This window comes from Lycium barbarum, chromosome 4 (assembly GCF_019175385.1).
Source record: "Lycium barbarum isolate Lr01 chromosome 4, ASM1917538v2, whole genome shotgun sequence".
NCBI lineage: Eukaryota > Viridiplantae > Streptophyta > Magnoliopsida > Solanales > Solanaceae > Lycium > Lycium barbarum.
In genome coordinates this window covers 80421204-80493292 of record NC_083340.1, presented here as the reverse complement: position 1 = coordinate 80493292, position 72089 = coordinate 80421204, and the positions used below count along the sequence as shown (strand labels likewise).

The window sequence follows — 72089 nt, the reverse complement described above, 5'->3', positions numbered from 1 at the left end:
AGTGCTACTCCCTCGCATGCCACTCTCACTCCTATCCCTCCAGCAGCAGAGGAGCATGAGAGGGCCCCAGCTCCTCCCCCTATTGCTCCAAATCAGGACTTACGAGATGCCGTTTAGTTGCTAACTCAGTTAGTTGCCGCGCAGGCTCAGCGGCAGGGTGCAGGTCCAAGTGATAGGGCGACTAGTGCCCGAGCCCGTGATTTCATGAGCTTAAATCCTCCAGAATTTTTCGGATCGAAACCGGATGAAGACCTACAGGGCTTTATTGATGAGGTATTGAGGACGTTGAGAATTATTGATGCTTCTGATACCGAGTCCGTGGAGTTGGCTTCGTATAGACTCCGGGACGTAGCTGTTTTATGGTATAACAATTGGATTTATTCAAGAGGGGAAAATGCACCTCCCCCAAAATGGCAAGAGTTTGTGGATGCTTTTATTCGGCATTATTTGCCACCCGAGGTTCGTCGGGCTCGCGCCGATAAATTCCTGAATCTTAAGCAAGGGAATATGAGTTCCCGGGAATATAGTCTCTGATTTAATTCATTGGCTAGGTATGCTCCGACCATGGTAGCAGACATGGGAGACCGGGTACATCGATTTGTGAGGGGCTTAGGGCCACACTTATTTAAAGACTGTTTAACAGCTTCGCTACTGGAAGGGATGGACATCTTGCGTATTCAAGTGCATGCCCAGAACCTAGAGGAGCAACAACAACTGCATAGAGGAGAGCGAGATATGGATAGGGGACACGGTAAAAGGACTAGGTCAGCGGGTACTAGCAGTGAGTACAGAGGAGGCCAGGGGAAGCAATATTCCAGATATTCAGGTCAGTCTGCATCCAGTGCACCTCCTCGGTTTGCGGGCCGAAAGTTTGACCGACCTATTTATTGTGAGCCGAGTCAGGGTTCGGGAGCTTCAGGTTCCCAGTATCGTGGTGATTCTAACCAGAGGAGACCACCGGTACCCCGGTGCAGTCAATGCGGTAAGTTACATTCGGGTCAGTGCTACCGAGGCTCAGATGCTTGTTATGCTTGTGGTCGAGTTGGCCACATGATGCGTGATTGTCCATTGAGGAGCGGCCGAGATGAGGCCCAGCCTACAGGTTCAGTAGCAGGTTCTTCATCATCCGTGCACCCCGTAGGGCAGGCTTTCCAGGTTTCAGCGGGCCGTGGCAGAGGCAGTGGGGGAGCCTCTAGTTCGACCGGTCCCCAGAACCGTATCTATGCATTGACCGGACGACAGGAACTGGAGACCTCTCCCGACGTTGTAACAGGTATATTGACAGTATCTTCTTATGATGTTTATGTATTGATTGATCCGGGCTCTACCTTGTCATATATTACTCCTTACATCCCTGGTCGTATCGGGATAAAACCCGAGCCAATCAAACCTTTTGAAGTGTCCACTCCAGTTGGTGATCCAGTATTAGCCAGACAAGTGTATAGAGACTACGCAATTGTAGTGTGTGGCCGGCACACTGTGGCTGATTTAATTGAATTGGAAATGCTAGATTTCGATGTCATTATGGGCATGGACTGGTTAGCTTCCTGTTATGCAAATGTAGATTGCAGGGATATGGTGGTTCGGTTCCAATTCCCGGGAGAACCAGTTTTAGAGTGGAAGGGTAGCACTGCATCTCCAAGAGGCAGGTTTATTTCCTACCTCACGGTAAGGAAGATGATTGCCAAGGGCTATATTTATCATTTAGTTCGAGTTCATGACACGAAAGCAAAACCGTCGACTCTTCAATCTGTTCCGGTAGTAAACGAGTTTCCAGATGTATTTCCGGACGAGCTTCCAGGTCTTCCACCAGAACGGGAGATTGAATTCACTATCGATGTACTGCCAGATACTGAGCCAATATCTATCCCTCCCTACAGAATGGCTCTTGCGGAATTAAAAGAATTAAAAGCACAGTTGAAAGATTTACTCGAGAGGGGATTTATTAGGCCCAGTTCATCTCCATGGGTAGCACCTGTCTTATTCGTATGGAAGAAAGATGGATCTCTACGAATGTGTATCGATTATAGGCAGCTGAACAGGGTGACAATAAAGAATAAATATCCACTTCCGAGGATCGACGATTTATTCGATCAATTACAAGGAGCTAAGTGGTTTTCCAAGATAAACCTGAGGTTAGGATACCATCAAGTGAGAGTCAAAGAAGAAGATATTCCGAAGATGGCTTTTAGAACCAGATATGGCCATTATGAATTTCGGGTGATGTCGTTTGGCTTGACCAACGCTCCAGCAGTGTTCATGAACCTGATGAATGATGTGTTCAGGCCATTCTTGGACTTATTTATAATTGTATTCATTGATGATATCCTGGTATACTCTAAATCAGAGGGAGAGCATGCGGAACATTTGCGTACTGTCCTTGGAATTCTTCGAGCTCGCAAATTATATGCTAAATTTTCAAAATGTGAATTCTGGCTGAACTCTGTAACTTTTGTAGGCCACATCATCTCAGCCGACAGTATTCGGGTTGATACCCAAAAGATCGAGGCTGTGAAAACTTGGCCAAGGCCTACAACGCCTACAGAAGTCCGTAGCTTTCTGGGATTGGCAGGGTATTACAGGAGATTCGTGGAAGGTTTTTCCTCTATTTCAGCACCGTTGACGAAGCTAACACAGAAATCTGCTAAATTTCAGTGGACAGATGCTTGTGAGCGGAGCTTTCAGGAACTGAAAGACAGGTTGACTTCAACCCCAGTTCTGACACTTCCAGAAGGGTCAGAAGGTTATGTGGTGGATTGTGATGCCTCTGGTGTTGGGTTAGGCTGTGTATTGATGCAGCACGTATGCTTCTAGGAAGCTGCGAAAACATGAGAAGAATTATCCGACTCACGACCTTGAATTAGCTGCGGTCATTCACGCTCTAAAGATATGGAGGCACTATTTTTACGGTGTCCATGTGGACATCTACACGGATCACAAAAGTCTTCAATATATTTTCAAGCAAAAGGAATTGAACCTGTGTCAGAGGCGATGGTTAGAGTTATTGAAGGACTATGACGTAAGTATTCTATACTACCCTGGTAAAGCAAATGTAGTGGCTGATGCTCTCAACCGTAAGTCCATGGGTAGTCGAGGTGATGTTCCATCAAAAAGGAAGGAATTAGCTCGTGAGCTCCACCAACTAGCTAGCCTAGGAGTTTGCTTAATGGATTCGGGCAACACAGGAGTTAAGGTGCTTAACCCAGCTACTTCGTCCCTAGACACAGAAGTGAAAAGGCGTCAATACGAGGATCCCAAATTGAGGTATTGTAGAGATGCACGTTCCCAAAAAGAGAAGTCACCATTTGAGATCTCTGCAGATGGGATTCTCAGGTACCGAAACAGGTTATGTGTTCCGGATGTTGCGAGACTGCGTCGTCAGATTCTGGAAGAAGCTCATTGCTCCCGTTATTCCGTTCATCCGGGAGCGACAAAGATGTACCATGATATCAAACTAACGTATTGGTGGGAAGGAATGAAGAGAGATATAGCTGAGTTTGTGACTCAATGTCCGAACTGTCAACAGGTAAAAATTGAGCACCAGAAACCAGCAGGGCTCTTGCAAGAAATGGAAATTCCAACCTGGAAATGGGAGGCGATCAATATGGATTTTGTTGTTGTATTACCTCGTTCTCGGCATAAATGCGACTCCATTTGGGTGATTGTTGACAGGCTCATGAAATCAGCACATTTTCTGCCGGTCAGATCTACATATTCAGCAGAGGACTATGCTAGATTGTATCTCAAAGAGATAGTGCGTATTCATGGCATTCCTATATCTATTATTACTGATAGAGGAGCACAATTCACAGCTAAATTCTGGAAATCCTTTCAAGAAGGATTGGGCACTCAAGTGAAGTTTAGCATTACATTTCACCCACAGACTGATGGACAAGCTAAGCGCACTATTCAAACCTTAGGAGACATGTTGCGGGCTTGTGCATTGGACTTTGGTGGTAATTGGGAGGATCATCTGCCACTTATTGAATTTACATATAACAATAGTTATCATGCCAGTATTCAGATGGCCCCTTATGAAGCCTTATATGGGAGGAAGTGTAGGTCGCCTATCGGATGGTTTGAAGTGGGAGAAACACAATTAATAGGCCCAGAATTGATCCAACAAGCGGTCAAGAAGATTAAGCTTATCCGAGATCGGTTGTGTTACACCTTGGAAATTTCCCCGCGAACGTACAGTGGGTAGGCTAACAAAGGGGCATAGCGTATACGATGTTTTAATAAGAAGGGAACGACATTTGATGACCCTAAGTAAGGTTCCAAAGGCAATTGCAATAAGAGATAGGTTATGCTCCATAATGACTAATTATAGGTTCTGAAAATGTGGAAAGTTGCAGATTTGCATTTTGGCCTATTGAACGTAAAATGGAATACGAACCGTAAAGTGGTATACGGCCCGTAAACTGCCATGTCGTATTTCAACTTCCAAAACTTCAACTTTCTGTCAAATGTTCAAATGGTTAAATACGACTTGGAATACAGACCGTAAATTGAAATACAGCCCGTAAACTGCGATCGTAAATCACCATGATCCCCAGCATACTTTCTGGTTCTGTTATGCTTAAATACGCCCACAGAATACGGACCGTAAACTAGAATACGGCCCGTAAACTGGGTTTACGACCACTGAGCACTTTCGACGACTGTTCATTCCAGATCAGATTTTGGGTTATTAAAAAGGGGACCAAGTCTATTATTTCATTTCCACACTTCACCCCTTCTCTCTAAAATATCTCTCTACATTTATTCCACAAGAATTCAAGGATTATTAGTGATCAACAACACAAACCACGTGAATCAAGTGTAAGGAAACCCATTAAAGATCATTCAAGTCAAGAAATCTCATTGGAGATAAACTAGGGTTTTTGCTCAAGTGGAGTATTATCAACCAAGGCTTGTTCCTACGACATCTAAGGTAAGATTTATGGTATTTCTATGTTGTTTAAGGTATTTGAGAGTTGAAGTAATTGGATTGTAAAGGGGTATAGAATAATGGGTCATGAATGTGGAATAGTGCCATTTTGAGAAATAGTTTGAATTGAGTTATGGTTCTTGATGTGTTGTGATGTAAATATGCTATGAATGATGTTGAGAACGTGAGGTGAACAATGTATGTAAATGGACGTAGTCATGTGTTATAGCCATGGATAAGAGTAATTGAAAGCAAAATTGGATAATGTGGATGAATAACGACCATCGTTATAGTATCGTGAATGTATTATTGACGTTTGAGAGTTGATATACGCTATAGAGGAATGTCGTATAAATAGAGGAGATATTGTCCGATTTTCTCTAGCTTTAGTCATATATGCTAGCTATCGTTTCTAATGATAGTATGACTTTAATGAAGGTAGAAACGCTAGCATTGGAGGAGAACACGCAAGTGTAGAATAGTTCAACGGAAAGGTATGTAAGGCTAACCCTTCTTTCATAAGGCATGATTCTTTGGCCAAATATCTAAATCTTCTATGAGACTATGATATCCTTCAAATGATTTGATCTTCCGAGCTAGTAAGCTCACGATTCTTGATACGCCACGATTGCACTAAATCCATGTATGACGAGTAAGCCTATAAAGATAAATGTGATGAATGACGATAATAGTAACAATGATGTTGATGACTATTGTGATAATGATGTAAATAGTAAAGATGCTTATGAGCTATTATGTCTATGTGCCTATGTATGACTATTATGGAACCCCGAGCTTATGAGGTCGGGTAAGATATGTAAATAAGTATGTATATGATTATGTAACGCGCGCACACCTCTGCAGATGGTACGGATAACCCTGACGCCTTGGTAGGGCCAGGTAGATGTAACCCTGAAGCCTTGGTAGGGCCAGGTATGAGTAACCTTAAGCCTTGGTTGGCCAAGTATGTATGAAACACCGATCCGGCATGGTCGGGTATGCTATGTAAATGCTATGTATATGATACGACATGAATGTGAATAAGGGTATGTATACGAATACGAGTACAAATTTGGAACAGATACGATTTGGATATAAGTACACAAATACGCATTTGAAATGGACAACCCTATGAAAGGCAAGTAAGTGCCTATGACGATGATATCACCATCTCCCACCTTGTGCTATTTCTTATGTTGCTTATTATGCTTCTATATTGATATTGATCATGCTTTACATACTCAGTACATTCTTCGTATTGACGTCCTTTTGTTTGTGGACGTTGCGTCATGCCCACAGGTGCACAGGGAGACAGGCTCGATCCATAGCTATACTCTCAGAGACTACATAGCAGAGCTCCATTCCATTCAGAGCCATAGCTTTTGGGTACTTATTATTTTTTGTACATAATTACGGGTATAGCGGGGTCCTGTCCCGCTTATTTGATATGTTATACTCTCCTCAGAGGCTCGTAGACATGTGTATATGGTTAGATATGCCTGGACTTGCCGGCCTATATTTTGTATATCCTTTTGGTAGCCTTGTTAGCTCATGTACATTGGTGTGGCATAGATGCCAATGATAATGTAAAGGCATTGTTGTCCAATGGGACTAGTATAATGAATAGAATTATGTGTTTAATTATGTGGCTCGCCTAGATGTAAGCATAAGAGTAAGCCAAGGGGGTGCTCGGGTGGGCTAGCACCGAGTGCTCGTCGCGGCCCCCTACACAGGTCGTGACAGGTTGGTGATAGCTCAAAGCCGCCAAAAGTCTTATGCGGACAATCGCCGTAGGAATTTGGAATTTCAGGTCAATGACTGGGTATTTTTGAAAGTATCGCCAATGAAGGGGATAATGAGATTTGGTAAGAAAGGTAAGCTCAGTCCTCGATACATTAGGCCCTACAAGATCGTACGCAGAGTGGGCCAAGTAGCGTATGAGTTGGATTTACCCCAGAGCTGAACTCAGTCCATCCAGTCTTCCATGTATCGATGCTTCGTAAATGTGTTGGAGATCCGACCAAAATAGTACCCGCAAGCGACATTCAAGTCATTGAAAAATTGGCTTATGAAGAAGTGCCTGTTGCCATACTAGATAGACAAGTGCGGAAGCTTAGAAACAAAGAGGAAGCCTCAATTAGAGTTTTATGGAGGAATGATAACAGAGAGGAGATGACTTGGGAAGCAGAAGAAGCTATGAAGTTTAAATATCCGCATCTATTTTCACCCCCAGAGGAGACTCAAGATGAAACATTAGTGCCCCCAGGTATGAAATGTTTTACTTTATTACTTGTGGGTCGTGTGTGGCCATATTTATTATTGTTAATATTATAGCCCTGTATGGCGATATTATTTTGGGTTGCTGTGACAAGATGGTAGTGTCAAATTACAGGGGAAACTTTGGCAAATTTCGGTAGAATTCCCAAGAATTTAACATTCGAGGACGAATGTTCTTAAGGGGGGAGGATGTTACACCTCGAAAACTTCCTGTCGTTGCGTCGCGAATAGACTAAAGTAAGTTAAGTCGGATACGAGACCTTCACGACTACCAGAGGGTTATTGGCAGCCTTAATGTATATACGATAAGATTTTTTTTAGTCATAGGACTTGGTGAAACTAGGTTCGTCAAAGGAAGTGGAGTGTAAGTTATGTTTGGGGCGAATTTCATGGGTGTCGAACTAACTAATATTTATTAAGGTCTTTAGGACAAGTTATAATTTCCGTTATATCGTTAAGGATGCGTTGTACAAGTACCAAGAAGGTTCCACAAGGATTCGAGGTCAAACGAAGCGATAAGAGCGAATTCGGAAAAGTATGGATTATACGGCCATACATACGAACCGTATGATTTGTGCGGCCGTATTTCTGCCCGTAGAACCCCTCCAGAAAGGGGTAAGTCTCTGGAAGAACATACGGACCGTATAAATTATACGGTCCGTATAGTGGACCGTATATTTCGGGTCGGGTCCAAATTTTATTTTTATACATGTATGATTCCTTTTTGTTTTCTCATTTCTCATCTCACCAACACCCCTTAAACCTCTAGAACTTTCTCCATATCACACTAAGACATAGTCAAGAGAGAAATCAAGGATCAAACATCAAAAGTTGGTAGAATCAAGGGTGTGAATGCTTCCTAAGTGTTACACCTCAGAAATTTCCCCGTGAACGTACCACGAATAGACTAACGGAGAGTACGGGTATATGATGTTTTAAGGAGGAGGGAACGACGTTTGACGACCTTAAGTAAGATTTCAAAGGCAATGGGAACAAGAGATAGGTTATTCTCCACAATGACTAAATTATAGGTTTTGAAGACTTGAAAGTCGCAGATTTGCACTTTGGCCCAGTCGACCGTAAAGTGAAATAAGGACCGTAAAGTTGTATACGCCGTAAACCACCATGTCGTATTTCAACTCACAAAACTTCAACTTTCTGTCAAATGTTTAAATGGTTAAATACGACTTGGCATACGGATCGTAAATTGAAATACGGCCCCGTAAACTACGATTGTAAATCACCATAATCCCCAGCATACTTTTCTGGTTTTGATATGCTTAAATACGACCATGATATACGGCCCGTAAACTGGAATATGGACCGTAAACTGGGTTTACGACCACTGTGCACTTCAGTCATTGTTCATTTCGGATTAGATTTTAAGTCATTAAAAGGAGACCTAAGCTTATTCCATTCATTTCATCTCCACGATATTTCTTTCTAGAAACCTCTAGAATGCTCTCTACTCTTCATCACAAGAAAACCAAAGGAAATCCATGATCAATAACACCAAATCCATGAAATAAAGTGTATGAAACCTAACTAAAGTTCATCTCTCTCAAGAAAACCCAAAGGAAGTGAAGTAGGGTTTTGGTGCTAGAGGAGAAATTCCACTAAAGACTTGTTCAACCATCATATAAGGTAAGTTTCATGACTAAACCATGTTGTGTAAGGTATTGGAAGGTTAAGATACTTGAATTGTAAAAAGACATAGGAAAATGGGTCATTAATGAGTGAATAGTGTCATGTTTGGATGGTAGTTGAATTGAATCATAAATGTTGGGGTGTTGTGATTGTGAATACGTTATAAATGATATTTAGGCCATGGAATAAGTGTGATACATGAGAAAACGCGATAGTAAGCTATAACCATAAATTTGGAGAAATTGAAGAGAAATGGTGGATTGTGGTCAATGTATATGAATGATGATTGTTGATTGCAACATTGTGAATGTTGTTGTGAGAGTTTGGGAGTTGATATAGAACATGGGAAAATTAGTGTAAACAAAGGAGGTGCTGCCTAATTTTCCCTAGCTTTAGAAAGCCTGTTCTTATAATTTCTTAGCTAATGACGATATAAACTCTCTTGAAGGTAGAATGTGTGCATTAAAGAAGAACACGCAAGCGATAGCTTTGTTAAACTTCAAAGGTATGTAAGGCTTACCCCTTCCTTCAAAGGCATGAATCTTTCAAACATTCCATGATCCTCCTATGTGATGGAACTTATGAGTCATTAAATATACTAAATTACATACAAGCAGGATAATGATGATAATGAGTTAAAGTATAGAGATTTGATAGTTCATGATATGACGATTCCATAACGCTGATGATGTCATTATTGTTAACACTCACCTTATGCACTATTCCCTTCAAGGTGAGGCAAAGTACTCATAAAGTTTCATAATATAATCGGGGGTTCACGACCTTACGTCACCCCGACATAGCCATGGTTGTCTTCAAAGTGTAATGTAGGCTCCTAGCACTAAATGTGAAATGATGCTAAGTCATGATATGTTTATAAGATGATCAATAATGCTAACCTATAATACGCCTATGTTATGTATGAATATGCCAAGCTATGATAAGATTGTGATACGTTCATGAGATGTGTAATAGTGATGGGTAATGATTGTTTTTGTGATGATGAGATTCCACCGTGCCTAGATGGCCGGGCATGTCACCGCTAAGGCGGGCTGCGATGTTACACCGAGCCTAGAGGGTCGGGCATGATCACCACTAGTGGGCAGCATATGATGGTTACCCGGACACGGGATAACGATGAGATATGTGATGTGACGAGATATGTGATGTGACGAGATATGTGATGTGATGACATATGTACCATGATTATGTAAAATATGATATATGTACAAAATGTATTTGCTTATGAAACTCTTGCAGGTTATATCTTTCTCTCATGGCTCACGATCCTCCTATTATATTTATTTCATTCTTGTCTTACATACTCAGTACAATATTCGTACTGACGTCCGTTTTCTTTGGACGATGTGTTCATGCCCACAGGTAGACAGGGAGGAGAGCTCAACCCAGAGTCGTAGTAGCTGTCGGCCGATTGAAAGCACTCCTTTGTTCCGGAGGTGCTTGATTTTTCTTTTGTGTATATTTGTATATGTTGGGCTCGACGGGGTCCTGTCCCGTCTATGCCTTTTGTACTCCAGTAGAGGCTCGTAGATACACAGTGTGGGTTATGTGGTCTGATAAGGTCACTATGGTATAATTGTATATATTATTTTGTTAGCCTAAAGGGCTTATGTATATGAAACTATTTATGTTCACAAATGAAAGATGACTTTCTTATGATTTGAGTATAAAATTGGTAAAAGAGTAGCTAATGAGCATGATGAATAGTAGAATGAGCGGTGCTCGGTGGTTAGCCCCGGGTACCCGTCGCGGCCCCTAGCTGGGTCGTGACACTAAGGGTTGATAGAAGTTGAGAATCTCTTTGGTATTGAAGTGGAGTTCTTCTCAAGTGGAGTATTCTCATCCAAAGATCATCTCTACATAACCAAAGGTGAGTTTTACGATTATTTCATGTTAATGATGTTGAGGAAGTAATATGTGAATGATGAGCACGATGTTGTATTATAGTTGTGGTTATGGAGGATCTTGGGGGTGAATTTCGAAATTGAATAACATCTAGTCAAGGGAATTTATGTGTTATGATATTATGGGCGTTGCTATGATGTTTGGGAGCTGTTTTATTATTTGAGGGAAAGTTATTAAAACAAACGAAATGCTGCCCAATTTTCGTTAGCCTTATTCGCTTTAGTTCAGGCTTAAGTATACCTTCAACAATCTAACCTTTGTACGAACCCCTTTGTATGTAGAATTGTAAGCCGGAAGGAGAGCTCTTAGTCGACATCGTTAAGAAGATACAAAGGTATGTAAGGCTATCCCCTTTTCTTCAAAGGCATGACTCTTGTTCCATAATTTCTTCCCTATACTTCCATGACTTTCTTACATCCCTAAAGATGAAGTTTGAAGAACGTTGAGAACTTCTTACGAGATACGTTCCATAACGTTAAAGATGACTTCATGATGCAGATATTTCTATGCTTATGGTTTCATTGATACTATTTTTCCTTGTTGCCTCACCTAAAAATACTAGTTCCTTCAAGGTGAGACGTAACGGTGAGGATGACGCCATAAGGTAATCGGAGGTTCATGACCTTACGTCACTCCGACAAAGTGCACTTTGTTTGGGCTCTCATGCATACTATGTATATTATATGTGTATATGATATGTATATGTATATGTATATAGGGGACATGGGGAAAAGGTGAGGCGCTATAGACGCATAGCCACCTGATCAGCTGGTACCTTATGATATCATCCTGGACGCGGGATATATATGTAATGGATCGGGTCGTTCGTTCCACGGCAATATATTAATACATGATGATATATGGATCGGGCTGCACGTTCCGCAGCAATATATGATATGGTGATATTTTTACGAGCATGCATGCATGACTCCGCCTTAAGAAGCAAGCAGTCACTGGTTATTTTCTTATCTTTATTTTATCTTCATGTTCCTTTGTTATTTTATGATGCATGCCTTACATACTCAGTACATTGGTCGTACTGACGTCCCTTTCCTTCTTGGACGCTGTATTCATACCCACAGGTAAACAGGGGGATGACCCAGCTTCCTAGGAGCCAGACCAGCTTGCACAGGAGCACTTCCATACTCCGGAGGTGCAGTTTTTGATATATCCTTTTGTGTTCATACTTGGATATGGTGGAGTCCTGTCCCGTCTTCATGACTTCAGAGTTTCAGTTAGAGGCTCGCAGATACTCATGTGTGGGTAGTGGATGTTATGTGACACTCATTGTATATTCTGTATATTATTCTTCTGCCGCCGCGTGGGCTTATATATACGTATATATGTGTACATGTTTTATGGAGTCTATATGTGTACAAGTTAAGACGATAGTAGTATGATGCGTGGTGCTCGGTAGTCAGCTCCGGGTGACCGTCATAGCCCACTAGTCGGGTCGTGACATCAATTTTGCAAATTTTAAATTCCTAATGGCTTTAATTGAAATGTCCAAATCATGGGCAAATTAATTAAGGTCATTAATGCAAATCAGTATTAATTGGTTAAATTAATACCAAAATGAGGTTACATTTGCAACGATTAATTGCAAGAGTGCCTCTGTAATTAATTATAATGACAGGCTAAAATTGCAACCCTTATTTGATTGAAGGTCAATTGAAGGCCATATTTGCAAAACAAGCTTTAAAGTCTTTTTTTACGCCTTTGTTTGACCACGTTTTAATCTAATTTTGTTATAATTTGTTATTTTAAATACTAACCTATTTTACTAAAATGCCCGTTTTTCCCCTACGTGTAGGTATGCATTTGATATACACTTATATGTGTATACAATATACAAGGGGCCTTTTTTTTCTTCATTTAACCAAATGGCCGAGCCCAGTCCAAGGGACTGACCCAACTCAATGCCCAACAGTGTTATAATACTCCCTCAGTTAAACGAAAGAATTGATGAGGGGTCTCATTTGCAAAATTAACAAGGGGCTAGGGTTCACCTCTTCAATCACCCCTCTCTCCTTTGTCTCTATTGTCCCAACGCTGGTTTTTAAGGTCACGTAGGCGTGTGAGACACGGTAATGGCAGGGAAGAGAACAAAGCATTTATTTCTTCGTCCTTTTTTCACATTTTCTTCGATTAAATACTTCCAAACAATCCCATAAGGTACAATCTCTCTGTTTTCTAATTTATTTCGACCTTTTACAGTTGTAAAGAACAATTTTTAGCTGTTGATGGTTGTTTTCCTTTGATCTGAACCCTCCACTGTTGAATCTGGGCTTTAAACTTGTTGTAAAACTTGTTGTCCCACATCGGTGGTTGTAGGTTGAGTGTAAATTTTTGGGGTTCTACCATACTTGAGAAGAAAGAAGATGGAGGAAGAGGAGAAGAAAAAGAAAGGAATTTTTGGCATTAGAAGCTTAATAAAAAATTGAGCTTTGCAAAGGGTTAAAAATTCTGATTTTGTGTTTCTTTAAGTGAGAATCTCCAATTTTAAAAGTTTTATTATTTTTTTGTTTATTGTGGCTGAGTTTGGAGGAGGAAGGAAAGCTTTCTAGTCCATTCTTGATCTTCGGCTGCACTTAAAAAGGGTATTTCCTTATCATTTTATTGTTTTCATTAGTTTTCTTGTTTGATTTATGGATTAGTCCGATTTGTTAGTTTTCTTGTTTACTTGATGGATTATTGTTTTTATTAGTTTTTTCTTATTTTATTGATGGATTAGTCTGTTTGTTAGTTTTCTTGTTTAATTTATGGATTAGTTTGTTTCATTTGGTGCTAAGAGTAATTAGTAGCCTTTATTATGTTATGGTGTGGGTTTGAGTTGGATAGGTTAACCTGTATGAGCTATTGTAGTGCTTTGTCTTGTTTGTTTTGATCAGTATGTCTTAAGTCTAAGGGTTAATATATTGATGTTGTCGGGCTGTTAATGTTGTTTTGATCTGAGTTCTGAACAACATAGTCTTGTGTTAGTCCATCATTGTGCTTCTCTGCCTATGTAGTTTAGAGTATTGCATTCATCGTGATGGTAAAGGTTCCTGTTGACTCAAACAGCTTTAAAATGCATAAGTGATGGTCCGGTCCTGTTAAATTTGACTCATGCAGGTCATTCTAGTGCTTTCTCTTTTTTGTGTTTTGGTCCTTATGTGTTAATAAGTATATGGCCTATTTAGATTAGCTGATTTGAGCACACGACCCCACAATAGTTTTGTTTTAGCATCTTGTGTTAGGAGGACCATTTGTCTATACTTATGAATGTGGTCAGGCGGTTTTTGGTGTTCCAGTGAGCTTACAATCTTGTATCACCTACTGTTAATCTAGTTTTAAAGTCTTCTGCCTATACTACATGTTAAAATAAATTATCCGCCCCTATGGTTTGGTAAATACTTGGGGTTGACTTTGCAATTTGGATCATGCCTTGTAGTTCCTCTTGTCTGAACTGCCTGGGATCACTTATCTATGTGTCCATGTTCTAAAAATCTTCTTAACCTCTGTTTTGTTGTCACACTTAGATTATTCTTAAAACCCTGCATTATAGCAGTTTTTGAATCCATGAAGTCCCTAATTTACTTGTCTAATCTCAGAGCCTGTTAGCTTGATCTAGCAGCCTGCACATGTTTGAAACAAGTTTGATACCTTGGCTTTTCCTAGTCTAAACTAGAATGATTCTTATGCTAGTGTGTAAATATGACAGTATGTGTCATCTTGACTATCCATCTACCATCATTCATGTATATACTCAATAAGTGCAATTGTGTTTAAGTAAGTTAGTACTCCCTTGATACTGTTTCTGCTTGCTGAAAGGGATACCAGACATCTCCATTCCATGTTTGTCACTGCCTTATGCTTGATTTTGCATTCCTGTGTCTAAATGTCACCTTAGCCTAAACTGTGCTCAGGAATGATGCCCATTTATGCCTTCTTTATAGTTGTGAATGAAATGTTTATCATGAACCAAAATGTTGATCTTGTACTGCTTGCATTACACTGTCCTCAGACCTGAAACTTGATTTCCTTGGATCATATCTTATCTCTTCTTGCTTCATATTGTCTGAGCCATTACCTGCTCATTCTAATCTTGTTAGTCTGGGCTTTGTTTCCTTGGATGCTATGTTTGTCACACCTTCATGACATATGTGATCTGTCAAGAAAAATTGTGCATCATACTATATATGACACTGCCTTTTTTTTTTTTTGTGTGTCAAAATCCTGTAGGCCTTTCTTTCTTCTCCCTTGGCATCATTCTCTGTCTCCTAGGTGTCACTACAAGAGAACATGCAATTAGCTAGAGAGCAAATCTCTAGCTAACTCATAATAATCCCTATCTAACACTGTTTTAGCTAGGAAACTGACCCTAGCTAACTTCCGTGGCTAATAGGCTCATAGCTAAATATTTGCTAGGGATATTGGGTCAGCCGTAGCTAATTTAGCAAGGATGTTTTGCTAGGCAATATTCCGATGCAAAGTTAGCTAGGCTTAATTCCTCGCTAAAGTCATAGCTAAATTTATATAGGATGTTGATTTCTCTTTACAGTTAGCTAGGAATATCCCTAGCCAAAATATGTTTAGCTAGGGTCATTCCCTATTCATTCTCAACTGATATTTAGTGGGCACACGGAACGCAATTGCATTCTCGTATACAAATTGAAATATGACAAACAATAATAGAAGTCGTACAACATCCAACAAATCATTAATAATTGTTATATATGTTAAAAGGATGAAGTACATGTTTACAAATGAGATAAAATATAATTACAAATGAGATAAAATATACTTTCAACCAAAAACACAATAAGATTAAACACCATTATCTCAAGGTTGGTCCAAAGGAAAGCTACAACCATTGTCTCCATTTATTGTCACTTGCATTCCGCATCTACCTCCTCGACTTCAACACCAACTTCATTCTTTGGCGTACAAATCGCATTCACCTCATTTTTTTTTTGTAAATGTACCCTTCAGACTAGATTAAGGTAATTAGTTATTATATCAAAACAAAATCTACCAAATCTCAAAAATAAAGTTCTACAGAGGTCAAATATCTTTATGCTTACTAGTTTCTAAGGAATCTATATACATGAACTATCACTTGTTCCTACTGATTATCCAAAAAGATATATCAAACCCCATTAAAGTGGAAAAAAGAAAAGGAAAAGAGAGCAACTAAATAAATAAGGAAGAAATATAAGTCATTCCACAAGACATAACAGACCAGAAAGTAATAGTAATATAAACTCATGAGTCTTTAAGTTCAAGGGGGTAGTTTGACCTTTAAATACCTGTCATAGAAACACATATACACAAATTTAAATTTGACGATGATTTATATTTCCAACACTTCTTTGTGTTATTTATTACTATTCAAATAAATGACGGATACTAAATTGATAAAAGGGAAACAAAACAATTACCTCTAGGGGAACTTGCTATGAAGTTAGTGTCTGACTCATCGGCAGCATTTGAATTTGCATTATGACTGCCAATAATGTAAACTAGTACTAATAACCAACAAAGAAAAGAAATTTAACACTGCTAACGTAATGATGAATGAGGAGTAAAAAGGATTGAATACCTATTAGATCTAAATTAGATGATCTTCAAGTTAATTTTAGCTTTTATGCTGCACTGATTTGAACTTTCTTTCTTAACTAATCAAATCCATTATAGATGAAGGAAGAAAATTAAAAAATGAGAAAAAGAAATGATGAAAGCATAAAAAAATTACTAAGAAAATTGGAAACATAGAGGGAGAACATAATATAACAAGAATGCATTTAAAGGGACGGAAACAACTCTCTTAAGCGCTAAACTAGTTTTGCACTATTTTCTGACTTCATATGAGTCTATTAGTGTTAACAAACACGGATTGGACATGGGATAATATACTAATGATCTTGATCTTGATCTTACTTCGTAGAAATGAAGGAGCCCATACATCTCCATGTTTAACACCAACATAAATCATCTGCTATAATCTCATTTATTTCTTTCAGACAGTCTTAAATTTAAATCTAAATGGGCACACATTGATTCTCAAGTTCTTCAGTTGGATGGAGGGTATATTACCTATTTAAGCTGGTACGAATGCCCTAATGTAAACAAGGTTCTGGTTTAGTTTGAGTTATACCTTTTGAAGTCCTAATAAACATGTTGTACATACAAGACAAGGTTTTTTTTTTTTTTAAACAAAACTAATTTGACATTTTGATGATTTACGCCGTGTGGTAGATGAAAAAGAGATGAAAATCTGAAAGTCCATTTCTTAAAACACGAGGCTTTGAATATCTGGAACATATAAGACAAGATTACATCAAGGCGAATAAACATGTAGCATGAACATTACCTTCGTAAAGAACAAGGTCTCCACGGAATGCTTGTAACAAGATTGGCCTGCATTAGGAAGACTTTGCAACACTAGCCGCCAGAAATGAACTACAATAATTTAGACGTTTTAGAAAAAGTGCATGCTAGGAAGAGAACGCAAAAACTAAAAGACAAAAACAGCAGCTGCAATTGCCATAAAGTAAAATTGTCACATCAAATGAAAAATAATTACACCGTTAGCAGTTGCAACTGCTATTTTTAATTACCACTCTGTAATTAATTATCCAAGTTAAAATTTCCAATTACAAAACTGGTAAAATTAATAAGGAACTATGGGAGTTCCTTTGGGGATAATTAATATTGCCAATCACACTCTGTGGTCAAATTGTCATACTCAAAGTAGCAGTTGCAATTGCCATATTGGAAAATTGTCACATCTAATATGTCCTAAAACTTCATAGAGTGTGGATTTCAAATGAAAAAATAAATGTAACATATTGCATTGATAATCAAATACCTTCTCAAAACATTGTCTGCTAGGAAGAGAACGCAAAAACTATATTGAGTCCCATGTATATAGTGTGGACATCTTTGAGCTTCCAAGTTTATGTCATCAAAACAAATGAAACATAAACTCAAAGTTAGTGGCTCCCATACTGTAAAATTACAATTTACAATTGAAACTACTCCTCTGTTTATAATAAAGTTAGCATCTCAATTATTATCTTACATTTTTTTTATATAAATAACATTTTATTATTACAAAGTAATCATTACCGCTCAAGAAAATAAAACTGGAACCAATCCTAGTTACAGAGAACTTAGTTCCACCTAGCACCCAATACTCGGCCATCACCTGATCCAACTATGCCCCTGCTACATTCATAAGGATAAAAGTTAATCTCTTCTAGCCTAGTAGTTAGCCTAATCTCTTCTAGCCTAGTAGTTAGCCTAGCCTTCATAGATCCTCTATTGAAGATGTCTTGAACAATTAATCTTGTGATCTGTTCCACCTGTCTTTGCTTGTTCTGAAAAATTCTCATGTTCCTATCTTGCCACAAGTAATACAAACTATCAGCTATAGATATTCTAAATACTTCAACACCTACACTTCTTCCCTTATCATAAGATACTGCCAATGCCAGCTCATTGTGCCAGTTCATAGCCCTCCTAATTCCTTGCCAGTCCAGAATCTCATTCCAGACTCCACTAGAATAGTTGCAGCTGAAAAACACATGATCTGATGTATATTATCTATTTTAAGCTAACCAACACTCTAGATATGGTATCTTGCATTTTATGTGTGCTTAATGTGACGGCTTCCAAACATACCCCTACAAGTTCCTATTTAACAAATTGAATTTTCCTATTTACCTGGAAAAAAAACAGCTAGCACGGACAAGAACTTCAATCACTTCTTTAGATAAAAGAGCTTAAATCTCAAAATAAGAACTCCATTCACTTTCATCTCCCAAAATAGAAGCTTGACAAGTTTAATAGACATTGCCTACATCCCGAGAATTAGGCAAGAAAAATAGACCTCCATACCAGATGAATACATCATCAAATGACATAAACAAGCAACTAGAGTAGCACCAAAAGTTCTTTTAATTACAATAAACAACAGGGCTAGGCCACTACATCACATCTTAGAACTATATTTTATGGAGGCAATATATATTTTTGCATGAATTCAATCACCTTGTTGCCAGCTGCACAATATCGATAGTTTGCTTCCCTGTTTACTTTTTAGTTCATGTAACTGTCTAGAACAAAACACTATGTTCTCTTTTGGTTTAATTTTAAGAAAAAATAGCAACCACTAAACATTTTCAAGATAGAAATTGCAATAAGGAAATATTAGAGTAGTAAAAATATAATGTTAGTTTAATGGAGATTGGTGTTTTACCTGATGGGTTACATATTTCATGAGTTGAAATTAACTCAACTTGATTCTTATTCACTCACCATTTCATGGAAAATGCTTCAAATACTTATTTCTCCATAACATTTGCAATGACGTATGCTATATTGGTAAGTATCCTATCTGGAAACACAAAATTCCAAATGAAACCAAAACATGGTTTTCTATTTACAAGAAATGCACACACTTTGCTTTTATACATTATCATAGATGTTGCAGTGTATGTTGGACTTATATAATGCCTATAAAACAAAACAAGGACTATTTCCTAATAGCTCACCATCTATGTGTAATTGTAACGAATTCATTTCATAATAAAACCAGCAGACAACAGAAATGAGTGACAGTGGGAAAATAATGAAGCCAATGAAACGTTCAAATACAAACCTTAAAGGTACTTTACTCCAAGTATACTATAAAACGAATGACAAACTCGACACTAATAACTTAATGTGAGAAATAACTATTACAATAAATGTGCCTTAGTACCCAAACTAGTTAGGTCTAGAAGCAAGCAAATAACATCTAGTGGGAACTTGACAATCATCTTGTTGAGCAGATCTAGTCTTCTCAAGTTTTAGTACTTATGTTCTTATCGACTTCGGTGACACGCTCTAGTTATAGGTTAAATCGCCATACAGAAACCCAATTCAAATTCTTGTCAGTAATACATACTGGAAAAGGAAAAGGAAAAGGCAAAGGCAAGTATTACAAGAATTAGGACAAACATTGATATTCTCCAAAAGGTAACCTATCCATGAACAGTTGAAACTAAGATGAAACTAGCTTAGAGTTTCAAGGGGACAACTAGTCAAGAGAATAATATACTAGGAGGAGTATTGATGAAAGGAAACTCATTTGAAAGAGCTCTACCTTTTCCACACAACCTCCAGAGCAGTCGAAACCCCAACCTATAGTTATCTTTTGAGGAAAAAAAAAGTAGCAGTTTCTAAAGAGATAAAATTGCAAAATATTATTTCGATATCTTTGAATACTACAGGGAATCCTTAGATTTTCAACGAATGAGTTCTTTCTCCAGAAATGCATATCTCGAGTTGCGGAACTGAAGAATCAATTCGTACCAAAATAATAGCAAATTTAACAAATTATGTGTATCTTACATGAGAAATTAAAACCCTAAACTTGAAACTACTGAAATTAGCTAGAGGGGAAGAATCTTACCTTTCAAGCCCTAGTTTTGGGTTGAGACGAGGTTGAGGATCGGTCGGGTAGCTTTGGCTAAACTGCTGAAGTTGGGGTAGTTTTTGGGATAAAAGAGGGGGAAGGTTCTACCAAAAAAGGGGAAAAGGAGGGAAGTCTTGTCGCCTTCGTTTTTTGCTAAAAAATGAGAAATAATTAGATAATTTTATGAAACAAAACAAATAAGTTGCAAAATTAAGAGTTTTACCAACAATGCAATTATTTTTGGCAACCATATATTATTGCCAATTCATTTATATTTTAAATTAATTATTTTTCCCATAATATGTGGCAACAAGATTAAAATATTTGCTAAAAAGATAAACTTGTGGTTAAAAGTTTTGTGTTTCCTTGTAAAATATCACAGCGTGATAAACGAATCAATTAAAAAAGATCCCTTAATTCCAGTTAGGAATTCATTGGGCCATTTAAGAACATGTCTTCCGGTTGAAATTTTGTATTCATAATTACCATTTAATAAACTCATAATCGGATTAGTATCTAACTACTTGTAACTAGCATGTAAGAATGATGATATTGGGCTATGCAGCTCTTTTATGCAATCGTTATTATCAACAACACTTCTAGTAATTACATTCGAAAAAACAGAAAGTTTTTCTATAAGAGCAATGATTTTTTAAACGAGTCATTTTCTTGGGTGAAATGTTTTAGAAAATACTTCTTTTATGCTAAAAATTATTAGAGGACCCAATCGATTCAACAATTGAAGTTATCAGATAATTAGTTTTGATTTACTTTTTTAATCGTAGGAATTCTTTCGGGAGTGGTATGGGTTGGGAGGTCACTAATAACCAACGAACAACAAATGCTTTTCCTTGTGTGGATCTTATTTAAATGGGGACTTGATGAGTCGATCCCCCTGCACATCTTGCTTTTACTGCTATATCAAGAGTTACTTCACATAATTGCTTGATGTAAAACGGAACACCAACAATTAAATGACATTGTTGCCATTTTTTGGTATTTGCTAACAATATCGTTATTGTTGGGAAAACATTGTTTCCAATTAAATACTGTGTAGTGATTCTGATGTGGAATTCACCTGAGGTATTGTGTGCACATCATGTTTAGAGGTTTGCCAACCTAGAAGCCTGTCAGTCCTGGTTACACTCGTCCGAATTAGCCCGCCCTCCGTTAGGATCATCACAAGTAAAAAATAGAAAAGCAACAAAGTGCAGCAACAAAACAAGTAACTTAGAGGTTAATTCGGACAATCAGCAAGATTGAAATCATCAGTGCATAACCAAAACTATTAAGATGAATAAGTCATCCATAAGAGACTAGAAATTATAGAATAATAACTTCAAAATTTAAATTTGGTATCCGTCGAACATCTTCAATCTCTTTAACATAAGGAGTTCTCCATGAACTTAATTAGGATGGGGACAGGTGAGGAAGTGGAGATCACTGAAGCATATAATCATACCCAATTTAGCATTCTCTTTTAGAGGGAATACAAGAAATTCAAAATTAGTTAGGAGATTGTCGTTTTAATTATACATAGAAGAACCGTTTTGAAAATGTGGATAGTTGCCGATATGATTTTGAAAAACGGTCGTATTAAAACCATCTTATTTTCACAATTGACGCAAGATCAAAGGGTTCTGATGGTGGAAAGAAGGAACAGTTGGTTAATTTGGAGATAGCATTGTTCAACAGATTAGGGAGATCAAGGTCTTTGTTCGGTATTTTATATATTTTTTCATGTTTCCTAATTGTCTATGAATTTAAACAAAATACTCAAATAAAATAGAATCATCACTAGATTCCAATACGAAATAAACCAAAAGATTCAAAACATAAAACAACAAATAAATAGAATAAGAAATTAATATAAAATTACCTCTTTCCTATTTTACTAGGCACAATTTTCTTTTTAATTGTCCCAAAAGAATAATATTATTCTATATATATAAATAATTTAACTTTAAATTTTTAATTTATTCTTAATGAGATGTTTTAAATTTCTTGCAAATGTCTATTACTTGTTTTAAATCACAAGTTTTTTTTAAAATTCCTTCTTAAATTATTTGTTGGGTCAAATGTCGCACGTAAATTTAGGCAAATGATAAATTGCAGTAAGAAATCAAAAAGTATTTATTAAACTCCTTTATCAATATTTACACATCTTTCCTTTACAACAACAACAATAATAGTAAAGTTGATATAATATTAGTAGGGATTCGACTAGCAAGTTAAAGAAAAAAATTGAAAGAAATCGCCCAAGATTAGAATTCCTGCTAAAACATAGGTATAGATTTTGCAGGGAAATTTCCCTGGCTGCCTTTTAACTATTAGCATGGATTTTTTCTTTGGTGAAACCATAATGTTTTGAAAAAAATAAATTAGTGCCAAAATGTTATTCCCTAGTATAAATTAGCTAGAGATTTGGCCATGTAACTTCCCTAGCTGAAAAATAGCTAGGGATTAGCTACGAGTTGTCTTCCTAGCTAAAAATTTAGCGCCAAATTTGATTTCCCGCAAAAACTTATCTAGGGATTTCGCTAGGAAAAATCCCTAGTTGTGTGCTAGCGAGAGATTGGCCCTAGCTAATTCCTAGCTATCATTTGACTAAATTTTTTGACGAAAAAATTTACTAGGAAATAGGACATTCATAGCTAAATCCGTCGCTAATGATGTGTATTAGCTAGGAATCTGCTTTCCCTGGCTAAAACCCCTAGCTAATAGCCTGTTCTCTTGTAGTGTGTGTTCTCCAGACTTGTGTAAATGAAGTAAATGCACACGACAGTGTCCTCTAACTATGACTTGAATCTAGAACACACACACCCTGCTAAACCTCTGAATTGTTGCCTTGCACCAGTCTTTACTTGGTTATCTAATCTTGTGCCATTCTCTAAAGTTAAGGCCTGATTTGAATGACAGTCTTGTTTTCCTATCTTATCCGGTTTGCAGTCTGAATGTCTAAACTTATAAAATCACTCCTGTTCCTTTGCTGATCTGTTCATGTCACCTGAACTGCTGTATATTATTTAGTCTACTAGTTCATGCTCTGCCCTTGTTTGATACCATGTTGGGTCACTTCTGTAACCTCTGTTTATCTGAACACACTATACAGTTTTGTCATGTACCATGCACTCTTCCTTTTTCTGAAAGTATTATTTGTTTGGTTCTGTATGTCCATGCTAGTTAGGAATGATAGTTTAGTCTTGTTTGCCCTATCATGTAGTATCTGGTGTATCCCTATGTCGTTCTTCATACCATGGTCTCTGTTTGCTTTACTTGGCTTACCTCTCTGTCATACCATTTATCAGCCCATTAAATTTCTCTTTTGCAATTGACTCTCATCTATGCTGTAATCTCTGAACAACTGTGTGCACTCTCAGTTGCCTGTTATATGTCTTGGTTCATTCATACCACTTTCTATACTAGCAGGAGTTATACAGTCCCATATGATTGTTTACTGATCACCTTATTTTTATACTTTGCATAATTTATCTCTTATTCTGGACATAGTATGTTGTGGTTGCTGCCATGAACTTGTTTAAATCTCTATTGTCCTGAGTTCTGTATTCTCTCTTCTCCTGTTTGGATGTATTGATTTTAGATAGACTATGGTAGTTTGTGGTCGTCCAGGTCTTCCCAGTGTTAGCCATGCCTGGGGTTCTCAAGAACCCCTTGGAACTTGTGCGACATCGGGAATAGAAGGCAAGAACCTAGTCCCCATGCCATTGGAAATTTCTGATCAAAGCAAACCTATTTGAGGAGGAAGGAGGGGCAAGTATAAGAACCATATAAGTATTTCATGTGTATGTATATGTGTATTTTGATTATCATAGTGATAAGTTCAGTAATTATAAACTAACCGGGTCCCCTTTTTCCTCCTCTCCTTCACTTGCATGACCATGCGGGTCCGAAACAGCCTACCTGTTGGGCCTTTAATATGAAAATTATTCTCAAAATGAACACATCGAGCTCCCAAAGACGAAGTAAATAGCGAGGCGCGTAGAAGGCCCAGCCATGGGTGAAAATCGCTAACTAGGGGCTTGGTACGCCCCTAGTCTATCTCTACTCTATTATTCATTTCATGTTTATTTGTTTTAAGTTGATGCATTTGTAAATGTGTACAAAATCATACTATAGTTGAATCTTTATGATTTGAACTAGTCGTCTTAGGATAACGGTCCATATGCCGTTTAGATGACTTTAGGTCCCCAAATGGATTTTCAAAACCGCGATCAAACTCGATATTTCAAAACGAAGTAAAAAAAATGGATTTTACAAACAGTTTTCAGCTGTTAATGGGTAAAAAAAAAGGCCTTTTTAAAACTTGAGACTAAAATGGAAAACATGCTTGATCTTTACAAAACTTACATTTTTTCAAAGTGCAGAATTCGTCACTCAATTTAGCAATTTACCAATCTAATTTTCCTTAAAATAAAATTGCATAGTTTCAGTCTTGAGGGGAAATTCTGTTCATAGATTTAAAATAAACAGGGTTTTGGACCAGGGCTCATAAAATTCATTTTCTTTAAAGTACTTGAATTCACATCAACACTTGTAAAATTTCAAGTACCCGAAAAACTTTCAGCTATTCTAAATTCATTTTTGAATTGGATTAAGCTTATTTCAAACTAGAAACTAGTAAAAATTTGAGACTAAAGGCAAACATGGGTTTTATCTTATTAAAAAACTGAGAGCATAAAAGGCCAAAAGAGATGAGTTTCATATAGCAAAAAATACACCCCTTTTAAGTACAAAAACGCCCTTGTAAAAAAATTAAACCTTCGTAATATACAAAGTTCCGCGTGAGACTGAGACGTACTAAAGCGGACTAAACCAAAATATGAGTATGGCATGAACAAACTTGGAAATCGGAAGTGTTTTCCCTATATCGAATTTATAAACAAAATATACTCCTTATACATAAAAGGGGGATTACTTGTACTCGGATATTATAAATCCGAAAACTACGATCCCCTATATATAAAGAAGATATACTCAAATCTTTCCAAATGATATGCAAACTTACAAAAAATGAAAGTCTTTTCTAAATGCGGGAACATAAACACAAAATAGACAGTTCATGCAAATACTCATACATTGGAATTCAAAGGTCAACACAGTACGGATCCTTAATACTGGGGTGCCTCAGACCTTCCCTAAGGGATCACTAAAATCCTTACCTAGAACTCTGGATTACGAAGGATTTTTCACTGTATTTGAATAAATCCTTCACTCCCAGTTTTCCTAATTTCCTAAAAATTAGGTGGCGAATATTTTCAAAAACAAAGTCCGAAAGAGCACCAACGAGTTCGTAGTAGCCTTTTATGCCTTAACACCGAGTAAAAAGCAAACCGTTACAGATGGCGACTCCGCTGGAGACTTAAAGGTTCTAACCATAAGGATTCCAATATAATATGAGTATATTTTCCTTAACTTTCTGTGTTTACTTTCTAACAATTATTAACTGTCATTGCATGCATATCATAACTCCACCACTCCTGACATTTATTTTATACTTTGTTCCAAAAGCGACTTCGCGGAGCACGCGGTCGTTCCTTCACATAATGAGGCGGGGTTGATACGCGGTCGTCTAACAGCCCTAATGGTTCAGCCCCAGTTGTTCGCTTGGGTTCTCGGTCTTTCGTGAAAAACCACTCTAGTGAAAACTAGGATAGAGCTAAGCCAAATCCCTACTGAACTAGAGCATTTATACTTAGACGGGCCTTGGGTATCTCAGACCTACCTAAGGCTCATTAAGAGTGACTCCCCTATGTTCAGACGGTCTATGACCCGAAGAACACCGCATCTCATTTATATGCTATGTGGAAACATGTTCGTGTCTATGTGATGAAAAATTGATCCTACGGGGACGGGGGAATCTGAACCAGGTTCTGTTTTGTAGATGGAACGAAGAATCCATTTTGACATCGTCACTGAGGCCCTAGAGTTGCTGAGAGACTGGTATGAATGGTTGGGTGATACTCACCAGAGAACGATCAGTTTCACTTTAGGAAACTTGCCCTCTATTATGACAATGAAAGGTCGCTCGGAACTGATAGAGGTATTGGCGAGGTATTGGGATTACAAAGAAATGTTGTTCCGTTTCGGTGATATTGAGACGACTCCTACCTTGGAAGAAATCAGGGATGCCATAGACAACAATGGAACCTGTCTAAGGAGGTGACACAAGCCGGATCACAATCTGTTATTTCTGCATAGACCCACAGTCGGCCAAATCATGAGGTTTCTTGCTTCGACTGAGGCGCCATGGGCACAAGGGCCCACCGTAGCCTTCAGGGATCTATACTGGAGATTTGGGGATGTCACCGGGTACACTCTATATCAAAGAGAATCCAGGAGTCGAGAAGAATTAGAGACCACTGGGGCTTTAGCCTTCACCATAGACTTGTTAGGCACTATGGTGTTTCCACAGGACGAGTCATTGGCCATAGATACCCGGGTGATCTACCTGGTCCATGCGATCTTCCAAGGAATAACCAAAGATCAAAAAACACGGTACTTCAACCTAGCACCCATCTTATTAGCCGAATTCTTTCGGGCTCTAGACAAGTGCCGAAATCATTTACGACACTTCCAGGGATACAATATGTTGCTGCAATAGTGGATCATCAAACACTTCAAGATGGCCAAAGAGGTTCAGGGTTGGAGTCGACAAAACTGGATATATCGCCTTATAAATTAATGTCCAACTCTCGGGTTCACGTCCAAAAATGCTTCGGTTGAGTTCTTCACCGACTTGACTGAAGATCGGATCCGTTTGATGTTTCTCGACTTTATATTCGAAAATGTGGTAGTCCGAGGCAAAAATTGCCCATTTGTGCCGCTAGCTAGGGTTCGAGGGATCCGTCCTTATTATCCGTCCCGGGTGTTGAGATAGTTCGATAGGAGGCAAGTGATACCTCAGATAGGAAACTCAGAGCAGTTCATCATTGAGCGTACAAACTAGAAAATCAAGCACGTGGGGGTAATCCTTAGGGAATGGAATGGTCGCGTAAGCTAGGGCCCAGATACTCTAGCTCCAGACAGGCTGGAGGTAGGGTGCGACCCAGGGTATCACTCATGGCTGCAGGGACACTTGGTACTTACACCAGGGCTCACACCTCCCCAGGAAGCCAAAGAAAAGGAGCATATGAAAGAATGCCTAGAAGGTACATACGAGCATTTGGCCGGGATCTTGGAAGAAACGGACCCGGTGATTGTCAGAATGGAGCTATATCAGGCATGCCTTCGTATCTAGACCACCCTTCGAAGGGTCAAGAAGGCCATGATGAGCCAAGCCTCGACATCAGCCGCCGGAGGACTTCCCTGATTATTGCTTTTGTTACTATAAGCCCCATGTTGGCTTTATCATCAATTTTGTTATCCCTTCGGGGAAGATATTATTATTATTTATTAAATCATGATGAATTTTTCGGGGCAATGGTTCACCTTCACAAATGTCACTTACATGTTTCAAACGAATAAGAGAGCCTTAACTCGAAAGGCCTTAGGGACACAAGTAGTATAAATACTTATAAATTACGTGCTTATTTACTATGTGCTTCTCATGCTTACCTGCTATGTGTGTGATCATACATTAAAGCTTGAGTACGATTGGTCTAATAATCTAAACTACGTACCCAAAAGAAAAACCATGAGGCTTAAAACTTACCCGAGCTTATCTCCACTAAAGGTTGACTTACGATGGCAAATCAAAGAGGGCATGAAAGGCGGACTTAGGAGAGACAGCTGAGATGCTGCGAGGCAAGGTGCTGCAGATGGAAAAACACCTCTAAGAAATAAGAAAGAAGATTGAGAAGGTAGACGAATTACTGGGCATGCTCGCGAACCCGCCAGAAGGCGTACCCCAAGAACAATACTATGGAAATGTCCCCTAAGAGGTGAGGGAATTGGTGCTAAACTACATACCACTAGAGAGAAGGCCTATAACACCCAAAGAAGGAACCCCAGAGGGGACCAATGAGGAACAAGGAGCCGGTTCGGATCCATGGGTGTTTGCATTAGACCCTCAAGAAGGAACAGAGCCCCAAGAAAAAGATCTCGAGCCCATTGAGGAAGAAGAGCCAGAGGAAGAAAAAGAGCCTCAGGACATGGAGGAATCAGAGCCAGTCGATTTAGGGGTCGAAGGAGGGGAGAACCCGTTTGATATGCTCCCCAAATTTCAAGGAAACGATGCGGATGACGAATCTGGCTATATGCCCCTACTGAGGAGGGAACGGATTTTTATGGACCTTCGCCCATGCATCAGCCTGCTGTCTCTACTATAACTTCGGAGAACTTTAGAAGGGCAAACCTTTCTCCACTAGCTCCATGGAGCATAGATTTCAGGGCCCGGTCTTCCCCATTCAGAGTAGCTCCTTTGCCCGTCACTTGCAAGGAAGAATTCAGGAAGATGATGGCTGCTGGGATGGATTGCACCACTAGGGCTAGGCTACCAGTCCCTGACTTGGTGTACGCTTACAAAAGATGCCCGTTTCACCTCAATCAGGCGGGCCACAACTTGAACGAATGTTTGGCGTTAAGGAGAATGATTGTTAGTTTGATTGATGACAAGGTCATTGGGACTTTATGGGGGCCGCATACTTTGCTGGTCTATGACCCTATTGTTCTAGGAGAGGGAGTTACCCCCGAGACTTAAGTTTAGAGGTATGATTTCACAGATTTTGAGGAATCATACGCCCGCCTTTTCTCGACTTTGGCCTCGTTGAACAAGATCAGACCCGTGGAACCTGCTTATGAGCCCGCACCATTAGGGCCCAATAGAAACAAGTGTTGCCTGTACCATACTGGAGCCAGAGGGCATGCCTTCAAACTTAGGCCTGAAAATATGATCAAGATCGAACAGATCTTGGTCCTACTCCCACCATGGTTATAAGGGAAATAAAGATTCGACATGAGAAAGCAAGTTCATAAGGACAATGGCTTGTAGAAGCTATACTTTCGGGTAGATATTAGGTGTCCCCTCTTTTGCACAAATGTTACCCCCACCCTCATAAATTTGTAAAGGAACCGCGCCGACCTGATGTCCCAATTGAGGGATAAGGGGAAGCCTTAGTCAGGCCTTGTCTGGGGATGTTTGTAGTTAGGATTAACCAAAGGATATTTAGGAAGAAATGTATATCCTTCTTTTGTAATCGAACTACGTAGGGCTTGATTTTCCCTGGCGAGATACGTAGGCAGTCTACGTAAGACTCGGTCCCTTTATGGTTTAAATTATAATTTCCCCCGTTTGCTTAAATTTTTATGACTGGTTAGCCATGCTAAGTCAATCGCAAGACCACCAAACCAAGCTCCACCCAAACATAAAAATCCCATAATACCCAAACCTTTAGAACATTGGATCAAAAGTACTCAGGCTTCAATATGGCTTTGTGTGCTACTTGCGCTTTAAATACCTATGTGTGATATTTTGGTTTATATTTGGTGTCCAGACACTAACTTTCTTTGCCGTTGAGTTATTCTTATCTTATAGAAAGGGGCCAATTAGTGTAACATCAAAAACTGGCATACTTCACGAGATCCAATGCCGCATTAGCATCCCTCTCCGACAAAGGAAAAGACAAAATGAGTGGTATTCTCAAAGAGGTAAGAAATGAGCTCGTCCTCCGCAACGGAGACACCTAAGACCCGCAAGAGGCAGCATCCCAGGAGGATGTGATCGCGACATTGTTAACCACCGCCGCCACTCTCCAAGAAAAGGTAGCCAGAAGGGAGGCGGCCGATGCAGAAAGGAATGCCCCCGCCGAAGTAAGGAGGCCCCCGCCTCCCTTTCCCTCGTTAAGCTCTCCAGTGCCCAATCAATCCCCTCGTACCAAGTCCCTTAGCTGATATTCTTCAATCTGGCAAGCCAAGCCCGTGTACTGGCCCCATCGGCTGGGCAAACCACGGCTATCCCATTTAACCATCCCACCCATAAAGTGTCCTTCTTCACTCCCAACATCTAAAATGAATCCTCCCAGGGCACAAGGAGTTGGATCATTACGAGGAAATAGAAAGGGCTTGGAAAGCTGAACAAGACAGACGTGAGAGGGGCATGGAGAGGAAGATAGAGGAATTGTTGGAAAAATTCAACAGGTTCGCAAGAAAGGCTTGAGGTATGATGACTTGTGTATGCACCCAGATCTGGACCTACCAGAAAGGTTCAAACTGCCCAATTTTGAAATGTTTAGTGGGACAGGGAATCCCAAAGCACACCTCCGGTCATACTGTGACCAATTGGTCGGAGTAAAGAAGAATGAACCCTTAATCATGCGACTATTCAGTCGTAGCCTGACCGGCGAGGCAGCCAAATGGTTCGCCATACAAGACATGCGTCAATGGCTCCTTTGGGAAGACTTGGCAGAATCCTTGATGGAAAGATTTCGTTTCAATATCGAGATTGTACCAGACCGCTACTACATCGAAAAGGTCAAGCAAAAGTCAACAGATAACTATAGAGAATTCGCCAACAGATGGAAGGCCGAAGCAGCCTGTGTGCAGGCGCCAATGTGTGAGGGAGAACTCATTTCCGTATTCATCAAGTCACAGGAGCCGGATTTCTATGATAGGATGTTGTCCATGGCCGGGAGGCCATTCTCCAAGTTGCAAAAAATGGGAGAGGCCATAGAAGATGGTCTCAAATATGGAAATATCATCAGTATCTTCAACAAAGCGTCTGGGAAGCCATTGCGAGAGTCTTCCGCAAAAGGAAAGAGGACGTGGCAAGCATATCCCACATTTCGAACCAAAACCCAAAAGGATCAATATCTTCTCACCAAACTCCACCCCTTCTAAATTACTCCGCCACTCCATATAGCCCAGCAGCCGTGTATTACACACAACTAACCTTCACCACTACTGTACCAGCATACACGGCTCCGTCCAGTGTCCGTGTGTCCGCTTCTGCTTATCAACCACCACACTAGCAAAACTACCGCCCATCACAAAATAACTCTCCACAGGCCTATCAGCCCCATAATTACAAAAATCAACCCCCACCGCCAACATATAATGCGCCACGTCCAGCTTTTGAGAAAAGACCCGTAAGGGAATTCACGACGCTCCTCGAACCAAGGGTTCGACTCCTTGAGAGACTACTGACTGCGGGATTAATTCAGAAAGTCCCACCAAAGACAGTGCAGTCCGAAAACAAATTTTATAGGGCCGATCAGACTTGTGCCTACTATTCGGGAGGGAATGGGCACAACACGGAGGATTATATAAACCTAAAACACAAAATCCAAGATTTGATCGAAAAAAGAGAAATCATCCTGGAAGCTGCTGCTCCCAACATAAACACGAACTCACTGCCAAGTCATGGAGATGGCGGGGTACACATGATAGATAGGGATGAAGACTGGGAAACTTACGGAACATTACCTCCCAAAATTGCCAAGTCTCTTAAACAGACAGTTGCTTCCCTTACACTTCAGGAACGTCCCAAATTCAAAGTCTTGATCCCCAGTCCGGGAGTTTCCAAGGCTGTACCAATGTTCAGGATGTTGGTTCCAGCACCTGTGATAGCCCAGGTGGCACAACAGATTGTTCCTGACCCCGAAAAGCCAATCACTGTGCAGGCCACTATGACCCAAGGCATGACTCATTTAGGAAGATGCTACACTCCTGAAAAATTGGCCCAGAACGCCGCCAGGAAGGAAAATTCTCAGAAAAGGGCGATAACCGAAGGAGAGGCCGAAGATTTCTGGCAACGCATGCAGTCAAAAGGTTATTCTATTGTTAACCATCTAAAGAAGACGCCGGCGCAAATCTCGGCGCTATCATTGTTGGCAAGTTCATCGTCATATAGGCATGCCCTCATGAAGGTATTGGATGATGCACATGCACTGGCAGGTACCAGCAGTTAAGATTTAGCGGGGCTAGTAGCCCATATCATTGGGGAACATAAATATGCTTCTCCAAGGAAGAATTGCCAGTCGAAGGGACCTCTCACAGCAGAGCCCTCCATATCACCCTAGAATGTCGTGACAAGGCCATAGGGAAAGTACTTGGGGATAATTCGTCGGGCCTCAACATCTGCCCCGTAACCACATTAACACAACTCAGCTGTGACGTGAGCAAGATTCTCCAGAGCGGGACGAACGTCAGGGGATTCGATGGATCCCTAAGTGTTCCTTAGGGAAGGTCGACCTGCAAATCCTTGTCGGACCTGCCTCTTTCACAGTAGAATTCCAGGTCATGGCAATCACTGCCAATTACAACATGCTCTTGGGAAGACCACGGATCCACTCCGCCGGTGCGGTACCATCAAGTCTGCATCAAGCCATAAAATTTGAATGGCAGGGCCAGGGAATTGTGGTTGAAGCTGACAAAGATATCCAGAAGCATCCTTACAACATCATACCAACAATCGCAGGGAGTCCCAACATATCAAACATCCACGCGGAGGAATACGTCGGGGCCATCTATTCAGAAAGAGAGGTCGACAGTCCGATGCCGGCAGTCTACAAAATGATTGCCTCCACTATGCTGAGAAATGGCTTTGAAACGGGAAAAGGCCTAGAAGAGACCTTAAAGGGATAACTCAGCCTGTACCAATCCTGAAAGAGAATTACCGCTTCGGTCTAGGGTATACTCATAGCGAGGGCGAGCTCGAAAGGATATCAAGAGAGAATTCAGAACAGGGAGCCTGTCGCAGCCAATTCCAGGGTTATACCAGTCATTTCCCAACAACATGCTGATGCCAAATAAAGAAGAAGTTGACGGGGGTCTCGAGTTGCTATTTCAAGAAGAGGGATGCTATGCGATCACTAAGAAGATCCAAGAGGCACCCACTATATGCAGCTTGAAACTAGGAGAGCTCATGAACAATTGGAAATCTACTCCCCTCTTGGCTCCTCGATAGAGAGATGGATTTTCCTTGAAAAAAAAAGAATCTCCAGCTAAAAAATGGCGGCTTCAGCTGAGACTCGAGCAATTTACCTTTTCTAAAACTACCTCGTGATGTTTAAAAATGGAAATGGTTCGGCCTTGTTCCGAGCTAGGACCACAGTTTGTAACTCATTTACCTTCGAATTAATAAAAGCCTCGGTTCACGCAAAACTATTGTTTTTATTTGATAATAAAACAAAAGTTTTCTTACTAATCACGTAATAACGACTAACGAATAAACCTAATTTTACTTTGCCTCATTTTTTCAGTAGTAACCATAATAAAAACAACCGAAAATGTCATGACGTGTCGCGAAACGAATGAGGAAAATAGGCAGCAAGAGTACGAGGAGTACGACGAAGCGGCGATGATGCCAGAAGGGCTGGTAGAGGAATTGGATGAATTAGAAGAGAAAAAGAAGCCGAATATGGATGAAACCGAAGTGATCAACGTCGGCAGCGAAGAGGATATCAAAGAAACATGGATCAGTGCTCACTTGGGAGCCCCACAAAGGGAAGAGCTCATAGCTTTGTTGAAGGAACATGTGGACGTCTTTTCCTAGTCATACGCAAATATGCCAGGGTTGAGCACTGAAATAGTGGTCCACATATTGCCCATCAAGGAGGGCTTCATCCGGATCAAACAAAAGATATGAACTTTCAAGCCAGACGTGAGCATCAGGATAAAGGACGAAGTAGAGAAGCAGATCCAGTCTGGAATAGTGGAAGTAACATCCTACCCCACTTGGGTAGCCAACATAGTACCAGTACCAAGAAGGACGGAATGATTCAAATCTGTATGGACTACCAAAATCTCAACCAGGCTAGTCCAAGGGATAACTTCCCTCTCCCGAACATCCACATTCTAATAGATAATTGCGCCAAGCACGAGCTGCAATCATTCGTGGACTGTTTTGACGGGTACCACCAAATACTCATGAGCAATGAAGATACTGAGAAGACAGCCTTTATCACCCCTTGGGGAGTCTACCATTACAGGGTAATGCCGTTTGTCCTTAAAAATGCCAGCGCTACATACATGAGAGTCATGACTACCCTGTTCCATGGCATAATACATCGAGAGATCGAAGTCTATATGGACGATGTTATCATAAAATCAAAAGAAAGCTCAGAACATACTGTGCACTTGCGTAAGTTCTTTGACAGGCTTCACAAGTTCAATCTGAGGTTGAACCTTGCTAAGTACACATTTGGAGCGCCCGTTGGAAAAGTGTTAGGATTCATAGTCAGCCGCAGGGGCATTGAACTGGATCCTACCAAAATCAAAGCAATTCAAGAGTTGCAACCTCCCAAGACCAAGAAAGAAGTGATGAGTTTCTTGGGAAGGTCGAATTACATCGGGCGGTTCATAGCCGAGTCAACTGTGATCATGGAGCAAATCCTTAGGTTACTCAAGAAAGATGCTCTCACAAATTGGATGGAGGAATGCCAAGAGGCATTTGACAAAATCAAAAGATATCTTTCCAATCTTCCCGTTTTGGTGCCACCCCTTCAAGGGAGTCCCCTCTTACTGTACCTGTCAATATCAAAAAATGCTTCCGGGTGTATGCTGGTCCAGCACGACAAAGAAGGAAAAAAGGAACATGCCATTTACTATTTGAGCAAGAAGTTCACATCATGCGAGGCGCGGTATACACTGGTAGAAAAGACCTGTTGTGCGCTGACTTGGATCGCTTAAAAGCTAAGGCACTACCTATCAGTGTTCACCACCCACCTCATATTCCGAATGGGCCCACTGAGATACATTTTTAGGCAACTGATGCCCGTGGGAAAATTGGCTAAATGGTAGATGCTACTAAGTGAGTTCGACATCATATACGTAGCGCAAAAGGCGATCAAAGGACAAGCCCTCGCTGACTTGTTAGCAGAAAGCCCCGTTGATAACGAGCTTGAACCTTTACGGACTTTCTTCCCAGATGAGGAAGTAATGGCTATGGAAGAAGAGGTGACAGAACCGTACTCAGGTTGGAGACTGTTCTTTGATGGGGCAGTCAACTACAAAGGGTCAGGCATCGGGGTGGTGTTGATATCAGAAATGGGACAACACTACTCGATGGCCGCAAAACTCAACTTTAGGTGTACTAACAACATAGCAGAGTACGAAACACGTGTTTTCGGCCTTAGGATGACATTGGACATGAACATACCAGAATTGTTGGTAATCGGGGATTTGATTTACTCATAAATCAAGTAAAAGGGAATTGCGCGACCAAAAATGATAAAATACTGCCCTATGTAAATCTAGTGCAAAGACTGTGAGGGAGATTCAGGAATATCGACTTTAGGCATACCCCGAGAGCCCAAAATGAGTTCACAGATGCGTTGGATACGATAGCCTCCATGATCCAGCACCCCGAGAGTGCTCTCGTTAACCCTCTGGAGATCACACTAAGAGAAGAACAGGCTCACTGCGCCCACGTCGAAGCTGAGGCAGATGGACAACCATGGTACGCTGACATCAAGACATACTTAGAAAAGGGAGAGTACCTCCCAAAGAGTTGAGTAAATCAGAAAAAGACTATCAGGAGGTTAGCTAATGGTTTCTTTCTGAACAAAGAGGTATTGTACAAAAGGACGCCTAACCTCGGGTTACTTAGGTGCGTCGTCACTGAAGAGGCTACAAAATTGCTCAAAGAGGTGCACGCAGAGGCATGTGGTCCCCACATGAATGGGTTCGTCTTCGCAAAGAAAATCTTAAGGACAGGATATTACTGGATGACCATGGAGCATGACTTGTGTAAAAGTGCCATCAGTGCCAGATGCACGAAGATTTGATCAAGGTTCCTCCCACCGAGTTACATGCGATGAGCTCACCATGGCAGTTCATGGCATGGGGAATAGACGTCTTAGGACCCATCGAGCCTTCGGCCTCCAACGGACATCGTTAAATCATAGTCGCCATCGACTACTTTACCAAGTTGGTAGAAGCAACTTTCCACAAGTCAGTGACCAAGAAAGTAGTGGCCGACTTCATTAAAAAATAATTTGATATGCCACTTCGGTGTACCAGAATCTATCATCACAGACAACGGTGTCAATTTAATTAGCCATTTGATGAAGGACATCTGCGAGCAATTCAAGGTAACCCACAGGAACTCTATTGCCTATCGGCCACATATGAATGGAGCCGTTGAGGTTGCCAACAAAAACATCAAGAGAATCTTGAGGAAAATGATCGACAACTACAGGAATTGGCACGAGCAGCTACCTTATGCCTTGTTGGGGTATAGGACGATGATCCGAACTTCCATCGAGGCAACTCCGTACCTCCTTGTCTATGGTACAGAAGCGGTCATACCCGTAGAAGTGGAAATCCTTTCACTCGGGATCATTAAAGAGGCAGAGCTAAGCGATGCAAAATGGGTCAGGAACCGCTACGAGCAGCTGGCCGCAATAGATGAAAAGAGAATGGTGGCACTATGCCTTGGGCAACTGTACAGACAAAGAATGTCTGGAGCTTTCAACAAGCGAGTCAGTGCCCGACTCTTTCAAATTGGGCAGCTCGTACTCAAGTGAATATTCCCCCATCAAGAGGAATATAAAGAAAAATTCGCGCCAAACATGGCCAGCAAGTGGTATCAGGAGGAGCCGTAGTTTTGGCCAAAATGGATGGGCAGGAATGGCCCAAAGCCATCAACTCAGACGCGCTCAAGAGATTCTACGTCTAGGATTTCATTTGCTTGTAATCGCACTATTATTTCCTTGTAATCGTAGCTTTTCTTGTAATCACATTTTGTAATAGAATAGGAAAAATCATTCTAATGAACTACGCAATGACCTGACTTCCCCACAGTGGGATACGTAGGCAGTCCTTATCAGATTCGATAACATTATTAGTAGAACCAAAAACTCAGTGACATTCCCGAACTACATTCGACCTGAATACCTGCTGTGACAGGATACGTAGGCGCTTTCAAGCTCGGTCTTCATAAAAGAAAAAACAATAAGCCATTAGGAAAATTGCAGAGACAACAAAGCAGGGGGAATCAACAAGATCAAGTTGCAAGGACCGGCGCCAGAGCCAGCTAGCGTCAACCCTGCACTGGGGCAGAACTTTTGAGAGTATCTAAAAAATTCCCACCAGAAGTCACCAACAAGAAAGATGGCAAAGCGAAGCCATACACTGGGGCAGAATTTTTGAGGGAACCTAAAGAATTCCTGCATAACGAAACAAATCAAGGGTCGCTCAGAACAAGTCTTGAAACTGGGGTAGAATTTTGAGAAAGATCTCAAAATTCTACCAATTCAGAAGTCAGCAAGCACACCTCCGGAAAGGACCGAAAGACCTCATTCGAAGAAGACACACGTCATGACGTAAAATGAAATAAACATTTCTTTTAAGAAAAACAACGCGTGTTTTACGAAAATTTTACTTTAAAGGTTAAAATTAGTATAAGCATGCTCTAAATTGTCTCTCGAAGTACCGAACCCAAGAGGGATCAAAGGAACATCAAGAGATGACGCCAGGCGAAGAAACGATGATGCTAGTCGGCTTTTTAGGAAACTCATGATTTTTCTGTGGATGCAGGTTCTTAACAGGAAAGCAAGGGAGTCATCAGTCAAATCAACCACAACTGAGCAAAGGAAAAGAGGAGACCTGTTGCATCGGTGAATGATCGCGAAAGGGATCGTAGGAATCAGGTCCGACGAGAGAGATACCTGACCACAAGGGTCACACAAAGAAAGAACGAGAATATACATATCTGGCCAGAAGGGTCATGCAGAGAAGGAACGACAAAGACAACACAACGGTTGAGAGAAAGATTATCTAGCCAAAAGGGCCATATCTGTCATTTTCTTCATTTATTTTCTGCTGCCAAGAAGGCCATTCATACAAATAAGCCAAGAGAGCCTTTCATACAAACTGCTGAGAGGAATCATTCATACAAACAAGCTGAGAAGGCCATTCATACAAACTGCCGAGAAGGCCATTCATACAAATAAGTCGAGAGGGTCATTTATACAAACTATCGAGAGGGCCATTCAGCCAAGAGGGTCATTCATACATACTGCCGAGAGGGCCATTCATACATACTTCCTAGAGGGCCACTCATACAAACTTCCAAGAGGGCCATTCATACAAATGCCATGAAAATATCTACAAATTGTAGAATTTCGGAAGCAGGTACACGACCTCCAAAAGGGAACCAGCTTATGGAACCAGATCCAGATAGATTGCGGAGCAAACATGGAACTTTTTCTTACGCAGTCGGTCAAGAAAGGGTGCCCATAAGAGTCAAGCTCTCCGGCCAGGAGTTGGAAGCCATCCAATCTCAGACTCAGCCACGATTTGTTTGTTTTCTTTTACTAAAACCGCGACCGGTCGGGTACATACCGGGAAATCCGAAGGTATTCCCATATAAGGGACGTACTCTTCTCCAGCAAGTCGAACTACATGTGGCCTGATTCCCAGAGACCGGGGATATGTAGGCAGGCTCAAAACCAGAGAGTCGGCCACCCTCCAGCAAGTCTCTGAGAAAACCATTCACAACACTGGGGATCTCATGACATTTCAGCTACCCACTTAAAGGCCTTTAATGGAGTCGAACTACAAATGACCTGAATTCTTGTATAGCCCGAGATATGTAGGAAACCTATAGACCAGGGTCCAGCCACACTTATGTGATTTGCATGAGATTAAACGGTAGAATAAGCCGAATCAGTCAAAAATCAAGGTTAGTCAAATTTCCTTGCCTAGGGATGGTCCCGCCATCCCCGAACACCAAAGGGGCAGTTGTTGACACCTGATTTTTGACCTCCCATAAATTATATTGATTACTCGGAGTCCTTGGATAATAAATAAAGTACTTTGCACACGCACAAAGTATCTGAATGATTTTTACATAATTATTCAGACCAACATTTTACTTCTCTAAATTAATAGAGGGACCCCACGGGCTCTATTAATTATTTAGAAACTTACTAGTATTTTTACATCATTTATGGAATACATTTATAATTAATCAGCAACAGAACAATTTTAAACAATTATTCATTTAATTGATCAAATCAAGAAAATCAGATAAGAAGGCAATTTATCTTATTTTTATTAGAGGAATTTGAGTAATTAAGAGAATTTACCATTTCACCCCTCAAGCTTTGAATTTTGTATGTTTATATAACTGTTTCAATTTGACAAAATTGTAATATAGTCTCAATTGTTGTGTGTTGCATAAATGACCACCTCATAATTAACCAAGTCATGATTTAATATAGTTGGGGTCAATTTTGCAAATTTTAAATTCCTAATAGCTTTAATTGAAATGTCTAAACCATGGGCAAATTAATTAAGGTCATTAATGCAAATCAGACTTAGTTGGTTAAGTTAATACCAAAATGAAGCTACATTTGCAATGATTAATTGCGAGGGTGTCTCCGCAGTTAATTACAATGATAGGCTACAATTGCAACCCTCATTTGATTGAAGGTCAATTAAAGGCCATATTTGCAAAATAGCTTTAAAGTCTTTTTTTACGCCTTTGTTTGACCGCGTTTTAATCAAATTTTGTTATAATTTGTTATTTTAAATACTAACCTATTTTACTAAAATGCCCGTTTTGCCTCTACATGTAGGTATGCATTTGATATACACTTATATGTGTATACAATATACAGGGGCCCTTTTTTTTCTTCATTTAACCAACTGGCCGAGCCCAGTCCAAGGGACTGACTGGGCCCAATGCCCAACATCATTATAATACTCCTTCAATTAAACGAAAGAACTGAGGAGGGGTCTCATTTGCAAAATTAACAAGGGGCTAGGGTGAAAACCCTATCCGCCTCTTCAACCACCCCTCTCCCCTCTGTCTCCACTATCCCAATGCCGATTTTTAAGGTGGCGTAGGCATGTGAGACGCGGTAATGGCAGTGAAGAGGACGAAGCATTTATTGCTTCGTCTTTTTTCACATTTTCTGCTTCGTCCTTTTTTCATATTTTCTTCTATTAAATCCTTTCAAGCAATCCCATAAGGTACAATATCTCCATTTTATAATTTATTTCGACCTTTTACAGTTGTAAAGAACAATTTTTAGCCATTGATGGTTGTTTTCCTTTGAGCTGAACCCTCCACTATTGAATCTGGGCTTTAAACTTGTTGTCCCACATCGGTGGTTGTAGGTTGAGTGTAAATTTTTGTGGTTCTACCATACTTGAGAAGAAAGAAGATGGAGGAATAGGAGAAGAAAAAGAAAGGAATTTTTGGCATTAGAAGCTTAATAAAAAATTGAGCATTGAAAGGGTCAAAAATTCTGATTTTGAGTTTCTTTAAGTGAGAATCTATAGTTTTAAAAGTTTTAATTTATACTTTTTGTTTGTTGTGGCTGAGTTTGGAGGAGGAAGGAAAGCTTTCTAGTCCATTCTTGATCTGAGGCTGCACCTAAAAAAGGTATTTCCTTATCAATTTATTGCTTTCATTAGTTTTCTTGTTTAATTTATGGATTAGTCCATTTTATTAGTTTTCTTGTTTACTTGATGGATTATTGTTTTTATTAATTTTTTCTTGTTTAATTGATGGAATAGTCTGTTTTTTAGTTTTCTTGTTTAATTTATGGATTAGTCCGTTTCATTTGGTGCTTAGAGTAATTAGTAGCCTTTATTATGTTATGGTGTGGATTTGAGTTGGATAGCTTAACCTGTATAAGCTATTGTAGTGCTTTGTCTTGTTTTTTTTTATCAGTATGTCTTAAGTCTAAGGGTTAATTGATATTGCTAGGCTGTTAATGTTGTTTTGATCTGAGTTCTGAATAGCGTAGTCTTGTGTAAGTCCATGATTGTGCTTCTCTGCCTATGTTGCTTAGAGTATTACATTCATAATGATAGTAAAGGTTCTAGTTGACTCAAACAGCTTTAAAATGCATAAGTGATGGTCTGGTCCTGTTAAATTTGACTCCTGCAGGTCATTCTAGTGCTTCCTCTTGTCTTTGGTTTGGTCCTTATTTGTTAAAAAGTATGTGGCCCATTTAGATTAGCTGATTTGATCACACGACCCCACAATAGTTTTGTTTTAGCATCTTGTGTTAGGAGGACCATTAGGCTATACTTATGAATGTGGTCAGGCGGTTTTTGGTGTTCCTGTGAGCTTACAATCTTGTATCACCTAATGTTAATCTAGTTTTAATGTCTTCTGCCTATACTACATGTTAAAATAAATGATCCACCCCTATGGTTTGGTAAATACTTGGGGTTGACTTTGCAATTTGGATCATGCCTTGTAGTTCCTCTTGTCTGAACTGCCTGGGATCACTTATCTGTGTGTCCATGTTCTAAAAATGTTCCTAACCTCTGTTTTGTTGTCGCATTTAGATTATGCTTAAAACCCTACATTATAGTAGTTGTTGAATCCATGAAGTCCACAATTTACTTGTCTAATCTCAGAGCCTGTTAGCTTGATCTAGCAGCCTGCACATGTTTGAAACAAGTTTGATACCTTGGCTTTTCCTAGTCTAAACTAGAATGATTCTTATCCTAGTGTGTAAATATGACAGTATGTGTCATCTTGATTTTGCAAACTGCTTGGGTATGACCATCAATCCAAGGTTTTGGAATCTTTTTCAACCTATCATATAAAATAGATGTATCTTTCGCCAAATTTTTATTAAATGGTGAAATATAATTTAAGCTTCCAAGAAATCTTTAAAGCTGAGTTTTATCAGTAATAATATCAGGAAATTTAGAAGCAAATTCAATACTTCTATTAATAGGAATGATTTTCCCTTTCTCAATATTATGTCCCAAAAATCTGTCTTTTATTTGAAAAAGAGACATTTTTGGCTTGGATATAACCAATCCATTTTGAATAATAAGTTTCTTGAATATATCAAGATGTTTAAAATTCATTTCTATAGTATTTGAAAATACTAAGATATCATCTATATAAACAATGATAAAATTGCTATAGGGCATAAAAATATCATTTATAATTTTTTGAAATTCTGAAGGGGCATTTTTTAATCCAAATGGCATAACATTCCATTCAAATTGTCCTATGGGGACATTAAAAGCATTTTTGTATCTATCTGCTTCAGCAATTTGAATTTGTCAATATCCCGATTTTAAATCAAACTTTGAAAATACTATGACATTATGAAGCCTGTCTAATAAATCCTTTTTGTTTGGAATCAGATATCGAATCCATTTCAAAACTTTATTAAGAGGCTTATAATTTATAACTAATCTTGGAACTCCTTGTTCCTGTTCAGCATGTTTATTAACATAAACAATTGCACATGACCATAGAGATTTTGAAGATCTTATAAGACCTTATTCTAAAAGAGAAGAAATTTCTTTTTTACATAATTATAAATATTCAGAATTCATTTGACATGATCTTGCTTTTGTAAGAATATTTCTTTCTGAAAAAGATTATTCATATAGAAGAGTAACAATATGTTTTTTCCTATCTCAAAATGCATTAGGATGATCACTACAAATTTGTAATGAAAACTGATTTTTTATAAAATCTATTTTTGCCGTAATTTAGGATTTTGTAAAATTTCCTCAATGTTGAGAGTATAATTCTCATGCTTAAGGAAATTGATTTGTTGATGTTTATTCATCAATCTGTCTTTGATTTCATTCAAAATCCTCGAAAATGGTTCAGTTATAAACTGAAATTCTATTGCTTGATTTTCAAAAGTTCCTATAATGCCTTTATTGTCCCATTTTTGAATGGGGAATATTTTTTGGAAGAATGGTGTTCCTAGAATAATTTGGTTGGAAATATCTTTTACTAATACAAAAGTTTCATACCCTTTCTGGTATGCAAACTTTGTTTTGACAAATATAAGCTTTTGGTAATTTAAAAGTAATTCTCATTCTCTGCCTATTAGCAGATCGAAGACTATGGGTAGTTTTATGAAAATATTTTGAAGGAGTTAATCCTTCTTGAATACAGTTTAAATCAACTCCACTATCAACTAGAGCAGTAAATTCTTTTTTGAAATTATAATCAATCAAAAGAGTAACTTTTATAAAAAGCTTTTGAGAAGTAATAATCTCTAATGTTTTGAGAAATTCTTCATGTTCGGTATTACTGGTACCTTCCATTGCATTTGCAATTTCAATAGGTTCCTGAATTGGCTCGACAATTTGTTTTCCTCTCTCCTCGATTCTAGAAATTCTTTCATCTAAAATAATATTATGCTTGATATAGAGAACTCATAATTAATTATTTTTAGATTGAAGTATAGTTATTGTTAGTATTCTTATTAATTTAACTGTGACTCAAATAACCCCTCTACACCACAAAGGTAGGGTTAAGGTTTACGTACATCTTACCCTCCCTGGTCCCTACTTATGGAATTAAATTGGGCTTAATGTTGTTTTTGTTATTGTTGTTTTTTCGTTATTGTTGTTTAACAGTGACAATATTCATTAATATGATGTAAGTCAAGTGGCTTATGAAAGAATTTACGAACTTTGTTTAGTCATTATTTCAATGTAACAAAAAAAACATTAATACGATGCACAGAGGATGTAGGCATAGTATGTATGACAAGAGACAACCTTAAAAACTACTAACCTTTTTTCCTATTGGTTTTATGGTTACGTTAATACATAAATGAGCAAGCAACTGATTTTTTATTAGTACCAATGAAAACTATTGTATGATTAATTGAGTTGTGTACTTATTAAAGGTCGCTCTTTACCTTTACAAACCATTATGAAGGATTTTTCAGATCTCATCAAGTTTTCGAGCTATCGAAGCAAATTTATAAGCTAACAAGTTGAAAATTATAAATAATTACTTTATCTAAGAAACGTCTCTAAAGATGTTTCATGTCATAAGTTATTATTGGTTCTCTATTCAATAACTTTTCTTTTCTTTTCCGTCATTAATAGGTTTTGAAATGTCGATATTTATTCTAATATATATATATATATATATATATATATATATATATATATATATATATATATATATATATATGAACTTAACATTAATTTGCATATTTAATTTTATAAAACGGACAAAACAAATATAACTTTTGTGTATGACAATTAGGACAAAACATGACCAAGGGAAGGAATCTAGTTGGGAACTACATTTATTTAGTAGTTTTTCTGTTCAGTTTTTCATTTTCCAATCAAGTCCAAATAGTTATGAAAAGGAGACAACTATGTGGCATTAATCAGAATGGGTTCTGCAACATCTCAACCCTTGTTTTGGGCATTTGTACCTCGATTTTTTATGGAAAATTTACTTGTTATAGCTACTTTTACTACCTATTTAATGTTAATAACTACCTTTTATTAAAAGTAATAATAATAGCTAATTAATTTTCTAAATTACCCATTCTTGATACAACAGTAACTTGCACTTATCAGTTCTCAAATACACCGTAAAAAAAGGTAAACACTATCCCAACTTCCCATTTTTGAAACTCACGTAATATACATTAGTTTCTCTCTCCCTTTCCATTAATTTTAGCCATTTTTTCTCCTCAGAATCTATCCATTACCTTCAAACACGATTCCACTACAATTTATTGTGCCAAGATTCATGAGTGGCTGTGTATTTGTGTAAGTTTTCATTATTTTGTGTATTTTGGTCAATTTAATTCAATATTTTTGACTTTTTTCAAAAAATTTAACTTTCAATGCTTAGGGTTTCCCATTTTGAGTAGTGAAAAACATCAATTAATGGCGGATGAAAGCATATCTGGTAGGGTTACAAGAGGTATCCCACATACTCTTCAAAATTTAGATTCCCCTTCTTTTGATTTGGGTATTTCTCAGCAACAACATGATGTTGATGCAGCTTCTGCTGAGAAATTGGTTGCTGAAAGGAGATCTAAGAAAATCCATGATCCTGCCAGAATCACAAATCCTTCAACTGTTAATTTGAAAAAAAAATGATTTTGATACTGCCACAAAGAGGAGAAAAGCATCCGATGTTGCTTATAGTAGCAAAGCGAAGAATGTTGTAGAGACAGATACCGGAGAACAACAATTAACTATGAACAAGCAGGTATTTTTTCATTATATATATATTTTTGTGAATAAAATTGTATTTTACATGTTGCCCAAATTCATTTAATGATTCATGTATTTTTTACCGCATCCGTAAGTATAGTTGTATGTATTTATTGATCTGAACAATTCATTAATAGAGACTATAGCATTCGTATGTATTTTTGTATTGTTTGAATTAGTTTTGTATATGAAACATACATACAACTGTGTCATGTATTTCATTGACCATTTTTGTTATCAAAATATCAAACTATGTATCATGTATTTGTAATTCATCACATTTATGTATTTTTTCAATTTAATAACAGGTTATGTATGTTTTTAAAAGCAGGCATGTGTAAGTGTCAGATAAAAGGTGTATTTGTTCAACTTTTGTCAGCTAAACATCTTAATAACTGTGTTTTTGTTTGCATGTATTTATTGATCTGAACAATTCATATGGGATAACATTCGTATGTATTTTTGTATTGTTTGAATTAGTTATGTATATGAAACATACATACAACTGTGTCATGTATTCCACTAACCATTTTTGTTATCAAAATATCAAACTATGTATCATGTATTTGTAATTCCTCACATTTGTGTATTTTTTCAAATTAATAACAGGTTATGTATGTGTTTAAAAAGCAGACATGTGTATGTGTCCGATAAAAGGTGTATTTGTTCAACGTTTGTCAGCTAAACATCTTAATAACTGTTTTTTGTTTGCATGTATTTATTGATCTGAACAATTCATATGGGATAGCATTCGTATGTATTTTTGTATCTCATGTGTTGCCATTATATTCAAACTTTCAGGCCTCCAAATTCCTGGTTAAACGTCCCCCCACTCAACCGATACGTTATGCTTCATATATGAACCATAACATTAAAGATGAGTTGAAGGACAAACTGACCGATAGACAATTCAAGCTATTTTCCAAAACTATTTTTGGACAATATATGCAGATGCAAGTTAACACCGAGGTGCAGGGGCAGTTATTTAGGTGTTTTATGGTTAGGAAGTTGAAGCGTAGTAATAGCGATGTGTTTGTTATCGATATTAATGGGACGGAATTGACATTCGGTCTTTTTGAATTTGCTTTAATTACTGGTTTGAAGTGTTACGGGGATGAAGTTGTTTTTGACGAGGGTCCTAACAAATTGTTGGATGAATATTTCGGTGGTTCTGATAATAGTGTTTTAAAGATGACTTTAAATAAGTGCTTTGAAGACAAGGATTGGGGTGTTGGTGATAACGCAGATGAAGATGCTGTAAAGATTGCGATCCTGTATTTCATTCATAATTACATACTTTCAAGTGAAAAGAGGAACGTCACAGTCCCAAGACATCATTTTGACTTGGTGGAGAGTGAACAGTACAATGAATATACATGGGGTAAGGAAGCATTTGATGATTTGATTAAGAGTATTCACCACAAGATGGACAAGCCGAAACAATTTTATTGTCTACGGGGTTTCCCTTTTGCTATGCAAGTGTGGATATATGAGTGCTGCTCTAATGTTGACCCTAATTTAATGGTTAAAACCGGAAGCTGAATCCCAAGAATGTTTAATTGGAGAATAGTGAACCAAAAGCCATCTGTTAACTACTTGATGTTGGGCATGTTTAAGGACGGTGAAGTAAAATACTTACATTAAATATATGCCTATCAACTAGTTTTTTACACGTGCATTTTGTGTATTTAACTGCTGTGTATTTGTAAAATACAGAGAGGTATTTTTCAGGACATTCGATCTGCTTTGTATTTGTAAAATACAGAGAGGTTCTAAACTGACAATTCACAATATATTATGTGCAGGACATTTGTTGTAAATTCAACAACATTGTTCTGACCATGTTAGAGGTTGAGAAGCTTGGTCTGCGTGCATACCTGGTCAACAGACTTGCACCACCACCCCAAACACACCAAGAGGAGGAAAATGAATATGCAGAATTTTCCACAACACCTCCCCATGATGCTGCTGCCAAGAAAACTCAAAAGAACGATGCTTCAAAATCTCCAACGCACAAGAAGCCTAGGAAGATGTCGACGACAGCATTGCTTGTTCAGAAGTCACCAACCACAATCCCAAAAATATCTACAGTTGGACAATCATTTAAAAAATCTGCTTCGGTGGTAGATAAGCTGGTTCAATCAAAGGAAAAAGAAAAAGTTGCTCCAAGTGTCCACCGCGTTCCTGTTGACAACGTATCCACCAGCAAATCAGTTGACCTCACAAGTTTGAGGCAGAAACTTAATCAATTTAAGCAGGAAGTAAGTTTTTTAATTTTATTTTGATATTCATCAAACTATAACAAATGAGGATTTTTACAATGAATTTGTTGCTTTTACTATTTAGGTGCTTGCTGAATTCAAGGTTGTTTTTACTGAGCTCAAGGTTGTTTTTACTGAGCTCAAGGATCTTCGCAAAATTATTGATAAAAATTTAGAAAAGGTTTTGGAACATGTCAAAGGGAAACAAAACTCAGAAAAGGTAAAAAAATCAATAAATACATATTCAAACGATTGCCTTCAGTGTGAAGTAGGAAGCATATGTATCTAACAAATACATCATTTTTTTTAGGATGATGACAGTGAAACTCATGTAGACATGATGGCAACATACATCAACAAGCTGATGATTACATGGACCATGGTGACGATATTCACATGGAGACTGATACGGGTGATGTGCATCCAATAGAGGTATATATTTTTTTTTATGTATTTATCATTTTTTACTCATTTTTATATGTTATTTTTAATAAAAGATAATGCAGGCATGATGAAAATTTGGGATCTACTGGACTTTAAAATATTATGTATTTGATATTGATATGAAAAACAGTAGTGTCATGTATTTTTTTGTGTACTGTTTGTTTGATAGCATGACTGTTCACTGTTTTCCTTATGTATTTGTTTACTGCTTTTGGACATCATCAACAAATAGTTTCCATGTTTTTATGTATTTAATATTGTTTTTTATCTATTAGATTCATGTATTTTATATACTTTGGACTGTGTTTTTTATAAGGAGAAGGGTCTTGCACCGGATATTCAAGTCGGTATTGGCAATGATAGCGGCGATACGCTGAAAGCTTCAACCGAAGAGATTGCAGAAGGAGGTGATCTTTCAGGAGTACCGAAGACTTCGGTTGAACGTTCGGGGAAACATACTGTGGAAGAGAAAAAATGTTCTGATGATTCAAATAATTCCGAGGTTCGATAACAACGAATTCTGATTCAACCATTTTTTCGATTTTAAAATGTATCATACAAGTGATTGAATAATGTTTATTTTTGTATTTTTTTGAGTAGATGATCGCACAGGTGCTAGCAAATATAGCATAATCGTAAATGACTAACGAACAAGTTCATGCGGAAAAAACCGAGGAAAACACCAGCTCAACTGTCTTAGAGGAACCCCAGGCAGCAGTTTGTAACGCGCAGCCGTTGTCTCAGTGGTTGTTGCCTGATGAGTATTTACCAAGCCAAACCCCAGGGAGAGAAATCATGTTACATCCATCAGTCACACGAGCTACACGCCCTAGTAAATACAAGTCTTCACCGTTTGTGACAGATTTTGGTATATATCTAATTTTTAATTTACTTGTTTGGTTTTTTTAATACGCAACTGTTAATGTTTAAAGACCAAATACATAGGTAGTAGTTCGGGAAAGGATTATGTTCATGTGTTTGATAAAAAATATCCATTCTAGATAAATCCCATTACTGGTCCACTTGATGTACAGATGGTGGATGAATACCGTACTTGGCTTCGAAACGGTCTGCTTGTGAGGCACGATAGCAAGTATGTGTTTTTCTCCCAGTATTACATATAGTGATTCCGCATGATTTTTGTGAATAAATTGATGTATTTGGTTGTTTTGTTGCCGCAGAAAGAACTACGAAGACCATTACAAAAAAAAAATGGCAGTTTTTGACAATGGAGTCAAATTCAATTTTGGCATCACAACTGTCAATGATAAGAACTGGTTTTACATGTTATCGATGGATGGTCAGCTTTGGAATGACGAGGTGAGTTTTATCAGCAATGATATGCCTATGAACTAGTTTTTTGCACGTGCATTTTGTGTATATTAGCTGCTGTGTATTTGTAAAATAAGAAGAGTTATTTTTCAGGACATTCGGTCTGTTGTGTATTTGTAAAATACAGAGAGGTTCTGAAATCCACATTTTGTTACTAAATTTTTTTTATGTATTTGAATGTGATCTAATTGATGTATTTTTGACAATTCCAGCACATTGACGTCATTTTCTATTACTTTCAGAAGAAAGGAAAGTATGATAAAAGGAACAATTTCAGCTTCACCACTGTTGACTGCCTATTCAAGCAGAGAATTGATGTGGTCCACCATGCATATCGCAATGTTAAAACCCAGACAAATGTGGCAAATGAAGAGCAAGTATTGATTGAGTATGTTAAGGGCCACAGGCTTATTGCCAATGTCCCGTGGCATACGTTTGACAACGTGCTAATACCGGTGAATATACAAGAAGAAAATCATTGGTTATTGGTACTCCTTTCATTCAAGGACAGGTATTTTTAATGATGAGTTAAATATTTTATCATTAGTGTTTCATTCATTATTATACCGCTGAGTTTTTTTTTTTTTTTTTTTAAATGTATAGGCGTCTGTATGTTTACAGCTCGTATCAATCAGCTGGGCACAACACAGTTGTTAGGAATGAAATAAAAAAGCTTGCTACACTTCTGCCACATTTCCTACATCTGGCTGGATTCTATGTAAATCAAAAGGCATAGATTTGGTGAAAGACCCAGCATATGCGGATAAGGGACAAATCGATATCCTTGAAGTTGTCTATGTTGATAATCTGCCGCATCAAACTGCTGGTAGCACGTAAGTTGTAGACATATATTTTTAAAAATATCATAGTGTAGCAAATACATGATATATCATATCAATTTATTATTCTTCTAAAATACATGAGTTGTTTGAACTTAAATACCTTATTTAGAACTTGAAACATATATTTTCTAATACTAGTTCTTAACCGTTTTTTTTTTAGGGACTGTGGTGTCTTTGTGGCAGCGTATGCTGAGTATTTGACATCGGGTGAAAGGATTCCAGATGTCATTGATGCACACATGCAGCGTATGAGATACGGTGCACTCTTATGGGACTACGCTGAAGGCAAGGTTGCTGACAAAGCAGAGAGTGATAATGAAGTTCCACCAAAACCTATTAGGCCAGCAATCGATTACGACACTGTAGATGCAATTGATGTTTGATAAATACTATTTGTGCATTCGATGTTTTTTGTCCTTTTTTTCATTACAGCAAACAATCTGGTGTTTTTAGATGTATTTTGACTTATGTTGGATAATTATCATTTAACCAAAGAAATCTCAGTGGTTTTATGTTCCATATGTTTGATGTACTTAGTTCCATATATTGTCAAATTAATCTGAAGTTTGAAAAAAATACAGTACAATGTGACATCATGAATCCACAAATACATTTATTCACCAGGTTCACAAAATATGTATGTTTAATTCACCAGGTTCACAAAATATGTATGTTTTAGATATGTTTTAGTTTAATAAACACATCTTGCGTATTTGACATGACCAGCACAACTATATGATTTCCATAAAAAAAAATTACTTCAAATAAACCATCTTCATCAGTTTCGGAAACAATACGTACGTTTTTATACCACATATGCTGTGTTATGAGGTTGATTAGACAACACCATTTTCATACCGGAACATGGGTTGCCTTTTTTTGTGTTAAAAATACATGAACATTACCGTGTAATTTCAGACACCAGGATCACAAAAACCATGTATGTTCTATTACAGTTTATACAATTTTCAGAAGGCCAACAAATACATAAGGTTTAGTTGACATTACCCGCACAACTACGAGCCTCCAATCCAAAAAAATTCCAAAATAAAAACAACTTTATCATTTTTACAGATATAATATGTATGTTATTTTACCAAGTACGAATTATTTTTTGAAGTTGAAAAAAACACCATACATATCGGGAAAAAAAATTCAATTAAGATCATTTTGAATGGGACATTCATTTCATTGCAAAAATTTCTGTAATACTAAAACATAAGTCAATAGAAGTTTTGGACACAAGTGTTCAAATACTTAAATAACCAATCTATCTTTGGTAATAAAGTTAAATGGATAGGAACACAAGAAAAATTCACTTCCTCAGAGGGTCAAAACTACACGAACGTCTGTTGTGCCCAAGTTGTCCACAAGTACTGCAAGCATGTCTGCTCTTTCCAAACAACAATTCACTTAAAGGCTTATCACGCCTCTTCTTTGGCCTACCAGGCGGTCTCTTGTATCTTGGTGGAAAAACCACATCCTCCAAGATGTTTTTGGGAATGTTCCATTCACGCTCGTCGGGTAGAGGATCCACAGGTACATCATATGTCTTCAACACGGTCTCCGGTTTGAACAAATCAGAGCAATAATCCTCAGCAACCAGATTTTTCTTTTTAATGACAGCTCATGCATGCGGGCAGGGGATTTCATCTAGTTGAAACATACGACAACTCCAAGTTTTGCTATTCAAATTAATAATGAATCGTCATCCTCCATCATGTACTGGGTACACGAATTCGGTTGACGGTTCTACCTGGAAAAATAAATATTACACGTATTTGTTGTTGAACCAATCAGAATTTTAAAATAAATGAACAAACCATTAAACAAATACATATCAATTTTCAAAGAGTCATATAACTTACATTAACACTAACTGTTCATGGATACCAAATACACAACTGTATAATGTGTAGAAACACCAGATTAGTACAAGTACAAGTTTGTCAAATAAATTATAACACGCATTAAACTGAAACATACCGTCATTCGTAGACATAGATACTCGTTGATTGATAGCATCTCCTGAAACTTTTTACCGAGTGTAGTGAACGTGTATGTTCCATTTCTCCGGTTATTGTAATTCCATCTCCCAAACATCCTTCTAACTTCTTCGAGAAAGTCATATATAGGCAGTTCTCTAGCTGCTAGAAGATGTCGGTTAATCCACTCTGCTATGTTAGAAGTCATTGTCCACCCTCGGTTAACAGATGCATACAATCTAGCCCACTTGTCTCTACCAGCCGATTCCAAATACTCTGCCACACGCATATCTACCTTTTGAACCTTTCCCATTAACTCATCGAAATCATCCTGCGTGTATGCCTTTGCCATGGAATAAAAAACAGGACTCAGCACATCATGGCTCTTTTTGTATTTTTTACATACATTACCCCACAGATGTCAAATACATGCATAATGTGCAACTTCTGGATAAATTCGACAAACAGCCTTGTTTATACTTTCATGCCTATCTGATACGATACACATATTCTCTCTAATTCCATATGATTCTCTGAAACGCTCAAAAAACCACGTCCATGATCTGTCATTCTCACAATCAATCACACCATACGCTAAGGGAAGTATGTTGCCTGGAGATACAGTTAAGAAGAAAAATAAAATGAAATACATTTTGTATTTGTCCAAAACATATAAAATATATATTGAGGTAATAAATTAATATGTATTTTTTTGACATACCTGCACCGTCTAATGTGCTTGCCGAGACAAATGTTCCATTGTATGGTGTTTTTAAGTGGCTTCCATCAACCACCACAATTGGCCGACAATAATCAAAGCCTTTGATTAATGCATATAGTGCTATAAAAACATACAGAAATTCATTTTCGCGGGTTTTACGCATTCTAATATGTGAACTCGGGTAAGTCTTATCCAATATGTATAGATATCCAGGTAGTCTTTTATAAGATTCAGCCGGTTCATCCATTAAATCGTTCATCGCCCTTTCTTTGGCCCGCCAAGAAAAACCATGTACGACACATCCATTCCAAAATCATTTTTGACGTCCTCCGCAATGTCTTTAGGCGTATATTTCCTCTTATGATTTGATATTTTTGGTTTGACAATCCCACTTATCAACCGACTTGTAGCTTGGCATTGGGAATAAACCTTTTCCTTTAATGGACATGTATGTTTGTCTTGAAACTCCCTAACTCTAAACATTCCTGACTTACCGACACTTGACGCCCTGAATTTCCCATCACACTCTCCTGATACGCACACAAGAGTGTAGCTACAACAAAAAAAATAAAAGAAATAAATAAGAAAAAACACATTAATGTAAAATACATCAGTAATGTATTTATTCTTATATTATTAATACAAAGGACAGATGAGTAATTCTACCATATGTAAATAAATTAATCAAATGCAACCCAGACCAAATACATTATTTTATTTTTTTTGCATGAAAGGCACCAAACCAAGTTTGGCAGTGTTTTATTAAAAAAATAGTAAGTTTTCTATACAATAGTGTAAAGAAAGAAAAGAAAAGAAAAGCCAAATGAAACTATCCTAAAAAAAAGAACAAAAGGACTAAAAAGGAAAACACATCCAAAGACTATATGGATACTAATCTACAGCAGATCCTCTGGCCTTGTCTTGATACCATCCCAAACACCTACAAGCTCTCACCAGGTGCTATGGTTCAAAAACAAAATGAATACATATTCAGGCTTCCAGGACGGAGTAGAAATCCTCCATGTTCCTTCAGATGTAGCTGCTATCTCCTTGTCTTGATGTTGACCTTTGTTTGCCATTATTCCAAAGTTGCAAGTTGCCTGACTGAACCAATCTTTAGTAGTCTTACAAGAGAATGAGCTACAAGCTAATACCACTCTTATACTTCTGCCAAAGATAGTTTCATACAGGTCCATGTGCTATTTATGGCATGTTGAGATGCAAACTTGTTGTTGCTACTGCTCTCCAGCTTGTTATTAATCTCCAGGGATGTGATGGTCCTTAGCTAGCCTGATCCTCATGTATGGTATATGTGACTTCTTTGTATTTAGAATTTTCCTTTCTTTCATAGGAAGTGAAGTAAAACTCTGAAAAAGATGATCACCTGCAAAATCAAAAGCATAGTTAGTTAAAACATCAGCCAGTCCATTTCCTTCTCTCAGCACATGCTCCACCCTTACTTCCTTATCCCTCATTAACCTTGAGATATCATTTATGATCATTGATATACTCCATGGAGTCTACCACTGACCAGTTAAGATCATCTTCATAGTCATTGAATCTGTTTTCAACACCACTGGTAACAGACTGTGTGTAACACAGTACTTAAGCCCCTCATGTAGTGCCCTTGCTTCTGCTATCAAATTTGAACCATCTGATATCCTTCTTGCTGCTGCATACTGGAAATCACCTACTGCATTTCTAATACAAAAGGTGTCACACCCTAATCTCGCTAGGGTGTGATGGGCACCCGACCCTTACTTAGGGCCGAGCGAACCCTCTGATCCTTAGTACACACATAATATTTTGGACTTTTAATTCAAATCAGAATGACATACATAGTAAAGCTTTCGGAAACTTTCTTTTCATCATGCTCAACTTTAAGTAGAATCTGTAATCATAGTACGTAATGACACATCGGCTGGTGGAGCCGCTTACAATACTGACATTCTATTCCCACGACTCTGTCTGCAAAGTCTCTAACATTAATCAGAAATCATAACATATGTACTCTGACTCGGCAACACTCCGAAAGGAAGTGGAGCTCGCCAATCCAGCTGAAGCATCTTCTAGCAATGTCCTTTATTCATCTGGGTGTACCTGCGTGGCATGAAATGCAGTCCCCGAAGAAAGAAGGGTTAGTACGGAATATGTACTGAGCATGTAAGGCATGAAATGTAGTAAAGAGGATCATAGCTGAGACAGAGATTTACCAGAATCAAGTATGACTTTTTAAAAACATCAAAGCACTTGCCTTTTGAAATGAAAATCATGTATGTCATCATCATAAACCATATATCATATAACGTGCCCCGGCCCTCTAGTGAGGGACGCGGTGAGTAAATTCATGCATGTCATCACCATATATCATGTATTCATATAACGTGCCCCGGCCCTCTATTGAGGGACGCGGTGAATAAAATAATATGTGTCAATGTCATGTATCATGTATGCATGTAACCTGCCCCGACCTTCTATTGCGGGACGCGGTGAATAGAGTCATCATATGCCATCCTGGCCACCACCCCGTCATCATATCATCATGTCATCATATCATACATAACGTGCCCCGGCCCGCAAGTGAGAGGGACGCGGTGAACAATGCAGTGGAGTACGCACGAGAACATACCCTGGCCCGGGATTCGGTGAAAGACATATTGGGGCGTGCACGAGCAGAGTAGTGAGAAACTATATGCATATAAATCAAGACTCGATAGATAAGTACACAAACCGACACTCGAGGATCGTAAACACGTTTCAAGTCAATCCGAGTTAGTATGAGAAAGTTATGAACACTTTTACCACAGAACCTCTTCGAACGTTTCCAAAGCAATCCAAGACTGTATACAAAAGGTAGAGACATTAATACTTACAGAACCCTTTTAGGGACATGAACTCTTTATGCTTTACTCGTTACGCAACCATACAATAAGCTCCACTATACCGAGCGTACTCATGTCAAGAAGTGAATAAGAATCATAGGCAAACTCTGAAACATATCAAATAGAGCTTCGGACATCATAGATACGTATCAAAACCATATGAAGTAGCTTATGGAAATCAAGAATATTAGCCATCCTAGTGGCTCTAATAATAGGAGTTTCTTTGAAATCATACATATACTTTGTCTATTTGTTTCACAAGGATCATGCCAAAAGAATAGGAGTTTCTTTGAAATCATACATATACTTTGTCTATTTGTTTCACAAGGATCATGCCAAAAGAAAGAAAGGGTAAGCCTTACATACCTGTTCCACGTCCTATTAGCTACGCTTAATTGTCCAAGCACGCTAGTCTACATTCAAGAGAATTTATACAATCATTAGACTCATCATCACATACTTATCTTAGTCTTTCAAACAAATTCATTTATAATCTCCTGAAATTTCGGCAGCATCTCCCCTGTAAATACAACCAACCCCAAGAGTCTAACTCGGCCAAATCATCAACAACAAACCCGAGAATGCAACTCGGCCAATTTATCAACAATAATCCGAGAATTCCACTCGGCCAAATTATGAACAATGATCCGAAATCTTCCAAACTTAATAAGAACAATAACAACACATTTCCTTCTTTCAAATTCAATCACAACAACCCAACTTACCATCTTCCAAACACATGTCTCACTTCCAAATTCATGAATTATATTTACAACCTACACATTAGCAATATCATTCATACAAATATAAGAAACCATACTAATGTCACATTAACTTCTTCGACAATCCCACCATGATTCCAACTTCATTTCAATTCATCAAACCTTCATTTTCATCATGAAATCTACAACTACAACAATCAAAATACTAAATAAAATCAATTCATCACATCTACACAATACCCCCCTCTATATTCGGCCACAACTTACACACACATACTTTCATGAATTTCATTCATTTCTTCACTCTACAACATATACAAATCATCCATAATATATGAAAAGAAGATTAAACTTACCTTCTTCCATCTATCCTCTTGCTCGGCTAGGGGTGAAATTGCACAAATGAATGGTTTGCTTGCTTCAACAACCACCCCACGTTAATTAGGGCCTTCAAATTTGTTGGAATACTAGAAGAGAATAATTTTTCTTGATCAATTTCCATGGACCAAATTTTTGGAGCCATGGCCGAATGGCCCCTATTTTTTTTTCTTCAAGTTTTTCTTCTCCAAGCTTCTTGATTTTTCTAAGTGTAAAGGTGGAGATAAATATGACTAATAAGTCATATATATATACATACATAATTCATCCATGTGGGCCAAGCCCACCCCACTTGGACGGCCACATGGCCCTTCAAGAACTTTCTTGAGTTTTTGTGAAATTCCCATTTTGCCCCTAGCCTTTCACAATATTACCATGAACCACTTTGTGAATTTCCCTTTTTACCCTTAGCCTTTCTCAATATTTCCATACTAATAAACAACTTGTACATTAAAATAACTTTGGAAAATAGTCTTGCCCTTAACTTACCACGATTATCTTGGAATATCCGAATGTACAAAATACGGGCTATAACAAAAGGCCACAGAACTTGGTCCAGGATTTCCCCTAGAAGCTCCATTAGAATTACATTTATACCATCCTGGCTTAGGAAAATCCCATTTCACTATCTTGCTTACAATTCTTGGCCTGTATGCTTCAAAGATTTGTAGAATTTGAGGTATGCATTTTGGTAAGTTGTTCTGCCCTGGAAACCTCATTCTACACAAATGATATATGACCATGTTTATCTCATAAATCACTTTGTTGATGGATATCCTCCCTCCATATAGGACTGTATTCCTCCACTTCCATATCTGCCACATGGTGACCATTGGAATAGCTTTAAAAATGGTTCTGAACTTTGAGGGACAATCTGTATTCCACCAGATTTGAAGGAGCTGCCTGACTTGTTGAAACTGTGCTGTGATGCCAACAACAGTTTTAACATAAGTCCAAACTTTTGTGGCAACATTTCCTGTAACAAACAAATGATCCACAGTTCATATTGCCTATGATCACAGCAATAACATGCCTCAGTATCTACCCCAATCCTTCTTACTACCTCTCCAACTAATATTTTGTACTTCCACAACCTCCAGAAAAAGAAAGATATCTTAAAAGGCACCCCTGATATCCATATATTCTTAAAAACATCTGACTTGACTGCTTTACTCCTCAGTAATTCCCATGCAGTGCCTACAGTAAACTTGCCTGATGCTGTGATCATCCATCTTGGCATATCCCACTCATCTTTTGGTTCATGAAAGTGCAATTCTTCCAATATATGATCCACAATATCCATAGGAAACAACTGCTGCAATTTTCCTATATTCCAACCAACATGCAACATAAGTTCTTTTACATCTTGAACACCCTCATCTATTCCAAAATCATCTGGAATAATGTGATATAGTGCCCCTAGCTTTGTCCAGTTGTCAAACCATACATTTGCAGTTCCACTCCTTGGTTCCCACCATATTTCTTGCTCTATATTATCTCTAGCCTCTATCATAGCCTTCCATACTTGAGAACCTCCTTTCCACTGCACAGTCTGAGGACTGTGCCTTTTGCAATATTTGATCCACATGTAGTTTGCCCATAGAGTATTTGTTGTCCTGAATTTCCACCAAAGTTTTGCACATAAGGCTTTAGATACATCAAACAAAGATCTAAAGCCTACTCCCCCTTCCTCTTTTGGCTTACACAAGTTTAGCCATGATGACCAGTGTCTTCTTCTGCCTTCCTCACTATTATTCCAGAAGAATCTTGAGAAGATTTTGTGCATATCATTGATAACACATTTTGGAGGTTTGATGGCTAACAACAAATGTATTGGCATACTCATTAATACATTATTGATTAGAACAGATTTTCCTCCAAATGATAGCAATCTTCCTTTCCAAGTCTGCAGCCTATTCTTGACTTTCTTGATTAGATCATTGTAATCAGCCTTCCTTTTCCTTGAATATGTGACAGGACAACCCAAATATGTAAAAGGAAAAGTGCCTCTTTTAAAACCAGTAATAGTCTCCACCTGTTGTATCAGCCCAATAGACACCTTACTGTGTACATGGAATGAGCTCTTGCCTTTATTTATAAGTTGGCCCGATACCTGCTCATATGCATGTAGTACCTCCATAATTAACTCATATGCAGATGAAAAAATTATTGTGTCATTTGCATATGCCAGATGGTTCAGATTGGCACTCCATTTGGGCATTCCATAACTTTTAAAGTCATTATTCTCAAATGAAGAATTCAATGCTCTAGATAAAACTTCAGCAGATAAGATGAACAAAGCAGGAGAAAGAGGATCTCCTTGTTTTACACCCCTGGTGGAATGAAAGAAAGCATGAGCTTGATCATTAAGGAGTATGGAGTACCAATTATTTGCTATCAGCCTCCACACCATATCTATGAAAATTTCTGCAAATCCCATCTTCCTTAAAACTTTGATCAAGTAACTCCATGATACTCTATCATATGCTTTAGCCAAGTCAAGCTTAAGTACAACATCAGCTGGTTTTCCTCTTAATCTAATGTCAGTCACAACTTCTTGAGTTAGAAGGACCTTTTCAATGATACATCTGCCCTTAACAATTCCAGATTGGTTAGGAGATATCAGTGAAGGTAGAATGCCCTCCAGCTTATCCTGAACCACTTTAGAAATAACCTTGTTGATGAAGTTGCTGAGACTGATTGGTCTCATATCAGCAAAGGTCTCAATGTTGTTCTTCTTTGGTAACAGTACCAGGTTGGTATGTGTGAGTGACTTAGGAAGAGTTTGGCCATCAAAAAATGCTTTCACAAGATTGTATACATCAGCACCAACAATGTCCCAACACACCTGATAAAATATTCCAACCATACCATCTGGACCACCAGCACTATCTGCAGATAATTCAAATACAACCTTCTTGTCACGACCCAGCTAGGGGCCGTGATGGGTACCCGGGGCTAACCACCGAGCACCACTCGTGCCATCACTTATTAAGCTTATTTAGCAATCATTTATCCGATTCATGCTTAATTTATAATAAAATCCATTTTTATTTAGAAACGAAATGCTTTTATACATACGAGCCCTTAGGCTAGCAAAATAATGTACACACACACACACACACACACACACACATATATATATATATATATATATATATATATATATATATCGATAATGACCATGCCATGAAACCACACGACCCACGTCGAGTATCTACAAGTCTCTAAGAGATGACATCTACAACTGTACACAAAAGAATAATCATAGGCACCTCCGGGACAATGGAGGGCTTCCAATCAGCTAGCAGCCTCTAAGAATCCGGAGCAAGGTCTCCTCCCTGTCTACCTGTGGGCATGAACACAGCGTCCATAGAAAAAGGACGTCAGTACGAGTATTGTACTGAGTATGTAAGGCAGGAATGAAATAAACAAACATAATAGAAAGATCATGAGTCATGGGACAAAGATATAACCTGCACACATGTCATAGGCAATCGTATTACTGTCATATTTCACATTTTACACAATTATAGTACACATGTTATCACATCCCATACATCATCACGTACGTCATCGTATACATCATCACATCATAATCTGTATCGTTACCCGCGTTCGGGTAACCCTCATATGCCGCCCACTAGTGGTGATCATGCCCGGCCCTCTCGGCTCGGTGTAAACATCGCAGCCCGCATTAGCGGTGACATGCCCGGCCATATAGGCGCGGTGGAATCATACGCAGCCTGCATTAGCAATGACATGCCCGGCTATATAGGCACGGTGGAATCTTATCATCACAACATCGATCATAACACGTCATTATTATACATCTCAAGCCATAGCATCATGTTATCATTTCTTAGTGTTCCATGTATCCCATAGTGTTACAAGTTAGCATTTCTTATCATCTTATTGTCATAACATACAATAGCATTAAGAGCATTCATTAGGCTTTAAGACAATCATACTATGTCGGGGTGACGTAAGGTCGTGAATCCCCGATTGTATTATGGACATTCATGAGTTTCATGCCTCGCCTTGAAGGGAAGAAAACGTAAGGCGAGTGTTAACAATAATAGCATCATTAGCATTGTAGGAACATCATGCCAAAATTTCTTGAGTCTCTAGACTCTAGCTCATTGTCATCACTATCATGCTCATAGGGGATTTAATATATAGAAGGACTCTTAAGCTTCATCTTATAGAAGGATTTGTGGAAAGCTCGAAGGATTCATCCCTTTTGAAAGAAGAGTTAAGCCTCACATACCTTTGTCGTTTAAGCAACTTAGCGTCTGCTTATTCTCCTTCAATGTCACGCCTCTACCTTCAAAAAGAGGATTCGTACTATCGTTAGTTAACCAACTATAAGAACGCACTATTATTTCTAGAGAAAATTGGGCAGCACTTCCTTTGTTTATACTACTTTTCCCGTATTCCATATCAACTCCCAATCACCCACAATAACAATCACAATATAGAAAGTCACAATTATCATTCATATACAATGGCCATGATCCACCATTTCTCTTCATTTTTCCCCACATTTATGGTTTTGGGTTCGCTATCGGATTTTCCCATGTATCACACTTATCTCATGGTATTCATGTCATTTGTAACATATTCATACTCACAACACACTAACATTCATGATTCAATTCAACTACCACTCACTCATGACACTATTCACTCTTGAATGACTCATTTGTTATGTTCTTCTACAATTCGGGTATCTTAACCTTTCAATACCTTAAACAACATAAAATGGTCATGAAACTTACCTTGGATGATGGTTGAACAAGTCTTGAGTGGAGTTTCTCCTCTAGCAACAAAACCCTATCTTACCTCTTTTGGTTTTCTTTGAGGAGGATAAACTTTACTTGGGTTTCACACTCTTGTTTTCATGAACTTGGTGTGGTTGATCTTGATTTTCACTTGGATTCTTGTATTGGAAGAGTTTTGGAAGTTTCTAGAGAGATGTTGGGTCTTGGAGAGAGAAGATGAAATAAAATAAAATAAACTTCGGTCCTTATTTAAAAATTGAAATCTGTCCCGACATCATTATACGGTCCATTATACGGTCCGTATATTCGACCGTAAAACTGCTCCAATGAATACCCTTTTTCTGTGTCAACTTGACGGTACATTATACGGGCCGTATAATTTTATACGGTCCGTATAATTGACCGTAAAATCATCCCTTCAGCAACCTCATTCTGCCTCATTCTGTGACTCTTTTACAGTCCATTATACGGCCGTATAATGTTATACGGTTCGTATAATCGACCGTATAACCCATCAGTTCACTGAGTCTTATTCTCGTCATTTCGCTTGATCTCCGATCCTTATGGAACCTTCTTAACAATTATTTAGCACCTCAATTCCAGTTTAAAGGACGTTGTCCCTCGTCAAAACACCATATACGTCATACCCTTCATTGGCCTAATCACTGTACGCTAGCGAGGGAAATTTCCAAGGTGTAACATTCTCCCCCCTTTTGGAACATTCGTCCCCGAATGTTAAACACTCGGGATTCTAGAATTTTTTTTGCCAGAGTTTCCCCTGTAATTTGGCACTACCAACTTGTCACAAAAACCCATAATATCATTGCCTCACGGGGCTACATTACAATATGAACATATCTATGGCCACACACGACCCAAAGAGTAAAATAAAGCATACATACCTTATACCGTTGATGTCTCAGCTTGGATCTCCCCTGGGGGGTGGAACAAATGGGGGTACTCGGATCTCATCTTCTCTTCTGCCTCCCAAGTTATTTCTTCCCGATTGTTGTTCCGTCATAAAACTTTGACTGAAGCTACCTCTTTATTTCGAAGCTTTCGCACTTGCCTATCCAAGATGGCAATAGGCACCTCTTCATAAGTTGGCCTTTCTATTATCTACACATCGTCTATCGGGACAATCTTTGGTGGGTTCTCCAACACACTTGCGGAGCATCGAAACATGAAAGACTGGATGGACTGATTCAAGCTCCGAAGGCAATTCCAATTCATATGCTACCTGCCCACCTTGCGAATGACTTTGTAGGGTCCGATGTACCTAGGACTTAGCTTCCCCTTCTTCCCAAATCTCATTATCCCTTTCATTGGTGACACTTTCAAAAAAACCCAATCGTCAGTTTGAAATTCCAAGTCTCGCCGGCGGTTATCCGCGTAAGACTTTTGGCGACTTTGGGCTGTTAACAACCGAAGTACGCTCGGCCTGCCTGTCAGTTTGTGGATGAAATGCCGTGCTAAACTTCACTTGCGTGCCCAAACCTTCTTGAAAAGACTTCCAGAACTTAGCTGTAAACTGTGCTCCCCAATCCGTGATAATGGACAATGGAATACCATGGAGTCACACAATTTCCTTGAGATACAGCCTTGCATAGTCTTCTGCTGAGTACGTGGTTCTAACTGGAAGAAAATGGGCTGCTTTTGTCAATCTATCCACGATCGCCCATATAGAATCATATCTACCACGAGAACGAGGTAATCCCACGATGAAATCCATGTTAATCACTTCCCATTTCCAAGTGGGTATTTCTATCGCTTGCAATAATCCTCCTGGCTTTTGATGTTCTGCTTTTACTTGTTGGCAATTTGGACATTGTGCTACAAATTCTGCTATGTCTCTCTTCATGCCATCCCACCAATACATCATCTTGAGATCATGATATATTTTGGTTGAACCCGGGTGAATAGAATATCGAGAGCAATGTACTTCTTCTAGAATTCGTCGGCGTAATTCCGCCACATTCGGCACACACAACCTGCCTCGGTATCTAAGAATTCCATCACTAGAAACTTCAAACGGAGACTTTTCCTTTCCATGCGACGCGTCTCTATAATGACATAACTGAGGATCTTCATACTGCCGTTCCTTCACTTCCAGATCCAAGGACGAAATTGTGGAATCTTTGATACTAATACCTGGATCACCTGAATCAATTACACGCACTCCAAGATTAGCCAATCGATGAAGTTCTTGAACCATCTCTTTCCTTTTCGGAGGTATTTCACATAAACTGCCCATTGATCGGCGGCTAAGTGCATCGGCCACTACATTCGCCTTCCTAGGGTGGTATAAAATGTTAACATCATAATCTTTTAATAATTCTAACCACAGCCTCTGCCGCAGGTTCAACTCCCTTTGCTTGAAAATGTACTGGAGGCTCTTGTGATCTGTATAGATATCAACATGCACACCATACAAATAATGCCTCCACATTTTCAGGGCATGAATAACCGCAGCCAATTCAAGATCATGCGTTAGATAGTTCTTTTCATGTTTCCGCAATTGTCTAGAAGCATATGCAATAACTTTATCATGCTGCATCAACACGCATCCTAATCCCACACCGGAAGCATCACAATACACAACGTAGCCATCTGGCCCTTCTGGAAGTGTTAAAACTGGAGCTGAGGTCAACCTGTTTTTCAACTCTTGGAAACTACGTTCACAAGCGTCATTCTATTGGAATTTAGCCGACTTCTGGGTTAACTTCGTCAATGGGGCTGAAATGGATGAAAAACCCTCTACAAACCTTCTATAATAGCCTGTTAAACCCAGAAAACTACGAACTTCTGTAGGCCTCGTAGGCCTTGGCCAAGTCTTCACTGCTATAATTTTCTGAGTGTCGACTCGAATACCGTCATAGGAAATAACATGGCCCAGAAATGTCACAGAATTCAGCCAAAAATCGCATTTCGAAATTTTGCATATAGCTCTCGGGCTTGGAGAATGCCAAGAACAATCCTCAAATGATCTGTATGTTCTGTTTCTCTGCGAGAGTACACCAGAATATCATTAATAAACACTATCACAAACAAGTCCAAGAGTGGCCTGAACACATTGTTCATTAAATTCATGAACACTGCCGGAGCGTTAGTCAACCCAAACGTCATCACCCGAAATTCATAGTGGCCATATCTCGTTCTGAAAGCTGTTTTGGGAATATCCGCTTCTCTAACTCTCACTTGATGGTAGCCCGACCTCAGATCTATTTTAGAAAACCACTTGGCACCTTGTAGTTGATCAAAAAAGTCATCAATCCTTGGAAGAGGACATCTGTTCTTTATCGTCACTTTGTTCAGTTGCCTATAATCGATACACATTCGTAGAGAACCGTCTTTCTTCCTCACGAACAGGACCAGTGCTCCCCACGGTGATAAACTGGGCCTAATAAACCCTTTCTCGAGAAAATCCTTCAACTGTGTCTTTAGCTCTTTCAATTCTGCCGGAGCCATTCGATAAGGAGGAATAGAAATAGGCTTAGTATCCGGCAACACATCGATGGCAAAATCAATCTCTCTTTCTGGAGAAAGACCTGGAAGTTCATCTAGAAATACGTCTGGAAACTCATTCACCACCGGAACTGACTAGAAAATTTGTGGCTTTGCCTCGGTATCATGAACCCGAACTAAGTGATAAATATAGCCCTTGGCTATCATCTTCCTTGCCTTGAGGTAGGAAATAAACCTGCCTTTCGGAGATGCTGTATTACCCTGCCATTCGAGCACGGGCTCTCCCAGAAATTGGAATCGAACCACTTTTGTGCGACAATCAACATTTGCATAACACGAAGCCAACCAATCCATACCCATGACTACATCGAAATCTACCATTTCTAACTCAATCAAGTCAGCCCTGGTCTGTCGATCGCATATCACAATAACACAATTTTTGTACACTTGTCTTGCTATCACAGGATCACCAACTGGAGTGAGTACCTCAAAGGGTTTAATTGACATTGGTTTTACCCCGATACAACCAGCAACGTATGGAGTAATATAAGAAAATGTAGAACCCGGATCTATCAACGCATACACACCACGGGAGAATATAGACAATATACCTGTGACAACATCCGGAGAGGACTCGAGATCCTGTCGTCCCGCTAAAGCATATACACTGGGCTGAGTGGCACCCGAAGTAGATGCTGCCCCTCGGCCTCTGCCTTGGCCTGCTGTCATCTGAGAAGTCTGCCCTGCGGGGTGTGCTGATGAGGAACCCGCTGTTGAGCCTGTGGGCTGAACGCCACCTATACCATATCGCGAGGGACAATCTCGCATCAAATGTCCAGTCTGCCCACAATAACAACCATCAGTGTCCTGACAACACGGCCCTGAATGTAATTTGCGGCACCGACTACATCGTGGAACTGGCAGTCGTCTCTGACTGTAATCACCCCGAAAGTGAGAACCCGGAGCTCTCGAGCTCTGACCCTGTCCCAACGGAAAAGAGCGATCAAATCCCCTATCCACGAACCGAGGAGGTGCACTAGTCGCTGACTGGCCTGAATGTCGGGAATAAGCCTGCCTCGATCCCCCTCTATAATCACCACCTGTGCCCTTAGATCTAGCCCTTTTGTTTTGCCTCCTATCACTGTCGCGATCGCCCCTTTGTTGTCGTTGTCGCCCCTCTAAATTCTAAGCATGAGCCTGTATCCGAGAAATGTCCATCCTGTCTTGCAAGGAAGCCGTCAGGCAATCTCTAAATAAATGAGGTCCCAGACCACTCACAAATCTATGTACCCGATCTCCCATGTCGGCCACCATAGTCGGAGCATATCTAGCCAAAGAATTGAATTGCATGCTATATTCCCAGGCACTCATGCTTCCCTGTCTCAAATTCAGAAATTTATCCGCTCTAGCTCGGCGGACCTCGGGTGGAAAATAGTGGCGAATGAAAGCATCTACGAACTCTTGCCAAACCGGAGGAGGCGCATCCTCCCCTCTTGATAACACCCAATTGTTGTACCATAACACCGCCACATCCCGGAGTCTATAGGATGCCAATTCCACGGATTCGGTTTCGGAGGCATGGACAATCTTCAATGTCCTAAATATTTCATCAATAAAACCTTGTGGGTCTTCCTCCGACTTTGACCCGAAGAATTTCGGGGGATTTAGACTCATAAAATCATGGGCCTTTGTACTTGCTGCCCGGTCACTTGAACCCACATTTTGTTGTTGTGCCTGTGTGGCAACCAATTGGGTCAATAACTGAATAGCCTCGACCATTTGTTGACTTGAAGCAACCGGTGGAGGGATCGGAGCTGGGGCTCCTCCTTGCTCTCCCACATTAGGCGGGGTAGAAGAAGTATTAGACAAAGCTTCATTATGCGATTCGCCTTCTTCTATATTCACTGAAGGCTCTCTTTCTACCCGCCTCCTTGCCGTAGTCTTACCTTTCTGGGCGGCTGCAGCTTTTCCCTTTGGCGGCATTCTGAAACCATAACACATTATTAGGGAGGATAAAATCTTACACATAGCTCTATCACATGATTCCCTAAGAAGAAGGATGGTCATTCTTCCTAAATGCCCTGTAGCCTCCTGGTTATTGATGTGGCGCACAACACACCATAAACAAGACTCTACTAGACACAGCTCGTAGACACTTCCTAGGACCCAACTGCTCTGATACAACCTTCTTGTCACGACCCAGCTAGGGGCCGTGACGGGTACCCGGGGCTAACCACCGAGCACCGCTCGTGCCATCACTTATTAAGCTTATTTAGCAATCATTTATCCGATTCATGCTTAATTTATAATAAAATCCATTTTTATTTAGAAACGAAATGCTTTTATACATACGAGCCCTTAGGCTAGCAAAATAATGTAAACACACACACACACACACACACACACACACACACATATATATATATATATATATATATATACATAATGACCATGCCATGAAACCACACGACCCACGTCGAGTATCTACGAGCCTCTAAGAGATGACATCTACAACTGTACACAAAAGAATCATCATAGGCACCTCCGGGACAATGGAGGGCTTCCAATCAGCTAGCAGCCTCTAAGAATCCGGAGCAAGGTCTCCTCCCTGTCTACCTGTGGGCATGAACACAGCGTCCATAGAAAAAGGATGTCAATACGAGTATTGTACTGAGTATTTAAGGCAGGAATGAAATAAACAAACATAATAGAAAGATCATGAGTCATGGGACAAAGATATAACCTGCACACATGTCATAGGCAATCGTATTACTGTCATATTTCACATTTTACACAATTATAGTACACATGTTATCACATCCCATACATCATCACGTACGTCATCGTATACATAATCACATCATAATCTGTATCGTTACCCGCGTTCGGGTAACCCTCATATGCCGCCCACTAGTGGTGATCATGCCCGGCCCTCTCGGCTCGGTGTAAACATCGCAGCCCGCATTAGCGGTGACACTCCCGGCCATATAGGCGCGGTGGAATCATACGCAGCCTGCATTAGCGGTGACATGCCCGGCCATATAGGCACGGTGGAATCTTATCATCACAACATCGATCATAACACGTCATTATTATACATCTCAAGCCATAGCATCATGTTATCATTTCTTAGTGTTCCATGTATCCCATAGTGTTACAAGTTAGCATTTCTTATCATCTTATTGTCATAACATACAATAGCATTAAGAGCATTCATTAGGCTTTAAGACAATCATACTATGTCAGGGTGACGTAAGGTCGTGAATCCCCAATTGCATTATGGACATTCATGAGTTTCATGCCTCGCCTTGAAGGGAAGAAAACGTAAGACGAGTGTTAACAATAATATCATCATTAGCATTGTAGGAACATCATGCCAAAATTTCTTGAGTCTCTAGACTCTAGCTCAGTGTCATCACTATCATGCTCATAGGGGATTTAATATATAGAAGGACTCTTAAGCTTCATCTTATAGAAGGATTTGTGGAAAGCTCGAAGGATTCATGCCTTTTGAAAGAAGAGTTAAGCCTTACATACCTTTGGAGTTTAAGCAACTTAGCGTCTGCTTATTCTCCTTCAATGTCACGCCTCTACCTTCAAAAAGAGGATTCGTACGATCGTTAGTTAACCAACTATAAGAACGACTATTATTTCTAGAGAAAATTGGGCAGCACTTCCTTTGTTTATACTACTTTTCCCGTATTCCATATCAACTCCCAATCACCCACAATGACAATCACAATATAGCAAATCACAATTATCATTCATATACAATGGCCATGATCCACCATTTCTCTTCATTTTCCCCCACATTTATGGTTTTGGGTTCGCTATCGGATTTTCCCATGTATCACACTTATCTCATGGTCTTCATGTCATTTGTAACATATTCATACTCACAACACACTAACATTCATGATTCAATTCAACTACCACTCACCCATGACACTATTCACTCTTGAATGACCCATTTGCTATGTTCTTCTACAATTCGGGTATCTTAACCTTCCAATACCTTAAAAAACATAACATGGTCATGAAACTTACCTTGGATGATGGTTGAACAAGTCTTGAGTGGAGTTTCTCCTCTAGCAACAAAACCCTATCTCACCTCTTTTGGTTTTCTTTGAGGAGGATGAACTTTACTTGGGTTTCACACTCTTGTTTTCATGAACTTGGTGTGGTTGATCTTGATTTTCACTTGGATTCTTGTATTGGAAGAGTTTTGGAAGGTTCTAGAGAGATGTTGGGTCTTAGAGAGAGAGGATGAAATAAAATAAAATGAACTTCGGTCCTTATTTAAAAATTGAAATCTGTCTCGACATCATTATACGGTCCATTATACGGTCCGTATAATCGACCGTAAAACTGCTCCAATGACTACCCTTTTTCTGTGTCAACTTGACGGTACATTATACGGGTCGTATAATTTTATACGGTCCGTATAATTGACCGTAAAATCATCCCTTCAGCAACCTCATTCTGTCTCATTCTGTGACTCTTTTACGGTCCATTATACGGCCGTATAATGTTATACGGTCCGTATAATCGACCGTATAACCCATCAGTTCACTGAGTCTTATTCTCGTCAGTTCGCTTGATCTTCGATCCTTATGGAACCTTCTTAACAATTATTTAGCACCTCAATACCAGTCTAAAGGACGTTGTCCCTCGTCAAAACACCATATACGTCATACCCTTCATTGGCCTAATCACTGTACGCTAGCGGGGGAAATTTCCAAGGTGTAACACTTCTTCACCTCCTCTAAAGTTGGCATGCTTACCAGCTGATTATTAGTATCCTGATCCACCATACTAGGAACATATTGTAGCAATTGAAAATCTAAAGGATCAACCTCTTGGGAGAACTGCTGTTGGTAAAATCTACAAGCTTCTTCTGCCAAAAGTGACTCCCCTTCTATCCATACTCCTTGTTGATTCAGAATTCTTCTGATCTGCAATCTCTTTCTCCTCCCATTCACAATACTATGAAAGTACCTTGTATTCCTGTCACCCTCAGCAAAACTAGTCATATGTGACTTTTGTCTCCAAAATTCTTCCTCATAATGAACATACTTTTTCAATGCTGCTTGTGCTTGCTGTAGGACCATCCTGTTCATAGGAGTAGGATCTTCTTCAAAACATTGCTCTTTAATTCTCACCACCTCTTCCCTTACTGTTAGTTGCTTGAAAATATCACCAAAAGTTGCCTTACTCCAAGCAGATAAGGCAGATTTCACATTCTTCAATTTCAACTTGAATCTGATAAAATCATCCCCTTCAAAATCTGTGATCCATGCCTGATTAACTACCTCTAAGAAGGATTCATGTTCTGTCCAGAATTTTAGAAATCTGAAAGGCTTCCTTATGTGATGTGAAGATTCAGCACATGTAAGTAGCAAATGAGCATGGTCTGAGCCAGTTCTGGATAAATGTTGCACCTCCATATGTGCAAACCAATCTTGTAGTTTAGAGTTTGCAATCATTCTATCCAATCTTTTGAAAATACAGTCACTACCTGCCCTTCCATTCCACCAAGTAAACAAACTCCCCTTATAATTTATATCAAACAGCTCACATGAATTAATACAAAATGCAAAATCCTCATATTCATCTAGAAATACAGGTAAACCACCAATCTTCTCATCTTCATTCATAATAACATTAAAATCACCCCCTACCAACCAAGGCAATTCCATTTGATCATCCAAACTATACAAACTATCCCATAAACTTATTCTTTCCAGATGATCACACTTTGCATAGACCATAGTTACCATAAGTGACTTATTCCACTCTTGGAAAAACAACTTTATAGTAATCTGTTGTTGTAGATCCTGCAGGATCTCCACATCCACATTATCATTTACAAAGAACCATATTTTACCATTGCAGTTGTAATGGGCATATGTCATGCCTAATCTCCTTCTAAATCCTTGAATATGCCTAAAGTGTTGAAAAGGCTCCATTAAAGCTATAATGGTGAATTTATGATGTCTGTGCAGCATTTGGACTCTGTGAAAAGCTTGTTGTGTGTTCACAGATCTGATATTCCAAAAGAGTGTCTTCATCATCATTTAAAAATAGGCTTACAACCTCTCCTTGGTACCACTCTTATAGGAATAGTATCTGTGATTACTTGTTTCTTTCCTTTCTTGGAGCCTTTCTGTCTAGATCTTGGTGAGATGCCAGCTTCTTTGACCGCATTACTAAAAACCTGTTCCACTGAAACCTCTTCTTCACTTTCATTGAATTTGTTCTTGCCCTCATCATATTCCACCTCAGCTCCCAAATTAATATTATGAGAGATCACATCATGCAGTTCCTTCAAAGGAGATTGTTTTCTCTGATGAATCAGTGACTGGACATTGTCCATTTTCACTTGTACCACTGCCAAATCCTTGATCACTTCCCTCTCAGGAGGAAATGAACCAATGCCATTGTCATTAATTTAGATGCTCAAATCTCTCTCCTTCATGTTATTATCAAGAGAGAAATCACATTCCTGTACCTGATCCAAAGATGGGAGACTTAATGTGTGATCTGTGTAATTATCTGCAACCTCCAAATCCCCTTTGGCATTTGCCAATATACCAGCCTCAGTCTGCATTTCAACCTCACCTGATTCTATAGCATGCAAATCATTTAGGTTTTCCATCTGCTCATATGTATCATCACCATCTGGGACCTCCTTTTCTATCTGCTCCATGATAAATGCTGAGGCATGTCCATGCTTAGAATGGCATGTAAATTCACATGCATTTCTAAGATCATTTTCCTCAACAGCAATGACACCCTCATTAATCATGTGCCCCACCCTTGTACTTGTGTCCTCTAAATCCTTGTCAGGATCATTTTCTTCAACAGCAATGATATCCTTATCACTAATGTACACCACACTTGCAGTTTTGTCCTCTAACTTCTTGTGAGGATCAGCTTCCTCTACAGCAATGAGACCTTCATCAACCATATCTCCCACACTTTCAGGCACATCTTTTGTTGTCTGACCTGTTTGTTCACTATTTGAATCCATTTTCCTTTCAGAATTATTGTTGAGATCTTCTCTATCATTGACTGCCATACATGATACCATATTTTGAGCATTGTCCTCCATTCCTTTCTTATCAACAGACTTACCCTTTTCTACCTCCTTGATCTTGTCATCT

The 72089-nt window shown here is 38.9% G+C and overlaps 2 protein-coding genes and 2 long non-coding RNA genes across 8 annotated transcripts; 2 read left to right on the top strand and 2 right to left on the bottom strand.

Annotated features, from left to right (window-relative positions):
• Nucleotides 1–15367: 15367 nt before the first annotated feature.
• On the bottom strand, nt 15368–20351 carry LOC132636105 (uncharacterized). Of its 2 annotated transcripts, XR_009581016.1 has the most exons (5): nt 20223–20351; nt 17634–19163; nt 17136–17224; nt 16204–16268; nt 15368–15748 (listed from the first exon to the last, which is right to left on the bottom strand). It is a non-coding gene; the product is annotated as an uncharacterized LOC132636105 (long non-coding RNA). The 2 variants fall into 2 exon arrangements; XR_009581015.1 differs by having other exon boundaries at nt 17634–20351.
• Nucleotides 20352–39873: 19522 nt separating this feature from the next.
• LOC132636104 (uncharacterized) lies at nt 39874–47020 on the top strand. The gene is made up of 6 exons (XR_009581014.1): nt 39874–40518; nt 44580–44654; nt 44740–44811; nt 44893–45102; nt 45909–46827; nt 46913–47020. It is a non-coding gene; the product is annotated as an uncharacterized LOC132636104 (long non-coding RNA).
• Nucleotides 47021–48132: 1112 nt separating this feature from the next.
• On the top strand, nt 48133–50505 carry LOC132636103 (uncharacterized). 4 transcript variants are annotated; one of them, XM_060352807.1, is made up of 7 exons: nt 48133–48314; nt 48413–48680; nt 48847–48905; nt 48994–49132; nt 49357–49655; nt 49748–49977; nt 50147–50505. In XM_060352807.1, exons 3-6 carry the CDS (start codon nt 48847–48849, stop codon nt 49878–49880), a joined length of 630 nt encoding a protein of 209 aa, XP_060208790.1. In that variant the 5' UTR covers nt 48133–48314; nt 48413–48680; the 3' UTR covers nt 49881–49977; nt 50147–50505. The 4 variants fall into 4 exon arrangements, with proteins under 4 accessions (XP_060208790.1, XP_060208792.1, XP_060208791.1 ...); XM_060352809.1 differs by having other exon boundaries at nt 48814–48905; nt 49390–49655; XM_060352808.1 differs by having other exon boundaries at nt 48814–48905; nt 49387–49655.
• A 3443-nt stretch (nt 50506–53948) lies between these two features.
• On the bottom strand, nt 53949–71299 carry LOC132637564 (uncharacterized). Its single transcript, XM_060354637.1, has 7 exons — nt 71017–71299; nt 70609–70897; nt 69708–70446; nt 57738–59522; nt 57436–57650; nt 54224–54393; nt 53949–54076 (listed from the first exon to the last, which is right to left on the bottom strand). Exons 1-7 carry the CDS (start codon nt 71297–71299, stop codon nt 53949–53951), a joined length of 3609 nt encoding a protein of 1202 aa, XP_060210620.1.
• Between the last annotated feature and the right edge of the window lie 790 nt (nt 71300–72089).

What these genes read in the sequence shown, in the direction of transcription:
- LOC132637564 (XM_060354637.1), bottom strand. Translation starts at nt 71,299, where the DNA reads ATGGACAATGTCCAGTCACTGATTCATCAGAGAAAACAATCTCCTTTG. An exon ending in ACAAAATATTAGTTGGAGAG is followed by an intron (nt 57,651 to 57,737) that starts GTAGTAAGAAGG and finishes TGTTTGTTACAG; the next exon opens with GAAATGTTGCCACAAAAGTT. An exon ending in TATGAAGATGATCTTAACTG is followed by an intron (nt 54,077 to 54,223) that starts GTCAGTGGTAGA and finishes TTGATTTTGCAG; the next exon opens with GTGATCATCTTTTTCAGAGT.
- LOC132636103 (XM_060352807.1), top strand. Translation starts at nt 48,847, where the DNA reads ATGGTGGATGAATACCGTACTTGGCTTCGAAACGGTCTGCTTGTGAGG. An exon ending in CTTGTGAGGCACGATAGCAA is followed by an intron (nt 48,906 to 48,993) that starts GTATGTGTTTTT and finishes TTGTTGCCGCAG; the next exon opens with AAAGAACTACGAAGACCATT. An exon ending in GTCAGCTTTGGAATGACGAG is followed by an intron (nt 49,133 to 49,356) that starts GTGAGTTTTATC and finishes TGACAATTCCAG; the next exon opens with CACATTGACGTCATTTTCTA.